Here is a 60,948-nt window from a genome sequence, read left to right as displayed (position 1 = left end):
AGCCCAAACAAAATGTACGTGAAGTGCATCAAAAATCAATGTTTTTGCTTTTGGTGTCTTGCCTTAAATCATAGTGTAAAATCATAGTTTATTTTTACTCTAAAGGACAGCAGATGCTGCAGTAAAGGACAAACAAGATCACCAGGCGGTATGCCAGCTGCACTCACATCCTCCCATAGGCCTGAGGCCTGTTGTTTTTATTTATTAAAAGGACTAATCATTCATCAGTGTCACTCATTTTAACAAAGAATGATAAATAAATGGTGCAAAGGTCAAGTTTATTTTCACAGGTTGGTATTATCGACATGTATTCACTCACAAAACAATAGGCATTTTCACTTTATTTTAATAAAAGATAATTATAATTGTGGGTACATATTTTGATACAAAAACAGTCTTTTACAAACATAAAATGGACATTCATTCACAGCCATACTCTCAAGTGCACAGACACAGACCTTCAGTGAAACTAAATATGCCACAGAGCAACCAGAGATAACAGTGCTATCTAACGCACACTCACATAACATTTTCTTAACTGTTGCAACAGAGTTTTCAGACAATGGCAGTCTTTGAAATAGTCCATATATAGTAAGTCACCATTGTGTATGTGCCATGGAGTAAAATAACATGTTTGAAGTAAGAAAACTGCACAATAAAAACATATAAACAACATTTTCAAGGGTTATGTGCATTCAGTAATACATTAATCATTCACATGTAATAATATGCAAGGATTACACATGAATGTCATCGGAAGGGAATACATACAGAAACACTTTGTATCTGTGTGTTTGTATATGTGGCAAAGCTTTCCTATGAAATGTCTTCTTTTCCATGTTTCGGTCTGGATTCCATGTTGACTCCACTGACAGGATTAGGAAAGGATAATTGTACATGGAGCCAGCATCTTGAATGCATAATACCTTCAATGTGTGTTTATCCTGTACATTAAAAGGAGAAAAGGATGTTTTCATATGAAACAAACACATGTGTCATGCTAATGGTTACAGGCCTGTCGTTATATCAAAAGTCACCACTAGATGGTGCCATTCAAAAAGGCTCCACTGCAGACCCACACAGGTGCTTTCAGTTATACTGTGATTAGATGTCTGCAAATGTCGGGTTTGGTGGAGCCATGTTCGGAGTTTTCTCTGGACACTAAACTCGCTGTACTTGAAGTTAGAGTGAATTATGTGTTTTTTTAGAAACAATATTGTTTCATTCGTTGAATTGGTCTTTTCTTCCTAGCAAACGGGATGAAAATACATGAAAAATAAATATTGTATAATGTTCCTGTTGCAGGACTGTATAACTTGACGGAGTTATGCACACACTGGATTTTACTGCTAGCTTGACAGCTGTGAGTATTTACAATAACCAATGTTTTCTATGTTATTTATGACGTGTTTGCTATATTTATGTTCATGAGGATGATTTTGGGGAGTGGCTTTAGAGCAGGGGTTTTCAAAGTGTGGGAAGGTGAGCCTCCCCTCAGAGAACATACGAACATCTGCGCTCCCCCCCCCCTCCTAATTATTATTATTATTATTATTGTTGTTGTTGTTGCTATAATGCAGGGGTAATCAATTGCATTTCAAAGAGGTCCAGTAAGAGAACATGTCATTAAATGCTCTGTTTTCGCTGTCTACCTTTCTCTTTTTTGAGCACGCCATTTGAAATGACTCCGACTGTTTCTCTCTTCTTGTCTCGTCTCTGTGTGTGTGTTTGAATCTATCGTGCTGACTCACTGATTGCACCGATTTGATTGGTTGAGTAGCGTCACCTCCTTAAAACATTAAACAATACCTTTTTTAAACCTTTTTATCTTTATGTTTTAAATATTTTTGTTTACATTTTTAACATCGTGGATAAATCCTTATATGCTCCCGGCAACACTGAACGTCAACTTTGCCTCCTTATTACACTCACCCCTACTTTAGTGGGAACAATGAGTCTGCGTCTTTGATGCGCACAGGCGGATGATGCAGGGATGCAATGTAGACAGGAATAAACGCAGATCATCCTCTGGCAGCAGCCTTGACCGGTACTTGCTTTTGATCAAAGTCAATGCTCTTTCTGTCAAGGAATGTTTCCAAATGTTTGGAAGCGGGCTGTAGTTATCCCAATCTTCAAAGGTGGAGACCCAATGTCTACCAATAACTACAGGCAAATTAGTATCCTTCCTACAGTATCAAAAGTTGTTGAAAAACTTGTGAATCTGAATAACAGTGCTTTTTCTCTGCATCCAATGCAATTTGGCTTTAGGGCCAAATACTCTACAGAAACAGCCAACTGTTTTTTCACAGAACAAATCAAATCCAAAATGGACAAAAGTGGTGTAGGAGCAGTGTTTCTCGACTTAAAGAAGGCCTTTGACACTGTTAATCACAAACAACTCATATCTAAGCTATCCAGCATTAACTTCTCCACACAAACACTTAAATGGATAGAATCATATTTGTTCAACCGTTCTCAGTATGTCAGAGTTCAGAATAATCAATCATCTAACCTCCAGCTGTCCACAGGTGTCCCACAAGGGTCAATTCTGGGTCCATTGTTATTTTCATTGTATATAAACGACTTACCATCGATATGACCTGATACAAACATCCAAATGTATGCTGATGATACTGTCATTTATGTTCACGGAGGCAGTCTGACACAAGTGGCTAATGAACTGACGAACAAGATGGTTCATGTAACAGCTTGGTTGGAGCAATGCTGTCTGCAACTAAATCAGTAAAACCATGTTCTTCACCAAAACCAAGTCCTCCTGCGTTGAGCCAGATGTGTTTGTGTCCGGGGAGAGGCTACAGGTGGTCTCACAGTACAAATACCTGGGGGTATTAATTGATTCAAGACTCAATTTTAAGGCTCAGGTGAAAAAGGTCTGCAACAGGGTCAAATTCAACAAGTCCTCCAACTCATACGACCAAATGGGACGATTGTTCAGGCCCTTATTACGCTTAATACGTCCTATAATTACGTTTGAAAGTTTTCGCCCTCTAGTGCTCCCGTTGAATGCAAACGCTCCGGAGGGACGTTTATTCACAAATAACCCTCTCTGGAAAATTGTGGAATACTTTGGCCATTAAAACACTTTTTTATTAGATTTCTAGCGAGAAGTGTATATTTTACTTTTAGAATCCACGTCCAGTCGATATGTAGGATCTATAGTTTGATAGATATTACGAAGATGATTTGAGGTATGCGGCAGCCTCCATGTAAAGTTACGGGTTGAAAACAGTATTTCCAGTCTCGACGTTTTCATAATAAAACAAATGATCAAATGATTTAACAGTGATATCTGCAGTACTCATCAACTAAAAAACATCAGTTTATCCTTGTTAATTATACGACATTTATTGGTTTCAATTGTGTACAATGCTTTTGTGTTTTTCCCATAGGTTTTTCTCTTTCGATTCTGAGAGACACCTTTCTTTTTTCAGAGGTTTTGATCGATTGTTTTAGCCGCAATGCATGTCGGGATATGGTGTTTATATGATATGAAATCGGAAAAACATTTAAAAAAAATAAAATAATACTTTATTCCGAGTATTCTTGCTTTTCTCTTTGGAGGTCATCACATAACGGCATTGTAATACACGGTTCGGCTGCATTAAATATTACATATCTGCTGTAGATATTTATTTATAGAGCCCTGATCAGAAGACCTTTTGACAAACTGTAAGAAATGCCGCCAACACTGAAAACGTGACGTGGATCATAAATATATTAGCAATTAAACAACATCTTACATTTCTTTTCACACAATACGTCTCCTTGCAGTATCAACAATAATTCGGCTGACTTTTATATTTGATCCAATTGGTAGATAGGCTATATTTACACCATAACGGTGCACAGCTGGGGATTTTCTTGTAGTTTTTAAAGATATTATTTACTACCTTTCCAACTCCTCATGCAGATGACTGTTACAGGTCTATACAGGTTCATGGTACAATGCATAAGCTTCAAATCGAGAGACTGAAACTGTATTTTCCTTTACCGTTCCGTTTTAATTTCACAATAAAGTTAATAGTCATTATGTTTGATATTATTATGTTTTATTAACTACACCACTTTTTTTTAACCCGCACCGCCTAGTAGTTAAAGCACGTTATTGAATTTTGTTGTTGAATACGTTTTATTTGATGAAAACATTTAAATATTAAGAGTAGCCTACATACAAAATAGGGGGAAAGTAGAAGGCATGATAGAAATATAGAATATAAAATATCAAGAAGATACTGTAGTGATCTCTACAATAAAACAGTTTAGTGCAGGACGTACAAAGATATTAACAGGAGGATGTGCAAAACAGACAAACTAATAAGGATTTATTTAAACATTAAAGAATACTTTAAAGGGGACCTATCATGCAAAATGCACTCTTGTACATCTTTTATACATGAATATGTGTCCCCGGTGTGTCAGGGAACTCACTAATGGCGCATTTCCACTACACGGCCTTGCTCTGTATGGCTAGGCCTCGTTAAGACTGGCTCACTTTATGGCGCATTTCCATTAGAGTTTAGGAAATGGGGTAGTATCTATAGTAACGCAGTGTGGGCGGAGCCGTGACGCCATCTTCAATGAGAGCCCCAGAAAAACAACACAGCCGTTAGCCCTCAGAGCTCACAGCTCCTCATATCTGTTCAGAAACTAGACAAAAGTTAAACAAGTACAAACCACAGACTGCCTGTGTCATGGCGAATACAGTCGCTGGTTTATTTATGTCTGTATAGGCCGTTGTTGTGAGTGTGGACGGTCGGAGCATTTACAACGTTAGTTTAGCCAATGTCCATTTAGACAACACGCATTTCAAAAGGTTTTTCGCCTGCCGTCTGTCTGCAGACTTGTCAAAGCATTAATTCATGGTTTTTTACTAACCGGTATCAGTATGTTGTTACTTCGGCATCATTTTGAAACGTGTATTACAATTAAATCACGGTCAAATATGTTCATTTTGTCGTAGTTGTAGCCCCCTTGCCAGCGATTCTCTCTCTAGTTTAGCATACTCAGCCCGACTCAGCCTGGTTGTTCCTGGCCCTAGAACCACGATTTTATGGGGCCAGAAAAACTGTGAATTAGGACCCGCTAGCCGGTACTAGGCCAAGTGGAAACGCAACCAAAAAAGGGCCACGCACGGCTCGGCACGCTTAAAGCGAGCTCTGCGCTGCAGTGGAAACGCGCCACAAGTGTCAGAAAATACAACCCTCTCTCTTTTCCTCTATACCCAAATCTCTAAAAAAAAAAGGGGCTGTAACGGATCTGATACAGACTGATCCAGATTTGAATTATTTTCACAAAAAGGGGTGCTCCGCTTAGTGATCAATTCTCCACCTATCAGGGGAATGAGAGGTTGGGCCCAAGCCCCCAGGAAGTGCGCCGGAGTCTGATGAGAATATTCGTGCTGGTCAAACGGTGGTACTACACTTCCTTTAGGTTGCTGGGCCCGGAAACACTTTTTCCCATTGACTTACATTGGGAAAGAGTGGTCTGTAACTCGTTGGATAATTTTTTTTAAACTAAATAAACTACCCAGTATGAACGTTTGTATAGCCCTTATTAAAAACATTCAGTCCTCAAGTTGTAAAAATGTGCTAATAACGTTATTCTGAGAGTTATTTCCCTCTGCATTATGAACGCGCATCTAACCCACGGGACCGCGCCGCCCGGCACGTTCATGTTATGTGTTCAGTACTACATGAGTTTCTCTTTACCCATGGATGCACAATAACAACGGACCATATCGCCTTACTGCCATCCCACGGAGCTGTAATAATGGATATATTGCACATGTTTGCTGTAATTCATCATTTGTAAAATATTATACTACATGGGCTGTATGATGTAAATCTTGTACCGTAAATGTTGTATTAAATAAAGTTAATATTACCGACGTAGATTAACGTTCCTGTAGCTTCTTATTGCACTTGCAATTGTTTTAGTTACTTGTGGGCTACTTAACATGAATAATCACAGTTACTATCCTTTTACTCCATCACATTTCAAAAAGAAATAGGCTATTGTTATTTTAACTCCACCACAGTAATCCATCATCAGCTTTACTTTTTAGATAAAGTTTTAACTCACAATTGATCATAACAGGCTTCAACATATACATTTTTATATATTACTAAGTGGTTTCATGTACAACCCACACAAGTATCATGCTAAATGAAGCTCTGTTGCTGGGATATCACTAGATCCTGATGTCAGCGTAATATAAAAGTACAAAACGATTGATGTGTAATTTAGCATAATTTACTAGCTAGCCGCTAGCTGCTAACTGCCGCCTCGTTAATATAAATCCAGTACCATGCTGTCATGAACGTGCGGTGCTGTTACGTGTACGCAAATTCACGTGCTTAATGTGAACGAGCCTTTTGGGCGACGTGGTTAAAGTTGCGCATGCTCTATGAGTGCACATACGGGTACTTCTCAGGCATGCCGGGTAATCTGTGACGTTTCGCTCTCTCAAAAGTTGGGCCATTTTGTCATCATGCGCTAATGAGCAACTCTCATAGGAATGAATGAGGCCCCGCCTCCCACGCTGTATCCAGTTCTTATTATACATCCATGGTTGGGCCACGGCCGGCCATTGCCGCTTGAAAGCGCTGGAGATGCTGTAGTACATATGCCAGGCCTGTAAGTGGCGCTGTAGTCTGCCACAAAAGCAGCGAAGAAGACTTCCCTTGCATGGTTGCCATGGTTGCCCTTCTGTTTATTCTCCACTGTGGCTCTTTTTCTCCCTCCCCGAGGCAAGCGTTTGCGCCTCCTGCTTTAAAACAAATCAACTCTATATAATCATATGTAAGGGATAATGTGCAGCGACGCGATCATTATGGGGAAAAGAACACCGACAGGCTGATCAGGAGCCCGACGCGAAGCGGAGGGATCTAGATCGGCATGAAGGTGTTATTTGAAGGCTTATTACATGGCCACATTCTCAACAAAGTAACGATATGACTCCCAATATTAATTGAAATGCTTTTATCGATTTAGAAAATGATTTTATTGATTTAAAAAATAGTTGTATTGATTTAAATTGACATGCATCCGCTAAGAAAAATAGTCCGTTGTTACTGTTTGAACTAACGTAGCAACGGCAGGAACTGCTTCGATAGTGTTTTTGAGGAGCTTTTTGATTATAGATTTGAAAATATCATTGCTTGCTTTAAAAGTAGCGCAATTAATTATGTCAAACCTTGGAAAGTATCTAGATATCCCTGCCCTAATGCCAAAGTAACTGGCAACTGAATATGTGTCGCCGTTTGATGTCTATGTCTGGAGCGCTGCGTAAAAAGGAGGGTTTCTGCCCTATTACTTCTCTTCTTACTTCTATAAGAATAAAACATGGTGGACGGAGATCTCTTTTTCTCCCCCTCTTCTCCCCGCTGCAGCCTAGCAGCTGATCTCAAAGCATGCTCCCCTCTCCTGCAGGGGGGCGTGGTCAGCTGCAGCTCACAGAATCAGCCCCATGCAAAAACAGCGCTGGAAAGAGCAACTAGAGCGAAATGAGGCATGGCTAAAATGCAGGATCTGTTTGGTATTTTGAAAAAAAAACTATATTTATATACTTTTATATAGGTATGGCCCTACAATATATTGTTCAAATATAGCATGATAGGTCCCCTTTAAGTTAAGGTCTTCTTTTGAATAAGAAAAAAACGTTGGGGTTATCCACAGATAAATATGAAGTCTGACAAAGTACTTAACGTCCAATATATTGCATAGTTTATTTTGGCACTTGACAATCACCTTCCCTGAATTTGACTCAGGTGTAACTAAAGTCTGATTTAAGGGTTGTTTATATTTCACATCATTAATCAGAATCTTCAAAGTTTACTGTAACTAAAATAAATGTAGTAGAGTAAAAACACCAGATTAACCTCTGAATTGTAGTGGAGTAGAACAAAGTAGTATGCTGCTGTAACAAAAACATTTCTCAACTTGGGATCAATAAAGTATATCTTATCTTAAGATGATTGATGGCTACTGCCATATTTGCAAAATGTGCCTCTGAACCTTGACAAGTGCATGTTTCAAGACTTGTCAATGAACAACAGGAGGGGTCACAGACATAACACCAGCTGTTAAATAAAACTCTTCTGAGCTTAGGTGCCATGTGGGTATATTAATTCACCCATTTATTAATTATATGTTTTAAATTTGATAACACCACTGTGTTTCGTATCCCCTAAACTTCCAGGGTGTACACAGTTTAATACTGGCAACTTCTAATTGTGGGAAATACGAAAACGTGTTATAAAGAGACGTGCCATAGAACATGTAGCGAAACACACTGTCACGGAGGTGATCTCGGCCTCCGTTACGGGTTGTATATCTTTATTGTTGTTGATTGTGTTCACCTGGTGCCCTGTGTTGTCTCCTCCCCCCTCACCTGTGTCTTGTTGATTGATTAGTGTGTGTGTATTTAGGCTCTGTTTTCCCTGTCAGTGGAGAGGTAGTGTGTGGGAGATCCTTGTGGCTGCTGACTGTGTTCAGGGAGGACAGTCATATTGAGGCTGGTGACTATGTGCACATGAGAAATAAATGCCCACACCGGGTTATATTTGAACCCTCTGCCTCCTTGCTTGGCTCAACGGTCAGTCTCACACACACAATAGCCAGCATGTGTAGTTCTGGGGGGGGATTCCATTCCATTTCATAGAGCTGTTCGACGCTCAGCGTAACCTTGTTGCATTGCCACTCCAACATCCAATTACAGGGCTTGATGACTAAAGCAAGGCGGATGTTGTGGTCCCAAACGATAGCTGGGCATTCTGGGTAGTGTAGGGTCTAAACTCCGAAAAAACTATTTGTTTCTCTGAATCGAAGGTTAAAAACACAAAAGCATTGTTCACAATTTAAACCAATCAATATTGTGTAATTAACAAGGATAAACTGATGTGTTTTAGTGGATGAGTAATGCAGACATCACTGTGTAATCATAGTGAGGGGAATATATCCGGTTTTATTATGAAAACTTCGAGACCGGAAAAACTGTTCTCACTTCTCACCCACGCTAACTTTACATGGAAGCTGCATCCTGGCGAGACCTCAAATCATCTTCGTAATATATCAAACTATAGATCCTACACATCGACTGGACGTGGATTCTAAGAGTACAATATACACTTCTCGCCAGAAATCGAATCAAAAAGTATTTTAATGGCCAAAGTATTCCACAATTTTCCAGAGAGGGTTATTTGTGAATAAACGTCCCTCCGGAGCGTTTGCAATGAACGGGCCGGGAGCATGTTGTTTCTTACACGACCACTAGAGCACCTCTAGTGGTCGTGTAAGAAACAACATACACTTTAAAACGTGTCTCTGGGTCGTTATAAGGGCATGAACAATCGGCCTATATGGTCGTTTTTTGTAGGAGGACAGGCTGGTCAAATTTGAGGTTTACTAGGGACTGCATGTCAACAGAGGCGGCTCTGATGTACATGCACTCTATGGTTATATCTCACATCACCTACTGCTTAACAACCTGGTCACATGCCTGTGTACAACCACTCTTAAACCACTGGAATCATTATACAAACAAACACTTAAAATAGTAGGTAAGAAATCAGTTCATTCTCATCATTGCAGCTAGACTACCAAAAGGAGGGAACACATTAGTCCTGTCTTAGCTACTCTACACTGGCTTCCTGTAACTTTTAGAATAGATTTTAAGGTGCTTCTCCTCACATACAACGCTCTAAATGGACAAGGACCCAGCTACATTGCTGACTCTCTAATAAACCCGCCAGAACACTGCGATCACCAGATGCAGGTCTATTAGGGGTCACCAGAAAGAGTCATAAGAAGATCGGTGATGCAGCCTTTGTAAACTACGCCCCAAAACTGTGGAACACGTTACCCAACAATATTAGGGAAGCCAATACGTTTTAAAATGATCTATCTCTTTACCAAAGCATTTAACTGACTTTACACTATTATACTGCACTATTTCTCTATGTTTTATTCCCCATGTTTTGATGTTTAATTATTTTATCCCACTTTATGCCTTGCTCTTGCTGCTTGTTTTACATTGCTTTTATGTCTTATTTTTTACTGATGTAAAGCACTTTGAACTGCAATCCCCTGTATGAAAGGTGCTATACAAATTATTATTATTATTAGGGCCAAATACTCGCAAAATACAAATTTTATTAGATGTGCAAATGCTTACCTCATGTACAAAATAATACACAGCCTTACCTCACCTCCGCTCAGACATTTTATCACCATACGCACACCTGTAACTAGGTCAACAAGAGCTGCAACAAGAGGAGATTGCATTGTTCCATTAAGGAAGAGTTCATTCAGCCAATCTTCATTTTCTTTTAAAGCTGCACAACAGTGGAACTCAATCCCAGTAACGATTAGAGAACAAAACACCTGCACTTTATTCAAATCTAACTTAAAAACATGGCTAGTGGAAAATCAGCTCTGTCAACACTTGACACAATCTGCACTTTACAACCTCTGTTTGTACACATGTGCTTTGACCTGATGCTATCTGTCTGCTTTGTGAATATGTATTTTTGCTTTGTTTTGTTTTATATATGCTTTTATCATAATATAAGCATATATGTTGAATGTTGATTTACTGATTGTATTTACCGGTCATTTGAAGTGACATTTTTTTTTAGGATGACTTTCAACATCTGTCCAGGGACTGCAGATGAAAAATAGCCTGTTGGCTAACTCTGGCGCATTTACAGAAATGTTAATCAATGTGCACTGTCCCTGTCAAATAAATAAATAAAAAATAAATAAACCCGCACTCACACAGGTAGGTTGAGGTGAAGGGAATGAGCACTTTTACAGCCTTTTTGGCGAAGTGGGGGAACTCGGTCTCCACAGAGAGCCAAAAGTGTGCAAGTGACGTTTTCTGTCAGACGCTGTCTCCTCTCTCACTTTAGGTAACTTCACTAAAAATGGATTCATGTTGATGCTCGCATAAAGTTACCTGAAGTTAACTAGCTAGATTTCACTGTCTCTCGTTATTTTTTTCTCACGAGGTGCCTCCTCTGAAGCTCTCTGCTTGCAAAACACATAGGTCAAAACGCTTTCTCGCTGTTGGGAAAATATTGAATGTTCCTTCTATATCAGAGTAGCACATGCTAACAGAGGCCCTACGTAGCTGTGTACGTAGCCGGATGTACGACTACATGGATGACGCTCATGAGACACTGTGTTGAAGTTATGATAGCTACGTTCCTAAGATTGGCATGATGACACAGCGCCAAGAGAGATAGGCATATGACTGTCATGTTTATTGCTTACGCAGGCCTTAGCTAATCTTTACTAATGTCAGAATACTGCTTTGAACCAGTATTCTTCCATCTTGTTGACTGTAACACCCTCTCTTGTATATAAGCATATCAAGGACTCTACTCTGGGAACTATTTGTCCCACACAGCTCTGTGTGTGAACTTCCATTTTTGCAAGGATAATAAATACATGTATTTATGTGATATTTTTCTAACATTCGCCATCTGCACAAGAGCATTAGTGTTTCTCAATGGTAAAATATGCTAAAGACTGAAAGCTAATGGAATCAGAATCTATAACCACATGTGCTTCTAGGTCAGGGTTGTACGGAGCCCTAGGGGACATGGAGAAGAAAAAAAAAAGTAATAATAATAATGTTCTGCTTTGCGTAATGATCTCGCAAAACATTACTATTATTTTTTTTTAAATATTTGAAACTTACGCAATACTTTTGCGAGATCTCGCAAAGAGGTTTTGCGATATCTCGCAAAACATTTATCAATATATTATCAGGTGGAAACCACTAAAGTGTGTAAATGTTATCCATTACAGATAAAATAACCACATGGGACTGTATGAATGTTTGGTAAAAGATCTCTATGGGACACTGGATATATAAAGTCTGCTCATTAGATCTAGCTTGGTAAGAATGGCAAAATGTCTTCCAGCTAACATGTTTCTTCCCATTGTTCTATTGCCCATAGTTCTAGCAAATAAATAAGTGATGCCTTTTAGATTTAGGGACAACATTAAGCCATCCATATCAATTCAAGTTTTACAATTCTTTGGTGTCTGTCATCCCCATTGAATGTTTTGTACACAGTATGCCTATGCATGTCAAACAAAGGCTGATTCTTTTTCAAACATCATGTATTATAACACTGACCTTCAGAGCTCAGTGTCTTCAATGGCCTCTGGTTCGTCTATGGTATCCAGGCGTCTCTTGCAGGCTTCCAGAAGTTTCTTCCTTGGGCCCAGAGGGATGTGAATGCTGGTAAGATCATGATCTGAACAAAGCAGCAGAGCCTCCAGGTCGATCTTCTCTCTCCTGAAGATCAGCATGAACTCACTGAGGCTTTGAGAGGCCAGGAAAGTGTCCAGAGGACTGCTCTCTAGCTCCAAGTCCTCATCCATCCCAACGTCTGTCTCCTCCCATGGCAACTCCTGAAGGTTCCTTTCTTGCAGGCTCAAGGCACTGCCAATACTGTCCTCATCCAAGCTGGGCGAGCGTTGAGGCAGAGGTCCTCGTAGTCGAACATTAGGTGCCCGGCCCAATGGTTCACTTCCCACTACACTCCCTTCATCCCGTGTAAACATGGCTCCAGTCAAATAGTTCCTCCTGAACACCATGGTGCCAAGCCCAGGTCGGGTGAAGAGGGAGTCACGTCCGGAGTCTGCGCTGATCTCCGAATACGCGGTCTCGTGGAGGCCTGGCTCGCTCATGGCACGAGAGACTGTGTCGCCGTCGTCGTCATGGTCACGGGCGAACATGTCGCGGATGTTGAGGCGAGATCGCTCCTTGGGGTTGGCATATGTGCCCTGTTTAAGGAACATGACATCATTGCCGAGCTGCAGACCAGACAGCGAGCGCACACTTTTCCTCCCGTCCTCGTAGATCTTGAAGGTTCCATCACCCTGCTTCTTCTTCTCTAGTTTCCTCTGTATCTTGGCCTTGCCCTTGGCTGTGGATTGCAGCGTGGCCTGAGAAGCAAGTATAGAAATTAAGAATTACGAAACACTCATTTAGATCAAGAATGGATATACCCACAAACAATCACTGGTGTTGCAACTCAAACAACAACTAAGTCCTTAAAGCTGGTACCACTAGCACAATAGAGGATAACTTTCTTTGTCTTTCTAAAAGCTTGAAACATGATCCTGGACTTCTATGATTCATAACCAAGATAAATAAGATATTGCTGTACTAGACAAGCATCTTATTGTTTTAACTAAGATAAAGCAATACATTTATTAACATGAAACGCCTACAGCTAGGATGATATTAAGCAAAGACTTTACCACCATTGGACTTTATTTTGGAAAGAATGTGTACGGAAGTCAAGGGCAAGAATTGTGCCATGAATACATACTGTATATGATGTTCAAATAAAAGGATAATTTAGCAAGTCAAGAAAGTTCTTGTAAAACTGACCGAGTTTAAAGACTTTGAAAATATGTCATTGTAAAGATTACATAGCCAAAAGTTATAAATGTGTGCCTCATGTATTGTACGGGGTATTGCTAATTATTTGGCTTCCCGGCTGATAAAATGACCAGGAGTGGCTGGATAAAACACGTTAGGTAATATAACGTTACATTTGCAATGGTTTATACCTAAATGTACTAGCTAGTTTCTAGGTTATCTTGATTGTGCGAGTTAGATGCCATTCAATGAGCCGTCTTGCCAAAATTAAACGGAACTGCATCTTTTGTGACTTGCAGACACCATTTGGGATATGCATGGCACATTTAAAATGCGACAAATCATTTGTTTCATGCCTTAGGCTATACCAACATGCTTTTTTCTGAAACAAGGTTCCATCCACATCCACTTTGTATGTTTATATATTCCATTTTAACACCACTACCTGCGAGTATGGCATGTTGGAGGTCACAGTGTTGAACTTGCGGCTCAGTGTGCTGCCGCTGTTGTAGCTAGAAAAGCTGATAGCATCCAGGTTGTCTAAAGCTGCTGACTCCTTCATGAACTTCCTCTCCATGTGTTCACGGTGCTTCCTCTGGAGCTTTGCACAGTCTTTGATTCGGTGCTCTGCTGCGCGAAACGCCCGGTCTTTGAGTTTGGTGACCAGCTTTGGGTTGAGTGTTATCTGCTTGGCAGTGATGGAGTCCAGGTAGCGAACGCAGTCCATGTGTCCCTTGGTGGCGGCCATGTCCAGCGGTGTGTGGTAGTCATTGTCCAGACACCACACGTTGGCACCGAAAGCCACCAGGAAGGACAGGCAGTTGTGGTGGCCGTTGGCAGCTGCCAGGTGGAGCGGGGTGTTGCCCCAGATGTCACACTTGTCCGGATCGCCTCTGAAAGACAAGACGCAACGTAGGATCTCAACATTACTGGATTCACGCATACAGTATGATTTCTGTCTCAAGAACCAAGCACATTTTTCACAGGTTTAAGCGATTTTAATTTTAAAACACGCTATATGGTGACAGTAAATGGACACCCCTATCCACGTGGCTACTTTGCAACCCTTTCTCCTATTAAATGAAGTTCCCATACAACTAAATGGGACTTCAGAGTAGGGACCAAGTGATATTCTTGTACATTTAAACAAAAAAACAATAAAATTGCAAAAAAATACTTGGGAAAGTTATGTTTGTTGTATTTCTTTAATTCACCGACATACATTAAAATAAGTCTCCTGGGAAAAGATCTCTTTTTGTTTGACCCACCCATCTCGACCTCCTCCATAAGCACTTCATTTTGTTTGGGTGAGAAAATACCTTTTCCCTTAAATTGTCAATGCAGCAAATTGGGAACAATTTAAGACCAGGCGGACTTTTGGTTTGGGGTTATTTGTAATATTACACAATACAAGAGTTAGGGGTGATGTCGAGCAAAGTCCAAGAACCAATCTATATTGTGGACATTTTCCGTAGATCTTAGTTATTATACACCAAACAGATGTTTTTAGCAGCGTTCTGGCATGCTGCAGAAACCTCACTTGCTGATCGCCTTACAATACAGCTTGAACTTTAGGAAGTAAGATGACTCACATGACCTGCAACTCTGTCAGGTCATACAGTGAAAATGACTCTACGTTTTACTGTCATTAATTGAAAGGCAGTGTAATAGTAACATCAGATCAATCCTGATCAATTTGACTTTTTTTGATTATTTTCTTCATTTTATTTAATTGTGAACTGAATATCTTTAGGTTTTGGCTTGTTGGTCAGACAAATAAGCAATCTGAAAAGAATACACCTTTTTACTCACTTTTAGAGTTAAAAGAAATAATTGTCCTAGACTCCTAGATGTGACATACAGGACAAACCTTGACGTCTGTTTACCTCCTTTAAGGACACAGGCTGTTTCAGCCAATAATGTTATTGTTCCCATTCTGTGACCGGTCAATACTGGGTCACAGATGGTCTGTATTGTGGGTACACTGGGACACTTCCTTCTCTGTTGTCTGAGGACTCCAGGGCATGACATATGCAAGGCCATAAGTGGCGGAAGCTGGTAACTTAGTGTGCCCAAACTATCTAAAGCTATCTTATCAAAACATGTTGATGACTCTCTGTGGAACCAGTTAAATGGGCTGGCAAGAGAGAGGCTCTCCAGAATTGACGTGGCAACTCTACCGTGAAGTCAGAACCTCTGGCTCTTGGACTTGTGATGTGAATCCTCCGGCCGTAACTCCAAATAAACCATCATGTGTTTGACATCAAAGCTACTGCTCCTACCGTGTCTCCTTCCTGAGTCGGTGACTCCCACTGCATAGCTACACAGAAGTTTCCTCTACAATGATGATTTAAAATGTATCTAAATAAAATATAGATTCAGTTATTAAAAAAACTTAATTTATAGCCTTGACATTTACAGTGCATCATCAGTATGTTTGCAGTCTTTTTTTATAACCCTTGTTTAATGACAAGGAAACAATCAAATATAACCAAGATATCAGTAAAGCACAATGCTGTGCAAGCAAGTCAAAAGAGGACAAAAACCACAACACATGCTGGACTTTGACACAGTGTGCGGTACAGTTGGTTTGTTTTGAGTCCCTCCTCTTCCTGTTTTCTCTCCGCCCTTATGACCGGGCCGTGGCGGGGGCCTGATCAATAATTGAAGCGCTGCAGGTTAAACATGACAGAGGTGACGATGCATTATTTATCCCACACACCAAGAGCCTTTTTCTGCAGACACCTAAAGGCACAGTTACCACACGCTGCAGAGTCACTACTTTTATCAGCTTGATCCTTGATTTCAGATCCTTGGTAACTGCAGACCTGGCAAATTGTACAAATGCCCCATTTAATATTAGATCAAATATGATGTGGTTTATTTTTATGTTCAGAGCATCAAATGTTCCTGTTTTATATTTCCCTGTCAGCTGAAAGGGCGATTAAGCGGATCCAATTCCAATGGTACAAGCAAGAAATCACACCAAACTATCTCACACGGTAACTGGAACCATCTGCAGCTCTGCCAGAACCTCTGACTCAGAGATGATACACCAACCTCAAACAACCACCTGTTTACTCTGAAACTTTAATACTGTTTGGTACCAACCGAAACGTATCCTCGTTCTCTGTGAAATGTTGCCCGGAAGTTCCCACTGACTACAGATCAGACTGCACAGGAAGATTCATCATTTTCAACCAGACCCAGAAAAAAAACATTTATTTGTAGATAGTGTAGCAATGCCAGTCAGACTGGCTCCAACTTTGATTCAGACGGAACATTTTCTGCTGGAACCATTACCATAAGATAAGATGGACCCTCATTTATCCCAATGGGGGAATTCAGGAGTTGAAAGTAGCAACAGAGGGAGAGTGAAAAACAGGACAGTATAACATTATATAAGTAACTGTTAAAACGAGATATCACAACGAGGTAAAACGTTGATAATTTGAGCCCTCCCCTCAGCCACCTCCTCCAGGTTGTCCAGTTTTATGAGCTTGTTCAGCATCCCTTTTGTTGGTGTTTCCCCCCCAGCACGCCACGGCAAAGAAGAGCACACTGGATAAGAAGTTGTATGGACATACATGTTCCGCAGAGGATAAGGTGTATTTTGTTTGTGATAATCAGGTCACAATTTGAATGTGTCCAACGCTCGGAAACAAATGTTGACATGATAACATACTCAGGGGACCATGGAATACATGCAAAACATCAGCACGTTGTTTTTGATGTACCTAGGAACAGCCTCATAGGGCTGCTAGCAGGACTGCGTACTCTTAAACTGTGTTCCAAATCATATACTAATGTACTGTACTTAACTGCATTGATCACATGACTGTTTCTATCACTATATGCAGAGGTGGGAGAGGTACTCAGATCTTGTACTTGAGTAAAAGTAGAAGTACCAGAGTGTAGGAATACTCTGTCACAAGTAAAAGTCCTGCATTCAAATTGTTACTCAGGTAAAAGTACACAAGTATTAGCACCAGAATATACTTAAAGTACCAAAAGTAAAAGTAGTCATTGTGCAGATTGGTCCATTTCAGAATAATATATATGATATGTTTTATAATGATTGATCATGAAAGTGTTCTCAAAGCTGGTAAAGGTGCAGCTAGTTTGAATGACTTTGTATTCTGCAGGGTAGCTGGTGGATTTACTCCAGGTGGAACTAAAGTGTGATTCAACACTTGATTATATTTCACATCATTCATCCACATCTGTGAAGTAACTAAAGGTATTAAATACATGTAGTGGAGTAAAATTGTACTTAAGTACAGTACTTGAGTAAATGTACTTACTTTCCACCTTTGACTATATGGGGCAGTTGATGATGTCCACCAAGCTCACGCAGTGTACTCAGCAAAACTTTGCTAATGTAGTATACCTCTAAGCATTTCTCACATACACAATAGTTTGCACACTATTGTAACGCACACATACACCATTTCTGTCTTCCTATGGCCTACAATGAATAGTAGGTCATTATGCAGTTTCATGCTCATAGTTTATTTAGGTCATTTGATTAAACACAACTTGTGTACCACTTTAGCAAAAATATGATCTGCAATAATTAATTTCTAAAAGTGCCTGACATTTGAGTGATGGCTCCGACATGAACAAACTATGTTCTGCCATGTTGTTCCTATTTCTTCACTGGTTTAAAGGTAATGCTTTATGCATGCACTTTCAATTACCATTAGATGTTTTTTTAGACTTTGATTTTTGCTTATTAAGTCATGAATATTTAGGATAAAAATACTAGTTTAGGTTGCTTTATTAATACATGTTTCATATGGCTGCTCAATTAAACGGTTCATTGATATTTAGTAATACTAAGGGATCTGTTTCAGCTGATATTGTGCCTTAGTGGTACAAATGCAGTCAATTGGGGTGTGGGGCATCAGTTCTGATGCCTACAGAAAGTTGTTATGCACATTTGTTCTTGAACCAGATATGTTACTTGTTGAATCAGAATTGTTATTTTTAGTTAGACAATGTTTCTTACATGACCAACATTTTGCCTTACCTTATTCTGTTGAAAAAATGGTTTCAGTTCTAATGTGTAAAACGAAGAAAAGAACAATCTGAAAAGTTGATGAGAAATGACACGTTTTCTTGCTCACAACCGCTACTGTTTTCCTCATCTTCTGCTGTGAGTTGAACTGCAGCTCAGTTTACTATTCTGTCTTTGCTTGACTCTTTACACCACATGCTCCATGAGCCGTAGTAGAAACCGTCTCTATCCATCACTGTGACCTTTCCCTCTGTCTGTGTCCCTCCCAAGCATCAGACCCAACTGCCCTCCACTTTACTGCTCGCCTTATAAACCTGCCACCAGCAGCATGACATACTGCACGGTGCCCTGCTGTGAAATATCACACTGCTTCCTCTCCTAAACCTTGAACAAAAGCCTTTTATCATTATCTCAGTTTTCTTTCACAATATGCAGCGTGAGGCTGTAAGAACGCAGATCCTATCCACTGCATGTGAGGTGTTAGATTTAGTGCGTTATCCCTGCACCTGAACTGGGCCCATGTCATGGATTAGCCACACATGTGACATTCAAATAAAGTAATCATGCTTCAGTCTTTCTACTGCTATAGAGTGTGTTTTATGTTTGAGCATCAGCTGCAAGTGACCTTTCCTTTGTAATCAGGCAGTTAAAATGTATAGCACTGCATCTCCAGCGACCCTGATTACATTAGCAATGGGGGTGGGTTATAAGATTTGTGTATTCATGCGAATATAAGCACACAGCGCTGAGGTCAACAATATACAATTTGTTAATATTTATTCGTGTGAAGCTTGAGGATCAAGGATTGGTGTTAAGACATTTTATAATAACAACAGGAAAGTGGGGGCATTAGTCTCTTCTTTCTAAATGTTACATTTTTACATCCTTTTTGTTAATAGAAAATTCCACAATATTTGATTATAGTTGGTCCCATTCAAGCCCAAAGAGTTACATTATTACATATGTGCAGATCTTTCGTATTCAACATATAAATACATGTAAACTAAATAGAAAGAATAGTCTTATGTGCCCACAGGCATAATATATTATGACAAGAATAACTCACAATTTAGTTTAATGTCATCAGATGTGTCCTTATGCACGAGTAGAGAACAGTTCTACCATAGCAATTTAAAATATAGTTCAATATGTAAAGGTTTTTTCCTAGAGCACGTGAAGTAAATAGAAAAAAATCCACTTATTTACATACAGAAAATAGCGTCAAAATAATATAATAAAAGGTAAACAATAACTGTTGGTCATGTAAACAGACACGTTACAATATTTTCCCTCTCGGACATTTCTGCTGAAATGAGCAAACAGGTGTTAGTGGATGAACTATCTCTCTGGTGAGGGAGGATGCTCGGACTCACCCTCTCCCCACGATGAGCCGCAGGGCCTCCAGGTTGCCGTGGTACGCCGCCCACAGGGTCGGTGTCATCCCATCCTCATCCGGGGCGTTCAGCTCCTTCCGTGTGGCCTCCTTCAGCACGTCCAGGTAGCCGTCCCGGGCCGCCCGGTGGTACCGGTCGTTCATGGCGGCGCCTCTGCTTCGGCAGCCCGCCTGGCTCACTCTGGGTTCGGTTCCATGGAGGTTCCGGAAGGTTTGCCTTGTTAGTAAGGCAACTTTTAAAGTCCGGTAGCGGCGTGTGAGCAGCGGTCCGACGGCCCGGAGAGGCACGGAGCTGGCTGACAGCCTAGTTGCTAGGAGACGAACACGAGGCGTGCTGGTTGTCAAGCAGGGGCGGAGCTATAAAGAAAACACCCGCCCCTTTTAAAAACGGAATGGCATGTTTTTTTGGTTCTATTCATTTTATTTTAGTTTCTTTGTAATTCCCTCGTTCTCTCACACGAGGAAAGCACGTTGTGGCAGTAACAATTGCACTGAAAATATCAATATTAAATATAAAATGTGGTTAGTCAAACTTACATCTGCATTTTCTTATTAACTAATGATGGTGTTAAGGAATCATGCAAAATAGATTTTTATTTTATTTAGAACAATAACCCAAGTATATCCTTAAAATGTTTGCAATTTTGAAATCCCTAAAGTCAAATAAAGTATACTTTAAATATAGAAGTAGCTGTATTTTGCAACCCAATATCAGACTTTTGGATATATTTGTCCTACTGTTCCAGGCATGCTTTCCATTAGTTTCTGTGTGTTTGTAAAACCATTTAGCAGATAGTGAAGTTAATATCTTTGACATTTTTAAATTATGCATTTATCTAGTTTGAATGCATATTGATTACAAATGTAGCCCCTGTCATCTTTACCAAAAATAATGCAGACTGTGTGGTCTGATGACTTTTAAAATTCAAGCTAGTTCAAATGTCTAATGACGTGTGTTACCCTACAATTTCATTTCCATATCAAACGCAACATGTTTACAAAAGACAAGGCGTGATGTAAAGCAGGCCTACACTCAATTGTTTTTAAATTGGCTAAACCATGCAAAACCACCTGCATGAACATTTGAACGTGACACTGAAAGTAAATCCAGCAGTTTCAGCAGGTTATCAGCTGTGAACTATTAGCTGCTACTTGAAGTGATAAGAGTGAGGTTTCATGTATTAGTCAGTTCCTGGTGTAGAGTGAACACAAACAGTGGTATTACCTGGCAGAGAGCCCGGCTGATAAACCCTTTCAAAGTCAAATAACTTCACTGACCAAAAGAAACACTGCCCAAAAAAAATTGTTCCTCAGGAATTTAAACAGTGCGAGTAATTCATATACAAATGATCCTTTTAAGGGTTTGTGTTTGAGTCTTTTAAACAAACAAAAGCTGAGATAAGATTCTGCTCAGCTTCTTTGGGACCATGAAGCGACTTCAAGTAAAACTAAGGTCAACATGAAAAGTAAACACTACACTACACTGGTGTGGGAGGCGGATTACAGCACCCTTCAGCTGCAAGCCTTCACATGTCGAACTGCGGGAAAGTAAAAAGAGAAAGTCCTTGGAACTGAATGGAAAGCAGAAAAAGGAGAAGGAAGGTGAAAGGAACTAAGGATTGTATCTTGAAGTAAAATCATGAATGATAACGGCTTAACAGATCTGGATTCCTCCTGGGGGAAAGCTGGAAATCTCCAAAATGATGAACCAGTTAAGAACTCAGAACTTCAGATCCAGGAGCCGGAGCAGGACCCGGTTCTGGTGTGGGTCCCAAGCGGGAGGCGTCTGATCTCAGGTCTGCTGGGTCTGAATGTGATGCTGCTGGGGGCCGCCCTGGTGGCCGGGCAGGCCTTCAACCCTGAGGGCCTGAAGCACCAGGAGCCCCAGGTGTTCATGCTGCTGCTGATGGGGGCCAGCATTCTGTGGATGCTGTGGTACCTGCTGTGGGCCAGTAAGCAGCCTGGCATCTGCCCACACAAGGACCACCACGCCGGGGGAATCACTGTCACCGGTAGGCTCCTGTATCATTTTGACAGAATACTAGATTATATTAGTTTGAATCCTGTAATAAATATGTCTTTCTCTCTCTGTGCTCCAGTGGTGCTCATGCTGTTTGCTGCATTCAGTCTGCTGCTGTATATCTTCAGGGTTGGTTATTTGATCAGTATGAGGGAGTGTAAGCCCGCTGCTAAAGTGCTCTCTCCATTCATCGAGGCTCCCTTCCTCGCGCTGCAGGTACGGATTTGTATACTGTGGGAAAGAGAACATCAGCTGGTTCACATTGAACAGGGGCTACAATGAGCAAAACTAAGATGATTGTGGAAGAAAGGAACATGATCATTGTGATTGTAACAGCTATTAATATGAATATTCTAATCTATTATAAAAATAAATAAATGGACAAAGCATGCCATAAGTATAGAAGGTGACCTTTTCCACTAGGCCAAGTGGAGGAATGTGTTATTATTATTATGGATTTATCTTGATTGAAACAAAAAAAGACAAAAAGTGCAAATGTTGAATTGTAATAAGCATGCGTACGAATAGAGCTTCAAACATCCCTTATAATAATAATCTTTGAATTGCTTTAAAAACGGCATAGTCTTTGATTTCACCCCACAAGTAAAGTAAAATAAAACAATATAAACTCATAGGTCTACTTGCCAACTTTGTCGAGAGATTTCAACTACAGTAGAGTGTTCATCAGCCAGTGAAATTGGTTTGGTCATCAAATATTTGTGTGAAAGATCAAGGGACAGATAGCTTGAATAAACATTCCATTTTCAAAAAATGTGGTTTATAATGTGACAGCTCTAAAACGATAAGAGTTTTCTATAAAAGTTGAAACGTTTAAGGTAGATAGAATCTAGTTCTCTACTGCACACCAAAAATCCAAAACGGAACCAAACTTTGATTCCAATATGTCTTGGCTCATTTATGTGTCCTCTATCACTTTTTTTTCTGTAGCATGACAATGTTATTTTAAAAAAAGTACTTAGTAAATGTATAGTGCTTTATTGTATAACTGGTTATACTGGTTTTATTTTGCAGACATATTTACTGTGGGCTCACTCCAAAGACTGCATTCACAGACATAAGATCATCACCAGGTGCATCACTATGTATATTTTCCACACGTTTAATATACACGGGAATGTTATTGTTGCATTTGTGTTTTTAACCTTCTTATTTGCTGCAGGTCGGGGCTGATGGTCATCCTCTCCGCTGACCTGGTGCTGTGGCTCAACGCCGTGACGGAGGACACCATCCACGAGGAGATCGAGTTAGAGAAAGAAGACCGGCTGGACTTCAGCAACATAAACTCATCTGAAGCAGACAGCTCTGATTTAGCAGGTAGGCTACTTAAACGTCTCAGGTGGAATCATGCCCCTCCCCCTTGTAATCAAACACAATTACTTACTTTGAAAAGTAAGTACATTTATTCAAGTTTTGCAATTTTGAGGCACTTGCACTGTTGATTAATATTAGTATTATTTTTTTTCCTCATACTACATTTTACTTCTACCCTACTGCATCTCAAATGGAAATATTGTACTTTTTACCAAACTGTGTTTATCTGAAAGCTTTATCAAATTACATTTGTTTGCACAAAATACATGAAAATGTGCTATTCCAGCTGAAATGATTATAAGATAAGCTGAAAATGAATTGCTAACTATTTATCATTTAAGATATTTATTTATTTATTAATGTAAAAAACATTTCATGGTTCCAGCTCCACAAGAAGATGCACTGATTTTCTTTTAATATTGATAAGTGTAATATACTAGTAATCATTTTTAGATTTGGGATTTCTTACTTTTTCCACAAAGCAACCACACAAACGATAAAAAACTGGCATAATATATTACAGTCACAGAGGAAATTATAAATACTTATTGTAATGGCAATTTCCTTCTCCTATGTCCTAGATATTTTTGCCATTACTTTCACAGAAGGGCTGAAGAGTGATCCAGACGCAGACACAAACAGATGATTTCCGGTCCTTTGTTGAAGTTTATAATGTTGTTTATTCAGCTTTACATACCAGGGTTAATTGTACAGTTTCTAATTGTTGTGATGAGCATCTGCCGGGCTGGTGGAATCGGTATGCTCTCTTCCTCCTGTGTCCACACCTCTCCTGTCACCTATGACCTCCTTATATACACCCGGTGCAGCTAAACCCCGCCACCCAGTGTTCATAAATAATATTGCACTATACATATAACTCAAATAAACTGACACACCAACAACACCCATAAAATGGCTCCTACACACCAGCTCCTAATTGGCTTTAGTATGAAAACAAAAACAATTACCAATAAATAATAAAGGAGCTATAAAAATGGTGTGTATGTGTTGGTATGAAATTCTTAAAGAATTTTCAGTTTATTTTCCCTTATTTTAAGGGTCATCAGTCTTTGCTGTTCTTAGGTTGAAGCAGTCGTGTTGCCATTGTCCAGCGCTGAGAGAACCTGTGGGTTATATTTTCACCCAATTCCAAGCCTCTCCTAGGGCTCCTGTATTGATGAGTCAGTCACTTCTTCAGGTCTGTCACTTGGATTCAGCCGGTGCCCTGCTACCATAGCAGCAAAATCGCAGATGAGCTGCTCGGTAACGTGTTTGTTGTTGGGCAAGCTGGGATTTTCTTGTCTGAATGGCAAGTCTAGGCAGTAGTGTCCATCTGACATCTTCACTTTCTCGGCCACAAGCTTGGCTTCTTCCTCAGGCACTACGTCAGATTGGTGTAACTCGACATCTGCTGTGAAGTCAGGCATGCTGTGACAGGAGTCTGAAGTCAGCTGGCTTTCAAAAGGCTCGTCTTCTGCCTCTTCATAGTAATCACCTGAATCCCGACCCTCATCTTCTTCTTCTTGGGGGGCCTCAGTTTTGCCTTCAACATCCCTATCACTGTCTCCTTCGGCGTCTGCTACAGCATCGCCATCCTCTTTGGCGTCTGCTACAACATCGCCATCCTCTTTGGCGTCTGCTACAACATCTCCATCCTCTTTGGCGTCTGCTACAACATCGCCATCCTCTTTGGAGTCTGCTACAACATCTCCATCCTCTTTGGCGTCTGCTACAACATCTCCATCCTCTTTGGCGTCTGACATGTTTGCAGAGTGATTCATAATGTTCAGGAATTGTTTGTCTTCTCTGGACATTTCCTCTGTTTCCTTGCTTGTATTTTCCTTGAAATCATGATTGTATTGTTTGACCAATAGCTCCTCTAGGCGTACAATGGCTATCCGATTGACAGCAGCAGCAGGGTGGCCATTAGCATCTCTGCTGTCGATAGCTGCAGTTGGTTTATCGTCCTGGATGCTTCCAAACAGAGGATCTGACAGTATCTTCACTTGCCTTTCTATAACGTTGACAAGGTCAGGAAATGTAGCTCGATGCCCACGCTCTTCCTGTAGCTGACATGCTCTATTCCTCCGCTTGTCTCTGAGTTTGTAGGGTATGTGTTCTGAAGTATACTTTTATACCAATAAAGGACTGGATTACCTAAAGCCAGTTGAGTAGCACTTGAAATGTTTGGCTCTATGAAACCTGATATACTTATATGATTCTGTTTTCTTCAAGGTTGTGTCTTCCTGGTCGAATGTACTTATTGTAAGTCGCTTTGGACAAAAGCGTCAGCTAAATGCAATGTAATGTAATGTAATGTAATGTGTTTCATGTTTGAAACAACATTAATTTCATCCATATAGGTGAGATGTTCCATTGCATTGCAACAACCTCTTAGGAACAAAGAGAAGGCTTGCAGTGCTTTCACATCTTCGGCTTTGGTCATTGTCCAGGTAAATGCTTTGTTCATGTATGCAGTGGCGATCTTATGTTCATTACCAAAGTGCTCTTTAAGCAGCTGTTTTGCCCTTTGATAACCTTGAGCTGGAGGCAGATGTTGGCAGCTGCACACAAGGTCCTTTGGTTGTCCTCTAGTGTATTGCTCTAGGTAATGCAGGCAGTCACTTTCATCATCAGTTTTCCGCTCTCCTCTTTCAAATGCACGGATGAAGGCTTCAAACTGCAATGGGTCACCGTCATAAACAGGAATGTCTCTTGGAGGTAAAGTAGAAGTGAGATGTTGTTGAGCCAGCATAGCAGTGATGTCATTTTGCCTCTGGATTAGGTTATAGATGTCACCTTGATTACCATTGTTGATTACAGGTGGTGTGATGTCAACATGTCCCTGCACATGTGTCTGTATACTTTGTCTGGGAATAGAGGTTTGGGCTTGATGAGGCGGGAATTCAGTTGCATGTAGATTAAATCTTGCTGTAGAGTTTCTGAAGTAAGAGCTCATCCCATCTGATGCTCTCGAGGTGTGTCTTGATCCCATGCTGAGCACGTTTAGCCTGGCACTGGCTTCTGCCAGTTTAGTTTGTAAATCCAATTGTTCCTTTTTCCGTTTCACCTGTTCTTCCTGTTGTTTTAATTGTTCCCCTTGTACATCAGGCTCATGTTGACTGTTCAGTGCTGCCGCCCTTTCGATTAAAGCCGCCCTGTCTGCCTGGGCTTTAATTCGAGCAGAAGAGGTAGATGATGCGTGTGATGAACCAGTTGTGTGTCTTGACTGAGGGTGTGATGCCTTTGAAATGCTGTCATCAGGTCCGATGTCATCTGAGCTGACACTTTGTTCTATGGCACTTCCCACAATAGAGTGTGTAATTGCCTGTCCACTCTCAGATAACCACACATTTGCATCTTGTATAAATCCATCAAATATATGCATCTTTTCTTGCAGCCACTGCTTTTGCTTTCCCATTTCTTCTTCAGGCAGTTGGTCGGTTAATGATTTGTGATTTGCTTTTAATTCATCCCACAACTTCATAAATTCAACCAGTTTCAACTGTATTTCCATTAACTTCTTTACTTGTTTGTAGCTGAAGTTTCTTGCTTTTTGACAGTTTGCAATAAACAATTCCAATCCTTTGGCAGTGTGAGTGATAATCCTTTTTTCCCTCACAGATTGCAGTCCAACAGCGCCATCTTGTGACGTGACGTCAGATTTCACAGACATGATTAATGTTCACTGTCCCTTTAAGTTTCGTTTTCAGGAATTGTCCGTTAGCCAGTGGCGAGCCGTCAGGGACCTCTATGCCCTCTGTGAGGGCCTAAGATATTCTAAAAAATTATATTTGAAAACATAAAAAAAAAATAATAATATTATTTTTTAGTTGTTACATTTTTCATTAGTTTTACCAAAATAACATAATTTAATTGTATTTAAAATAATATTTCCAAAGAAATAAATCCTTCGAATCTGCCTGTTCAGTTTCTGTTGGAATGTGAAGGGTTAAATGCCGTCTCTGCGAGTTATGTGAAGACGGGACTCCACGGGAGGGCTTGTTGGTCCCTTTGTAGATTCACAGAGGGCCCGCTATAGTAACTCAATGAGAGAGTAATGTCAAATGACAGTACAATTGACCAATCATATCTTCCCTCTAAATGGGCAGGCTTTATTTTCGCGGACTTTATGACAAGTTCCGCCCGCTGTGACTGAGGTCTATGCAAGTGGTGCAGTGACGCGTCCTAAAACCCGGAAGTAAGCTGCGCTCGGATTCCCTCGACAGAAAGCAATGGGATTTCTCCATAGGATTTTGGAAAATAGCTCGAAATAAGGTCTGTGGAAAACGAACCTGTTAGATAAATGCACGTTGTGTTCAGCCGGATAATATCCACATGTCTATCCTACTTTTGAATCATAAATCTAATCGATAGATTTATGATCGATAGATTTATAATTAGCATAAGTTCGTTCATGATGGCTCACTTCAGTGATAGTGATGACATCGTTGCGAAATTATTAACCGAGTCATTTTCAAGATTGAGTTACAATGATAAACTGGAGTGGCAAAGGATCAGCTGAATGACCCTCCATCAAGTGCTTCATCCAAAAGGACAGGAGGATGGACTTTGTGTTTCAGTGATTTGATCATCAAAGGTAGGCCTAAGTCATTTTCAATGCGGGCCGCCGTGCAGACTTAATTCATTTGTAATTGTTACTTGGCTGTGGGTGCCCTGTCATGATAGGTGTTTATATAAATGGTGTTGTTTTGTGTGGTAGAGGGTCGCTGTCATTGATGCGTTTTGCACCCCGGGCCGCTGTTTTGATATTCGGCTGAAGTCTATGTTGAGACATATCTCTTTTTTCGAGGGAAGGGGGGTCAGAGGGCCTAGGTATAAAAGTCACGGCTCGCCACTGCCGTTAGCTGACAGCGCGCTGTTTCAAACAGCTGACAACGTTGCAGCATTACATCCATTTACTAAGCCATTGTCCAATACAGCTTAATATCTCCAATACAATCTACTTATCACGCTGCACATACCCGGCCGCTTTCCCAGTCTTGCTCTCAGCCTCTTCGGTCCTCGCAGGTGGGAACAATCTCCAGCTGATTGTGGCGTGTGCAGCTGATCCGTGATGACGATGTCGATTGTGCATTAATCCAATTGTTTGTTTCCGTTGAAAACGATCCTTAATCCAATTTGAAGTGATTCTTATTGTCCAGTTTCACTCAAAGAGTGCGATTCCACTTAATGTAATGGCAATTTCCTTCTCCTATGTCCTAGATATTTTTGCCGTTACTTTCACAGAAGGGCTGAAGAGTGATCCAGACGCAGACACAAACATGATTTACGGTCCTTTGTTGAAGTTTATAATGTTGTTTATTCAGCTTTACATACCAGGGTTAATTGTACAGTTTCTAATTGTTGTGATGAGCATCTGCCGGGCTGGTGGAATCGGTATGCTCTCTTCCTCCTGTGTCTACACCTCTCCTGTCACCTATGACCTCCTTATATACACCCGGTGCAGCTAAACCCCGCCACCCAGTGTTCATAAATAATATTGCACTATACATATAACTCAAATAAACTGACACACCAACAACACCCATAAAATGGCTCCTACACTTATTTTCATTTGACTGAATACACTTACTTGCGTTACACTTTCAATGCAGAATTGTAACTTACTAACAGGGTAGTTTTCAGTCATTTTACTCAAGTAAATTACTTGAATGTGTCCTCTACCACTGCTTGTACTATATGTCTATATTTTTTTTTTTAACATTCCTCCATGCTTGCTTCAGGACTTGCCAATTCCACCTGGTGCCAGTGCAGTGTGAGTGCAGGCTGCCTGATCTTCAGGAAAGGCTTCGAGATCCTCTACCCCTTCAACATGGAGTTCTACCTGATGGCAGGCTGCTTGATCTACGTCATGTGGAAGAATGTAGGCCGCAGGATGAGTCCGGGCCCCCACCACGAGTCTCAGAAGCTCACCTTCCAAGTTGTCTACCAAGGGGGGGTCATATACGGGCTGGTGTTGGGGGCCCTGGTGCTCGCAGCTGGGGTGGCCGTCTTCATTCTCTACCAGGTCTGGGTGGGGCAGCAGCAGCTCCGCCTCACCGCCTTCCACATATTTTACGGGTACCACCTGGCCGTGATGCCCGCCATGTCTCTGTGTTCCCTGGGCGGGATGCTGGTCTACAGGCTGGAGAGGAGGGCCAACGAGGGGGGGCACAACCCCACCCGCAGCCTGGATGTTCTGCTCCTGGTGGCAGCTTCTCTGGGTCAGCTCGCCCTGTCCTACTTCTCCCTAGTGGCGGCGCTGGCTGTGGGGACCCAGAGGCCCCTGGGGGACCTGGACCTGTCCTACTCACTCCTCAGCCTGCTGGAGCTCATCCTCCAGAACATCTTCATCATCGAAGGCCTGCACAGGCACCCCAACCTCTTCGCCAAGAGGAAGGAGAAGCAGCGGAGCAGCATCTTCAAGGTACCTGCTAGGGCTGCTTTTAGTTAAATACACATTTAAGTATTATTTATGTAAACATTTTATATTTCTTTCATCAAGCTTTTGCTAAATAGCTTATTTACAAGAAATGATAACACAATTTTTACAGATCTTTCAAGTAAATCAACTTTTTGACGGCAAAATGATTTCTGTTTCAGTCAAATTAGATATTTTGTATAGTACTCCCTGCATTTAATGTTTTGTATACCGGAACTGGAAGTCAGTCATTTCAAAGGTTTTGTTTCAACATTAAACTCTGCCACAGCCTAAGAAAAAGGTTGCTGCTCAAACACCAGAAGAGAGGAAGACAGATGTTTCGCTACTGGAGGGGAACACGTCAGCTGCTGCTGAAGAGCATGATGGGAAAAAACCCTGGACCAAAAGAGCCATACAAGAAATCTGTGCCTTCCTCATCCTTTCTAATGTTATGGTGAGTGTCTGTTGTCTGATTTATTTGAATCTTTATATATTTCTGATTATTTTTGACTTTTTTAATGATTGAGCATACATCTGGTGAGGTTGTGATTTTGTGTTGTATTTGTTGCTGTCAGTCAGTACCCTTTAATAAGTCTTATGGGGTAGGGGTGTAGCGGAAGTACAGGCTGTAAAACCAAAAGTAATCCCCTAACACTTCACATACAAATGATATTTTAGTTGTTTTTATTGAAAATGATTACACTCTGATATATTAGGCAGTAATACTTTAGGTCTGATGTTGGTAAAATACTTAAGTCAGTAAAAGTGAATATAATATTAATGTATAACATTTTTCTAGCAGTTGTAGGAAGGGATACTTTTTTTTAATTAATACTAAATGCATCTTAACTCGTGTTGCTCATCATTGACATTTCCTAGACTTTGAAACAGAAAAACAATTCTCCCTGGCTATTTACATTCCATTTCAGTGTTTTAAAATAAATACAAAAAATCAGTATTTTGCTTTAAGAAGTGAAGTTCGTTAACATTTTTAACTCAATGAAAGTGGAAAATAATATTTATAAACTTTTTGTGGCAGTGTTTTATAACTTTGTTGTCCTCTATGGACACCTAAACATCTCTCCTAAAGCGAGGCACACGTGTTAAAAATAAATAAAAGTTTCTTTGTTATTTCTGCTGTATAAAGTTGATATACGTTCCCTATTGTTGCAGCTGTGGGTGATCCCTGCGTTTGGAGTCCACCCCCAGTTTGAGAACGGCCTGGGGAAACAGTTTTTCGGCTTCTCCGTGTGGTTTGCTCTGGTGAACCTGGGTCAGCCGCTCAGTGTTTTCTACAGGATGCACTCAGTGGGGGCTCTGATGGAGCTGCTCATCTCTGCCTGACCTGCAGCAGAGGCATAACTCTGACCACATGACTGTTATAGCAGGAAATATACAAAGGTTTAGTGGAAAAACAACATGATACTCACTTATAAATGAGTTGGTTTATGTATGAAATGTAAGTTTGAAAAAGAGTTTGAGGATTTTCTTTCTTTTTTAGGCTGTTTTTCATGTTTTTTCCCTTTAGTTCCAATAGTCCTTAAAAGCTTAAAGGTGGGGTAGGTGATTCACTTCAGAAACACTTGTTATATTCCATGGAATGCTCTTAACATCCCGATAGCAATGAATATATTAAATGCTTTGACAATAAATACATAAAAAAATGTCACCTGTGGAAGCCGTGGTACTGTAAAAAGCACGACCAATCATCTGAGCCGGCCCGGCTAAAATAACTGGATGGCCTACCTGCCTGTCAGCCTTCCATCTGTGCACAAACTATGGAGCTAATTTCCTGCCATAACTCCACAAACAAACTAAACAGGTTTTAACAAACGCCTCATGATTCACTAACAAACACAATGTGGTTTGCAAATACAAAACACCATCTACAAACTAATGCATTAAGTTTTGCAAAGAAAAAACGTATCTATCAAACAAACACATAACATTTTTCTAATAAATCATGTTTCAGAGACAAATTCAGCATAGGTTTTACAAGTACACAACTTTTTTTTACAACTACAACACTTTTTTTACAAGTACAAAACGTTTTCTTCTCACGGCGGAATATTACTGCCAAAAGTCACGTGACTCACTCATGTGACTTTTGGCACATGCATATATATATATATATATATATATCTATGGCTGTCACTACCCGATCTGCAGTGCGCATGTGCGAGATGGTCTGCAATATTGGACAACTCCGGACGGCAACCCAAGAAGGACTCTTGACACAATGGCTTTTGGCAAATCACAAAAAGAAAACGCGAGAGAGATGAGTTATTGTTACAACGTGACTTCACTATTATTTAACAACTCTTTTTATTGGGTTCTTTTATTTGGGGTTAAGTACATTGTCAGAATAAATGAGAAATGAATTTAACTTCTTTTAGACAGCTATCATACTGAATAAATATTTACTGTGAATGTATGCAAAAATGTATGGCATATGGCTGATCGGGTAGTGACAGGCTGTTCCATGCTCTGTTCAACCTCCGCCTTCCCAATGGACTCAGTAGCGCCCCTGCTGCCGTGGAGCATATGCCCATAGATAGATAGATATATATATATCTATGCATGTGCCTGTCCCTGCGGAATATTACTGCCAAAAGTCACGTGAGTGAGTCACGTGACTTTTGGCAGTAATAATGGGTGGTTGCTAACAATTGGCTTAATCCAACTACAGCGGTTCCTTTAGGGACATTAAACATCATTGCTAGTCCAATTCAACAGTTCTGTTGTGTATGCTGGTGCCTCTTGGAATCAAAAATGTGAATCAGAATACCTTTATTCGTCCCACAGAGGGGATATTTACATAGACTATCCTAACCAAAATGTTCTAACTTGTAGATTTATCAATGTGAAGTTTTGTTTGATTGTCGCGAAATGCAATTGCAAGTTTGAAGCTTAGTGGTAGTACCGTTGAAGTTATACGACATTGTGCCGATTGTACATTGCCTAAGTTGAATCCTTAGTTTTTTACTTTTAGGATTCCCTTTGTACACCTACTACTACTTAGTTAAGTAGTGTTGAATGGTAAAATCTCATTGAATCTTTGGTGAAGGAACCACCTTCAACCACCAATAAAGGACATTTAAAGGTTCAGCAGACATTCGTATCTGGTTGGAGAACAACTAGGATTTTCCCACTTTCTGTCAACAACAGTTTTTGTTTGTCCTTTTCCTGCTTCAACGTGAAAGTGCCCCAAGCTCTATGAAGACCGTTTTGCTAGTCTGGAACAGTGAATAAAAAAAATTCAACCCATTTCCTGATTTTGTGAGATTTAATGACGATTTGGCAATGTTAATGACAGTGATTGTATATGATGCACAGTATGTTTTGACACATTAAAACATTCTGTCTTTTTATCTGAAACCTGAAAGTTGGCAGGAATGAAGTACAAGATGATCTCTGCTTGTTTCAAATAGCACCAGAGAGTGTGAATGGTTCCTCTGAGCAAAGTTCAGGTGTGAGGAAACCAGCAGATCCTGTTGTTAGTGAGTGTGTGAAGAGAACAAAGTGGACACCTTCAACAGCTGCTCTAAATCCTCTGGATCTCAAAGAGCCGGATGTCCGTGTCGTACCAGATGGGAGGATCCACATTGCTGTAGTAACACAAATCAGGATAGAGAAACAAGTCAAATCGATGTGTCTCTCTATGTGTTTATGACTGAAGAACAGGTGGAAAATAATGTTTGTTTCAGAATAAGCTTACAGGTTGCTTTAAAAATATCGGTGAATTTGATACAAATTATGTAGCTTGTGATAAAGGTTTGCAGAGATATTTAAGCTCACGTAGAAATAAACATAGATACTTTTATTCCTATTTAGATAATAAAGTATGATTGAACATCAGCCTCTTGTGGCCAAACAGTATCACAAAAACCAACATTTAATCCTGACAAAAGAAAAAATTGTTTTTTTCCAACCTGTTATCATAAATCAAAATAAATAACTTTGATAAATGACCCTGGCATCTGTTTCCCCTCTCCCAGTTTGTACATAATGAACACAGGAGAGAGACATTTTGTGTTTCTCACTTGCCTCTCAGGGGCTCCGTAGAATTGCCCCAAAATATCACACGTAAAATAAAGCGGTTTCATACAGGCTTATATTCATGTTTGTTTACCGTAAGTAGATGACCCCCCACATGTAGGTGCGGAACCACATGGCCGTGCCGGCGTTGGCCTGGTACTTCCTGATGAGGATGGGATGAGGGACGGGCAGGAGGCCGACCAGCGTGCCGTGCTGAAGGAACTTCAGGATTTCTGACTCGTCTGTCAAACCCCTGATGATGACAACAATATATATGAACTAATCTGAATCATTAAAACGGCACTAATTATGGTGTGATATGAAAGGGGTTGCAGTGATGAAAGGATTTTGACCAGTATTGCAGTTTTTCAGAGCCGTACATGTTGGTGTCTTTCAGCCCATTTCTTTGGTTTACCATTTAACAACATAAACCCATCATTTAGACTACCTGACCAACACCAAACACAACCAATATAGCAACTAGCTAGTGAAGAAAGTGGATCATTTAGCATCTGAACAAGCAGGTATTTCTCTTAGGAGTTTGTTGAAACTAAAACAAAGCTAAAAGACTGTAAATATTGGACCTATAATAATCAGTTGGACACAAAGATGGTTATGTTGCTGTGTATCTGCTTGATCTGCAAATAGGTAACTGGTTGCTTAAACATTCATCATAAGAGATGCAACAATAAGGAGATAATCCATTAGTGAATTGACAGACATTTTGATGATTGATTAATCATTAAATTAAAATGTTCATGCAAAGGTTTTATTCCCTGGGAGAATAAAAGCAGTTTGCTGCTAAAATACAGTTATGTTACCAGAATGATAACTGGTTTGTTAGAATGAGCAGCAAGAGCGACCATGACTGAAAAAGATGGCACTAAACTGGCCATTTACCTCTTTTAAAATAGGTCAGTAAATGCTTCTGAGATTAATATGTGTATCAATTCTTACTTGTCAATGCAAATCTTCTCCACCTGAGGCACCAGTACTTGTAACAGCCTCATGATGGTCTGTAGAGGAAGTTTGGCTTTCCATGACAACACCTGAGAACACACAAGCAGCATGATGAATATAATACATACAAATAGAAGGAATAGTAAAAAGTAGAAAACACTTCCACTAACCCAGTCTGTGTTAGCGCTCCAGGCTGCTGATGATGATGATGCACTTGATAACCGACTCCTCGCTGCTTCCGACTCTGAATGGTATGCCTGATTATAAAATAAAAGCACAGGACTTTAACTTTACCTGCAGTAAGAAAAACAGTAAGATAGAGTGATGTGAAGTGTGATGTACCTCGTGGTCTCTCTCTGAGTTGGACTCTGTGTCGCTGGCTCCGCCCACAGCACTGGTGTCAGCAGGAGAGTCAGAGGTAGGCACGGTGATCATGGTGCCGTCCACACTCACCTGGGACTTCGCCGTTATCTTATCAATTCCTAACGGATAAAAACATTCTTTTTTTTGAATTGCAGAGGAAAAGAGAATTACTCAAATAAATATTGGTAGTTGAGTATTACAATCTTCAGCTCTTTACAGGCTTGAAAGGTGGCTCTGAATTGTTTCTTAAAACTTCATGGGGCACATTTGACAACTTGAATTCACAGCTGTTACAACTGATTTAAATGGAGATCCAGAATAATAATAATAATAATAATGACCAAAAGAGACAGAGAGAGACTCACAATGAATATGAAAAAGGGAAAAACAAGGAAACCCTAAAAGAATACAAAGAAACAAAAAATAACAAAAAAGAGTGGTTGTTTATATATCATTTAAAGACCGATATGATTATTTGTAAAAACATGGAGACATTTTTTTTTTCAATGTGGCGAAAATGAGATATCCAAATTCACCACAAATGACTCTAATATGTAAAAACAAATGTATGTTGCAGATACTGTAATACAAAGGTAATATTCTAATGTAAGTTAATCAACTGGGAATGTTTCCTCTGTAAATGACTGTACTGTCTCCTTTCTCACCTGGAGTAGCCACTAAGCTGGCTTTGAGTGTTCCCGGCTCAACAGAATCAGCAGGTCTGCTCCTCTCTATGGACTCTGCCTCTGTGGAGTTTGTCCTGGAGATCCCAGACTTCTTCTTCTTCTGCAGAACCCTCTGAATAGATGCCGTGTCGGACGGCAGGTTGGCCAGCTGGTGGAAAACATTACGCTTCCGGATGATGGCATACACGAGGTTGGAGTTACCTGTGAGCGAGATTTAGTCAGAAGTTTGAAAGAGCCACATAACTGATTTTCATATTTGTTGATGTTAACATGACATGACAAAACATATAGAAACAAAAGGAGCTGGTTTAAGTCCTACTTATAACAATTTTTAACGGCCTCAGTTTGTACGGGTCATTTAATCCTCTATGCAAACAAAAGTTAGACACGGAGTTCCGCAAGGCTTTGTACTTGGACCTACTTTGTTCACCTTATATATGCTTCCGTTTTACTTTACTTTACTACACTATATTTACTTTCAAGCTTCACCCTTCACCCGTGAGTGGGTTTTTCACAAATGTTGGGAATTTTAACGGCACAAGTCAGGACTTTTCCAATATCCTTTCAGACGAAGCGGCCTAGGAACGTGGTATATTTAACAAACCGCCACTATATTATCTATTTTCTCACCATCAAATTGATACTGGATGATGTTGTTGAAGACCTCGAGCAGGAAGAAGACGAGGTGGTGGTTCTCTTGCGAGGAGAAGAGGAACCAGGGGGTGGTGAAAGCCTCCAGGAGGTGGAGCAGCTTGTTGGCCGCCACCATGGACAGGCTCTTCAGATAAGGTGAAACTGTAGAGGGCAAAAAAAATGTCAAAATGACACAGAATATTTCTCTGCAGTTCTGAGATCAAGCCACTAGGGTGCGACATTTCCTTTGTGGTGCTCACTGTTCACTATGATTGTAAGAAGGCAGTCAAACAGAGGCTGCAGACGCTGGTGTCCACTGGTGGTGATCTTGTGGAAGATCTAAAAATAATCAAATAAAATGTGATTACATAATAATAATACCAAAATAAAACAGAGAGAAAATGTTGAACAGACAGCAGAACTTTACTCATACTTTTAGTATTTATTATTATTATTATAAACAACAGCAGTAATATTATATAAATGTTATATTATTACTATTATTAATCCAATAACTTTATTTATAGAGCTGCTTTAGAAAAAAAACATGACATAAAAAACAAGAGTCGAAATGACACATGGAATATATAGCATGATTTGTGTGAGACTTTGTAAATAAATGTTGTGTATAAACTTTTTCATCAATTAATTTGGAAAATCATTTTTGTTTTTATAATTTCATTAATGAAAAAAAAATTCAAGGTAACTTGAATGTAATTGGTATACAACTCATCTGTTTGGGGTGAAGTGTTTTTAAATAAAGAATATAAACTATCCTCTAACATTACATGTCTTACAACAATGAGCAGGTCTGCGTGGGTCCCTGTGAAGATAGGGATGTCCATGGGGACGTGCAGAGTGAACGGCTTGTTCAGACGCACACCGAAGTTCCTCTCCCCGCTCAGCAGCAGCAGGATGAACACGCCGATGTGCATGAGGCCCACACGAGCTGCAAACACGCGTATAAAAAGACAGATTATTCAGGGGTATAAAAGAACCATCTATGCAAGTTAGCACTCATCTCAATATGCATGTGCAAATAGAAGTAATCCCTGAGACTCACACGGATCTGCTCTGGCATCATTCAGGCTGAAGAGGATGGGAACCAGCACATCCAACACGTCGCTGCTCTTCAGCACGAAGAACAGGAATTTCTAAAACACACAAACACACCTGAGTTTACATATTCATCCATCTTACTCCCTCACATCAAGAACTACATGTGATGATGAATTTCAGAGCTTTATTTTAAAACAGGGCTTTGTCGGAAATCCCTTTGATATTATGTGGTGTTTTTAAGCGATGCTGCTAGTATAGTAAGGCAAAAGAGACAAAAGTTATGTTGACACAATAATAAAAAAATAAAAATTTGAAATCCCAATATGGATTAGTGCAAAATCGCAAATCACAGTAATCACAATATTTGGTAAAAGCAAAATATGTGAAAATATCTGAATGAGGTATTGTGGTGCTGCAGAGAAGTCGTGACCTAAAAACAGTGTTCTACAAACTTAAAATAAATCCTGCATATTGCAATATCAGTCAAAATTATAGCAATTACTTATTTTTTTCCAAATCGTGCAGCCCTCAATGACACCACTATATTTTCGGTGTTCATTGCTAAGGTTGCTCCATCTTGTAGCTTTAGCATCATTCAGATAAACCGTGCTCCACACCTTGTTGAAGTCACAGAACTTCCAGAAGAGGATGAGCAGCTCCTGATGGAACTGGATCTTCTTGGTGGAGCGGGGCAGGTAGGTCTGCACCAGAGGGTTGTTCATCAGCCGCCCCAGACCCTTCAGGATAAAACTTAAGTCCTGATGAACAGAGAATTAGATGATATTGTAGGATGTTAAATAGTTTTGGACGGTGGAATATTACTCTTTCATTTGAATTATTTGATCAGATTCCTGTCTATTGGTATAACATTTATTCAAATAAAGCTCAGATGTTGTATACTCTGATCTAACATTGTATTTCTATTGTAGGGAGCATAAAAGTAGGTGACATCTCTCTCCTTGGGTCAGATTATTTTCTCCAAAATATAGTCACATAACATAGACGTGCTGAGCTGTCGACCCACAGCTGATAAGAGTTAAGACTAGCCAATGTTCTCTGACATGGAAGGTCAGGAAGATTGAAAGTCTATATGATTTGTTGCACTATATTTGAATGCTTTTATTGTTTTTTGTAACGCACTTTGAATTACCTTGTGTTGAAATGCGCTATATAAATTAACTTGCCTTGCCACAGCACACACCATGACTTAGTTATGGAATACTGCTGCTTCTTTTATTTAAAACTTTTCCACACATTGAACTTTTTAGCAGCAGGTTTGAGCACCAAGGAAACAATCAAAATTAAACTTAAAGGTAGGTAATTTTAGAGAAACCAGCTCGAGTGCACTAGAATTTGAAAATACACAGCTGGAACAAATCTGCCACTTCCTCACAGAGCCCCTCCTCCAACACACACGTACGCGCACATGACCAATGAGGGCACGAGATAAGTTTGTGCACAGATGGAAGGCTGACGGGCAGGTAGGCCATCCAGTTACTTTAGCCGGGCTCAGATGATTGGTCGTGCTTTTTACAGCGCTACGGCTTCCACAGAGGACATTTTTTGTATGTATTTATTGTCAAAGCATTTAATGTATTCATTGCTATCGGATGTTAAGAGCATTCCATGGAATATAACAAAAAAAATAATTCTGAAATAAATTACATACCCCACCTTTAAGAGTCCTTGGGTAAGACACTTAACACCAAATTGCTCCTCCTATAGGCATGTCTACGGTGTTAAAAAGTATTTAAGTCGCATTGGATAAAAGCATCAGGTAAAAGACATGTAAATGTAAAAAAATAATAATAAAGCAAATGTAACTCATTTGAGTTTAAAATACTGGACATACTAGACTAATGGGTCATGTCAGATTATGATTTTTCCTACGATAGTGTATTGGCCATATCGAGCCATTATTGATTCTGAAATGTGATTGGCACATCCATAATTTACCTCTTCTCTGTGTATCCTGGAGAGATAATTCACAAAGAGGTTATCAGGTCCAGCTGGCTGAAAAAAGAACAAATGCATGATTTTAAACTCTGAATCAGTAAACGATTGCATTTTATTCTAATAATAAAAATGATCCCCCTCTCACCTCCTGCTCCTCCACCTCTGAGGGGGCTGCGGAGGTGTCCAGGGCCTGGAGGGCGGAGCCTGTGGCCGACCCGGCCTCGTGCTCCAGGGTGACGATCAGGATCTGCACCGCCTGCTCCACCAGCTGCTCCCGGTGGTCGGAGAACAGCAGGTGGTTGTAGGGGATGCCGTAGCCCACGGGGTCGTAGGCACACACCACGTTGAGCAGGGAGGTGAACAGAGGCAGGGCATGTCTGGGGGGGGGGCAGTGAAGGACAGGTGGAGGTCAGGGCCATGGAGGGCTATCAGTGTGTTCAGAGCAAGGGGCTCTTCAGAGGGGGCTACATGTCCCATAGTGTGGGGTAATGCATAGCAGAGGGTGAGACATGTTCAAGGACGCTTTTCCCACTGGGGAATTTCATAGTTCTATTTTTATCTTCCTCTGTTTTTGACTGTTATTTTTCTCTTAAAATGTCTCCTGTGTGGACATATCTTAGTTAAGTTTAAAAGCGTTCAATTCTTTTTAGAAAAAGAAAACACTTTTATCAATAGTCAAAGACAGGATTTTTAAACAATTTGGAAAAAAGTGTATTAAATCTCTTCCATTCACTTTTTTAACACTGCATATATGTGCGTTTCTTTTGTATTAATTTGTTATGAGTTCATAGATACAAAATACTTATTTGTAGATATGACTCCTATTCATAAATATATGGATATATATTTAAAAATGGCAATTCAATGTGCCCAAGAAAAACCCAGTTTGCAGCCAATTTATTTGACAGATTTTTGTATCAACATTTTACAAAATATTTCCTATATAAAGTATATATTTACAGTTATTATTGTTCCAAAAAGGTAAATCTATGAACAACTGTCATAGACTAGTAGTACATTTGCAAAAACAATGTTATCTTTCCGATAGTATCTCTAGAAGAAGCTGCACTAAAGATGATTTTAGGGTGCCTCACTTTATGCACATGTTGAGGATGTGTGTGTTTGTGTCACCTGTTTTCTGAGGAGCAGAAGAAGGTCACCCAGGGGTTTGGGTTCTTACTCTCAGAGGAGGGGGGGAGGTACATGGCCTCAGAGAGACAGGTGAGGAGCAGCTTCAGCAGCTCTGTCCTGAACAGACAAGAAAACAAAAGAAATCAATGTTATTTAAACATTTACCAGAAAGCTTTTATACTATAGCCCGACCGATTTGAAAAAAAGACCTGTCAGTGCTCTCTGGTAGACAACCCCTTCAACCAGGTTTATTATAAACTACCACAAACATATCTTTGGTATTATTTGACTGTTATTTCTTGTAACAAGTTTTAGCTTGATTTTTCAGATTGGCTGATGGTAGCGATGTATTTGGAGGTCAATGAATCCAGGGTGACGGCCATTTAAATTCATCATGTCGCTGTTGTCCCACCTTCAGGCAAAATGCCATCAGACTTGGTTATGTTGATATGTGAAATAACAAAAACAAGTTACCCAATTGCTATGGACGGTTTTGATTGCAAACATTTCTACCACATTTCTTTTTAATTGACATGAACAAGACAACTAAAAGTAAGTTCTCCACAGTCCCTGCTGGGATGCAGTCTCACCTGTTGATGTCGTGGATGTAGTTCAGAGGAGGGGACTGAGCGAAGCCCACCCCGGCCTCCCAGATGTACTCGCAGCTGTCTATGGAGCGAATGTCCTCGGCTGTGTCCTGCAGCAGAGAGCAGAGCAACAAATAGGTCATGTCAAGGACAACCTGACAATGACAAAGGCATAAACATGTTGTTGATGTTCTCATTTAGGCTACCATACCATTTCCAATTTTTTAATTTTGATAATTGATTTATAATTGAAGTCATTATAACCAAGCCTTGAAGCACTCACACTATTTGTATCAACTTATTCATTCATTTCATTGTATTTATTGTAGAAAAATGTGTATTGAGTATTGGCATACAATATACCCGGAATGTATTATTGTAAATGTACTTTTGGAGGAACTTGAAGGCATCACCTTAAACCAGTGGTTCTCAAACATTTTCTGTCAGGCCCCCCCCTTTGGAGAAAAAAAAAAAATAATGGGCTAACTTAACATTTATTACAATACATCAATATGAACGTGAACATTCCTTTAAAAAAAAATAAAAATCCCTTTGCTAGAACAGTGATAATAAAACAATGCTCTATAAGTCTGTGTGCTCCAAAAAATGAATACATAATACAATTGTGCAATCCCTTTGCCAAAACAATAAGTTATAATACTTTGCAAAAAAAATGAAAAGAAAGAAAATGCTGATATTTGGCAAAAGGTGTGTCTTATCACAGGTGGCTGCATGAGCCTGTTTTACACTGCAGACTTCTTCAAAACGGGGTTGCAGGCTCAGTGGCGGCGCCAGAGATTTCTCTAGGGGGTGCTGTGGGGTAGCTTGACGTTTCATAGAGGGTGCTCAAACATGAAGGGTTTCGCATTAATGTACCGGTCGCTACAGTTGAATTTTCTACTGAAACACTCCCCACGCATATACACAGTGTACCCGTGACTGTTACAATGAAGGCTCGATAATCAGCTCACGGCATATAGGTGTAAGAAGGGGTAAAGTGCTATTTTTATAGGTGGTGTGTGGACCTCACATAGGGGGGTCCTCTCCCCCTCTAGGGGGGTCCGGGGGCATGCTCCCCCGGGAAGATTTATTTTTAAATATTGAAGTTAAAAGCATCAATCTGGTGCACTTTGAGAGCAACATGGAGAGATCTATGGATACATCTCTCAACACCCATATGAAACAGAACTGTTAACAGATTTTCTATTTCTTTATGGATATTTTACAAATCACTCCCCTTTTAAACTTTATTCTTTTTTTACTGGCATACAGTATTTCAAACCTGATTTTCATTTATTCTCTTGTTTTTTTATAACTATAATGATCATATAAACGTGTGCCGCGGAAATAATTGTTTACATTAATCGTGACTCAAAACCGTTTGAGACCCACTGAGATAACTTGGACTAAAGTTAACTATCTAAACACAGAGAGTCCTTTAGCTCACTGAGCCTCTCAGTCTGACAGGAGAGGACTCTCCTCCACCTTGTTGTTGAAAAAGCTCCTTATATCCGTTAGCGTAGCTCGCTAGCACCAGAAGTGTTTTTTCTGAGACCCAGACGTACTTGTACTGTAGCATATTATTTTCGAATCAATACTTTTTTGTTGTTGTCATAAGTAGTCATTTTTCCTCCTGGTCTCTGCGCCCCCCACTTGGAGAAACACTGCCTTAAACTCTGGGAAAACAGAATGAAGAGAATATGCAATGATGGAAATATCTGTAGGCTCTCTGTTATAATAAACATTGGGAAGTGAAATGACAAAATTCTGTTAGAATTAATAGATATTTGATATTGAGGAGATGTCTGGACTCTCAAACACACACAATATCCTAAAGAGAGGTCTACACAAAAGGACGCACCTGCTCCAGGTTCATTCAATTACAACAAGGAGAACAGGAAACAATAGGTTTTCAGCTAAAAACACTGAACTGCGTTTTTTAACTGTGGACTCACTTCTTATTCAGAGCCATAGAACAATATCAGGTTACATCAATATTTGCAAAGGGCCACATTTCACAGCTACTGACTGTGTTCACACCTACTTTACATCATGGGAATCTACAAGAGGACTAAGCTGACAATATCAGCATGTGACACCTCAGCACCGATTGTCATTTATAGATGTGACAAGGTGCTGCCGTTGTTCTCTATAAGTAAACTGACAACAAAGGGCACCCTGCCATACCACACGTAAATTCACTGGTGATGAGGCAAGCCCAGGAAGCATCCATTTTGTGATTTTGGATTGTGATTCGAAAACTACATCTTTGTCACATTCATATGACTTTTTAGGAGAAATGTAATTGTATAATCTCGATGATTTAAGAACATTGAAGGGATTAAAAGAATCCAGTATTTAACTGGGGAGAAGCTAACATAAAACAAAAAACAGACATACGAACAAAACAATTAATAAAATTGAACAAAAACTACCAAAAGAGTCAAAATTATTACAAAAAGAGAAAACAACTGCAAAGATGCAACATTTAAAAGAATACAACCACAAGGAGATGCTAAAAGGGATAACAAAGACATGCAAAACATCCTAAAAGAGAAAGAAAAATACTAAGAAAAGACATGAAACAACCAACAAGGGATGAAATACGACCACAAAGAAACGCAAAAACAGAGAAAAGTGACTATGAATGAGATGTAACACTACCAAAAATATATTTGAATCCGTGGCTCTCGCGCCAAGGCTTTATCTTTTTTTAAATGCGTCCATTTCTTGGTATTTTGGGTGTACTGACTCTTTAACACATGCCTTTTCACCTTGAAATCACCACACCTTTACTGGAAAGTGAAAACTAACCCTAAGCCAGGTTTCTGTGTGTGCATGCTCCACAGGTCACAGAAGCAGGTGGGAACAGACGACAGCCGCTGGGCATTTTGAATGCTTCCTCGGCGGCTGACTGAGAGGTGTGAGGAGTGCTCCGACCATGGAGAGGTTAAAGGTCACCTATTAGGCAAAATCCACTTTTTCATGTCTTTTATACATCAACATGTGTCCCCTCTGTGTAAAGAGATTCTGAACGTTTCAGATAAAAAGATTATTTCCCTTTTTGTCCTGATCTATTTATATAAAAACGTGTCTGAAAATGAGCTGATCAAATTTTGGCCACTTTATGATGTCATAACGATGTTTTGTCTTGTGTAACCATCAGCCAATCACCAACCAAGGTAACACCCCCCCCCCCCCTTATCACCTGAATCTCCTCCTAGAGCACCATTGTGTTCTTTCTAACCAAATGTCTCTCAGAGGGGCGTGGGGAGGGGCTCCTTATTTTCATCTAAAGTAACAGACAGAGAATCAGCACTTTTGGAACAGGGCTGAAACAGAGGGGATTATGGGATGCTGCAATGCATGATCTGTTTGGTTTTCCGAACCAAACACTTCAGAGACATGTTTTGTATATAACTGAGAACTATAATATATTGAGGGTAAACCGTATAATAGGGTACCTTTAAGACCTGCAGCAGAGCTTACACCTCCTGTCACCTCCTATGCTCTCCAGCACCACACATGTTTGCTCAGCACGATTAAGACATGTCCACCCTCCTCTCCTCAGCCCAGTTGACAAACATGGCCACTCCTCCCCCTCTGTCTCAGGGAGAGTCACTCATTAACTCCAGCTACTGAAGATTGTGTGGAGATAAGAACAGTGACTGTACCGCCTCAGGGCTCAATAACAGGGACTAGCCTTTTACATAAAGGCATTGACATTGTTGTAGCTTAAGGGCTAACACATAAAGAAAGGTGTATTCCTCCTTCTGTGGAAAGACTCTTGAAGGACCATTACAAATCTTGGAGAATACTTGTTTGCAAGTTAAATGGGAGCATTGATATCAATTTAAATGTATTTGCTAGGGCTTCATCTCTACAGTATGCGATGCAGAATCTTTATTGTATTGAAATTGCATTAAAGATTAGTGGAATACTCAATTCGGAAATAGTGCTATATTTGTGAAATGTGTGAATATACTATGAAGTATTGTGGATATGTGGACAAATCATATACGGACTTGACAAAACATAGTTGTTTGATACAGAACTCTTCAAGAAAACCGAAACGTGATAATTTCAACATATTTTTCAATGATAATGAGAATAATGATGCAAAATGAGCAAACTGTCTAATATAGTAAATAATATATTACATTTGCATTATCATTGAAATAATTGCATTTAGTAATTTTCTGTAAATCGGTCAACCTTAGCAAATGAACAGGTTCAGAGTACAGTTGTGCCTTTGTCTGCTTTCAGTATACTTATACTTTAACTAGGTCATCATCACCATTGATACACAAACCTCGTGTACTGTTTCAGACAATAGATTCAGCTCTTAATGCCCCTCAGACTACCTGTGTGGAGACCTCCCCTGCAGTCTGTGAACATTTTCTTCAATTTTTTATTAATAAAGTCACTTCAACTAGGACTCAAATCACTGCTCCATCAAACGACACCTCTGTCTCTGCCCTGCTTTGCTATTTTTGACCGTTTGGAGCCCATGACTCTGTCCTCTGTGCAGGAGATTGTCTCCAAAATAAAGCCCTCTGGTTCTCCAATCGACCCTGTCCCTCCTCGATTTTTTAAAGAGGTATTCCACACTGTAGGACCTTTTGTTCTTGACGTTTTTAACAGCAGTCTGCTCACAGGGGTTGTTCCGGAAAATTGGAAACATGCAGTTGTACAAGCACTTATTAAGAAACCTAGTCCGGATCCCACAGTTCTTGTAAACTTTAGGCCCATTTCCAAATTGCCTTTTATGTCCAAAATCCTAGAGAAGATTGTATACAGTCAACTTCTCACTTTTCTGGAAGAGCACAAGGTACTCGAGGTCTTCCAATCTGGTTTTAAAACCTTGCACAGCACGGAATCAGCTCTTTTAAGAGTTTTTAATGATATCCTTTTAGCAACAGACTCAGGTGAATGCATTACCCTTTTACTCTAACGGCCGCTTTTGATACAGTGGACCATGAGATCCTGATAGCTCGTTTGGAGCAGTGGGTGGGCATTAGGGGCAAAGCCCTCGATTGGTTTAGGTCGTATCTGACGGGTAGGACTTTCTGCGTCAGCCTTGGGGACTCTGAGTCCTCGTCTGCTCCTCTCCTTTGCGGGGTTCCACAAGGCTCAGTGTTAGGCCCCCTGTTATTCTGCCTGTATTTGCTTCCTCTCTGGTCCATTCTTAGGAAGCACGGTATCACTTTTCATTGCTATGCAGACGATTTCCAAATATATGTGCCACTTAAAAAGAACGACTCATATTCAGTTAAACCACTGTTAAAGACATTAAGTCCTGGATGTCATGCAACTTTTTAAAATTAAATGATGACAAAACCGAAGTTATGGTTTTTGGTGCCCCTCGGACCACTCCCATAGACCTAGAATCCTTGGGCCACTCCACCAGGCCTACCATCACAAATATTGGGATAAAGATGGACCCTGAACTCAAGCTGGACAGCCAGATCAAGGCAGTTGTTAAAAACAGCTTTTTCCACCTCCCGCTTAGATTATTTTAATGCACTATATATGGGGATAAGTGCATCCTCCCTTGCTCGCCTGCAGATGGTGCAAAATGCAGCAGCACGGCTACTAACTGGCACACGCAAACACGAGCACATTTCCCCCATTTTATCTTCACTCCACTGGCTGCCCTTTCATTCGAGGATTCATTTAAAAAGTATTTTATTTACTTTTAAAGCCCTCAATGGCCTGGCCCCCGCCCTACCTCTCTGTTACACAGCTAAACGCCCACTCCGCACTCTCAGGTCAGCTGATCAGTTTCTCCTGAGGGTGCCAAAAACTAAGTCTAAGAGCAGAGGGGACCGTGCTTTCTCTGCTGCCGCCCCTAAACTGTGGAACGACCTGCCCTTGCTCATCAGACAGGCTCCCACACTGTCTGTTTTTAAATCCTGTCTTAAAACCCACCTTTTCTCCTTAGCATTTGTAAACAAGTAGATTGTTGCTTTTATTTGCTTTCAGTGGTCTATTGTTTTTATTATATGGCTGTTTTTATGTTTTTTATTTTGCAATTGTTACGTTTATTCTGGTTTGTTTTGTGTTTGTATCTTTTATTTTAAATGTATTTATTTTATGTTTTGTGAGCTGAGCTGTGTGATTTTATATTTGATGTATCTCTCTGTAGCACTTTGGTCTGGAGGTTTTAAAGTGCTATATAAATAAAGTTGGATTGGATTGATTGGAACATAAAAATGACACATAATGTTGACTATTGTTCTTTTGAGACCAACACATGTTCTGCAGAAATGTCATTCACGGATAATGAACAAGCCCGATGCAAAGCTTTGGTTCTCCTTGATTAGATTCTGAATATTGGCAGGTGTTTGCGTCCAGCTGCACTGAGGGATAATCAGGCCACAGCTGAACGTCTGCCACACATGAGTGGCTGTGTAATGTAGAAGGGTACTGTGCACTCACCGGGCTGTTCTTCTTGTGGCTCTGAGCGGTGAAATCTGGACAGAAGAGCAGGTCAGAGATGGCCAGCAGCAGGGATTCAGCCAGCGGCCGTGATTCATCATCAATACCATCTTCATCCAAATGCTGGAGGACAAAGAGAGGAGATCGAAGAAGTTTTGCTATTATAGACACCACATTAAGAATGTGGTGATTTGTGGTTAAACAAGAAAGTATTACTTAAGATCATTCCTCAACAGTAAAGTAGCAACACTACTTAATAACTAATAAAGTAAACAACCTGCATTCATATTGCTATTTCAGTCAAAGTAAACAGTATTAACAGTCAAATGTAATAAGATATATGCATAGAGATATGTAATCTCCAGAGTTTAGATGAAAAGATGTATATGAGTCTCGTATCTGAAAGCTTAGCCACGTTCAGAAAACTGTTAGCTTAGCCTAGCACAAAGACTTAAAGGAGGCAAACAGATACCTTGTCACATCGTCTCCCCAATAAATTGTTGAAACATATGTTAGTGTAAAGATTTGACAAATGAGTTTTACCTGGTTAATACTTAAGCTTGAGAGGTTTGTAGATAGCTTTAGTTAGCTTCGGACAGAGCCAAGCTAGCAGTCTCCCTGTGTTTACAGTCTTTCTGCTAAGCTAAGCTAATGGGTTGCTTGCTACAGCTTCAAATGTATCATACAGACTTCAGAGTGGTATCAATATTCTTATCTAACCCTCAAGTTAAAAATGAATATGACTGATAGCAATTAAACAATTTTTTTCCTAAATATTCTATTGATATTATAGTCCTCGTGAATTCCTTTGACCACAATATTATGTATGTGGGGAAAATCTGATATCGTGACCGCCCCTACTATAAAATCTAAATGTTTCACTTTTGTTCCCAACATATCAAATCAATAGCAATTTCTCCCCACAGAACCACAAACTGATTTCATACAACTACCAACAACCCATTATTCTCTTCCAACTGCTGCAGCTCTGCACTTTACTCCAGCCCCACACTGTAATTAAGGGACATTCAATCCCTTTTAATTCAACCACTGCATGGCCAGGAGGAGGGATAGGGGGGGGACAGACAATATGGGCAGTGTTTGGATGGTGGGTCCCTGGTCGACCAGGTAACCAGAGAACCAGCAGCCGTCAGGAGGCAGAGATGAGGCAGAGGTGAGGGAGAGATGAGGGGGGAGGGAGGGGTGGGTTTCAGACACTGACGTTGACAGCAGCAACCATCTCATTTTACAGATCCTGCTCTGTCCATCACTTCTAACCACTGTGGATTATTATACGTGCTAATCTCAAATCCTCTGATGTGTGTAAAACTGAGGGGCTGCGGACGGATTGAACGCTGCAAACTGTCTGCAGTGCAGTGGGATAGGATTTCTCTGACTGCTGTTCTCCTTCAGGTTCAACTGCAGGTTTGGCAAGGCTGCAGAAGATTTATACATTTCCCTCTGAGAATAAGTTTAACGGTACAATTTTGATTCGTTGTTCTTTTGTTAATTAAATCAACCAATAAAAACATCAAGGCTTGTTATTCTCCCAAAGATCTGGAGATTTCTACTGCTTGGATTTAGCATTCCCTTTCTCGTAAAACATTTGAAAATTATGTGAATTTTGAGACATGCACTGTTTATTTGGGAGCCGTCATCTTCTTCTAACTCTAGTGTTTGCCACCAACTGATCAGTGGTGAAGCATAACACTGCGATCCAGAAACACATCACAAGCGTGGGACTGCAATTATTGTGAGCAAAGCACGTTATATGGGTATTCTCTGAGCGCTATTAAGGGAACTTTAAAATTCAACATGAACACCATTCAGTAGCCAGTGGAGTATGAAAGTACATGGCAATTAGATAGATAGCTAACTAGCCAGCTGTTAAATTAGTAATATTTAACTTTGCTTCATCCACACACTCTGGACCAAAACCTGACCAGTATGAAAACTGATAATACATCAGTGCACTGGTAGAGGTAGAGAGGTCATACACCAGCCATAAGGTCGGAAGTTAGATCCCTAACACCTGCAGTCAACATCTTGCTGTGTCCATGAGCAAGATTCTAAAGCCCAAATTGGCCTGGCCATAGGTGTGTGAAAGTGAGTGAGTGTCTGTCTGTCTGTCTCCCTGAGCAGGTGGAACCGTGTATGGCAGCCTCTGCCTCTGTATGAATGTGGATGACTGCTGACTTGATAAATAAAAAGTCAAAAATATGTAAAAGCATTTTGAGGAGCTGCGAACACTGGAAAAGGGCGATATAAAATGTAGTCCATTTACCCTTTTAACCCGCACACACACAGGTTTGTGATTTTTGTTTGATTATTGCTTCCTCAATGCATAACTTTCCTATTACAGTCCCCTCCCAGGACTGAATATCTCACAAGCCTCAATGTGAAATCATTAATGATGCAGTTAACAGCCTGAAGACCTTTCAGTTCTGGAGCTTCCCCCTCCTCATGTCCTCAGACAGGAGGCAGACTAAGCGTCAAACAGGAAACACACCAGAAAGTGCAAGAATTATACAAGAGTGTTTCTGCTCAGCACTACTTCCTGGAACAGATTGAGTGTCAGTGTGAGTCCTACCCCCGCTCGACCGGCCCCAGGCACGGTGGACCAGAAGAAGCCTCTCCAGTCAGCGTCCTCAAAGATGTAGGGCAGGATGCGTGTGAGCAGGCGGGTGCAGTTCAGGACGATCTGCCGCTCTTTCTCTGAGGGGCAGCCGGAGTCAGCCCCCTGCACCAACCTCTCCACTGCCTGAGGGAGAAAAGCACATGTAGAAAACTTAAAACAATACTATAAAGTCAGGTGTCTATACATTTATGATTTCAATTATGATATATTTCTTTTGTAAGATTCTGTGTTCAACATCAATATTCTCTCCATCCTGTGCCCCCAACCTTGAGCAGGTGTCATACACATATCTCCAAAGTTAATTTGACTTCATTTTAAATTGATGTGATAATGGTGAGCCTTGCAGACAGCTGACATTTCTAGACCTATCTTCCCATAAGGAAGATTTTATTTAATTTGTTGGTTCTGGTTAACAAAGACAGCAGCGATTGGTGGTGAGAAGTCATTAAAAACACCATGCAGACAAACATTGTTCAATCCCACAGATATTTATGTCAAATTCTAGTAGATATTCCTATGTTTGAAAAGATACGACATATAACAGCAACATGTTTTGGGAAGTGTGTCTAAAATGGCACACAAGACATCAGGAATACCCCTGTTTTACAAGATGGTGCGGCCATGAGAAACACAGAGTTTTGGGATTCAATATTTCACTCAGTTCAAACATCTTTAATAGTTCATAGTGAGCTTAATCAAACTGAAAGAGAATATAGAGTACAGAGTGGAATAACAACAACAACAAAGCTTCTAAAAGGAAAACTTGACATTAAGGGATTAAAGATTTCAATGTCCAACTGTTCCTTGCTGTAAGAAATGTAGGTTATCCTGTCTTCCTGTCTCTTTGTTCCTTTTGTTGAACATTTTATTTGTCAGCCAGGTCTACAAGGAACACCCCATCTGCTTTACTCAAATAACCTTTGACCTTTACAAACAGTGATGTGTGTAAAGTGTGTGTACAAACAGCAGCATTCCTGTGACTCTGACAGAAGAATAGCTGCACTAAGACAACACACTTTGGTTAGGTAGGGAAATGTATTGAAACTTGATTTTTGAGATGCTATAAAAACATATTGTCTCAAAATTCCAGAAAATGGCTTGTATATTTGAGTCCAGGACATCTCTGACTGGATACATACTGAAAACCATCATTTACATCTCCTCCCCATCCTGATGAATGCAGGTTACCTTGTAGCAGAGGGTTGCCAGGTTGGATGGAGACTCCTCTCTCACAGCTCTGATCTCTGCAGCCGGCACCAGAGCGAACACATCCTGGACTGTGGTGGAGGTGTCGGCCCAGAACTGATCCCAGAAGGCATCGTCTGTGGCTTCTACAGGCTGCAGGAGAGGACAAAAAGTCATTCTTTGAGTGTGTATCATGATCTCAGTCTGGAGAATCATCATGTTGTACTGCTCATTACTGTGCACCTATTATTGAATACAGTTTTCTCGAATCAGCTATAGTCAGAAGAAAACAGAATATTTATATATTTATTATTAACCTTAGTGTATTTATCCCTTTTGTTTACTGTTCCTTTGTCCTATTTGTCTCTGACTTTATGTTGTGTTAAACCCTATAAAGTCTATGGGAGTACTGTTTTAAGTACAATTTCAAGCTACTTCTACTGATACTTTTATATTCATTTTATCAAAATACTTCTCAGATAAATATTGTACTTGTACTTCACTACATTTATATGAAAGCTGTAGATAATGTTTGCTTTTCCAACATGACAGTCAGACATTACATTCTACATATAATTGGTTCTGTATTTAACATAAAGAGAATAATTATGTTGGACACAACAAACACAAGCAACCAACTAAGGATACTTTTCAATACCAAATAATCAGTCGGTTATTTATTGTAAGTGATTAATCGATTAGTCCTAAACATTCAGAAAATGTCAACATTCTTTGGTTTGTCCAAAAAACCGAATACATGTAAGCCTACTATCACAGATGTATTTTTCTTTTACTTGAAGGTAACTCGATTAATCGATTGTCGAACACTAAAAACAGGCCTGAGTGCAGAGTCTGTAGTAGATCCTTATCAACTTCATCTAGTTAGTTCCACCTTAAATACACCTGCGAGGGAAACACTTGCTGCCTGCATGAAAACTAATTAAATTCAACATGTAACAATCACATGTCACATGTTCAAGTTATTTAAGGATAATTTCACAAAACAAACAAGACAGGTGAAGGACTCAGAACACCAATAGGGCCAACCTGCCTGTTGTCAGTCTCTTAAAACGCAACAAATACAGAGGAAAATATCCATATTTCACAAAATGTATGTATATTATGTCAGGACATCTTCATTTGTAAACTAACTGAAGTGTTTACTTGACTTCCCTTCCACTTTGTGTCATTGAGGCTTCAGTTAAGGCTACCATCTGGCACTCTAACTTTATCTCCACAAGCTGAATTTAAAACAAAAGCGACGTTAGTTTTTTCTTTTAAAATAACTGACCTGTGTTTTGGTTGTGAGCTGTATCACCGCTTTCCTGAAGTGCAGTTTGGTGTCGGCGTTTCCCATGTTATGTCACAAACCAACACCTCCTGTTAGGATCCGTGTTAACAGCAGGTTAACAGTCGCAGTAAAGGAGGATAATCTCCCTCATCCACCGCTCTGTTCCTGCTGCGTTCAGGGGCTGCTCGGAATATCCACCTACAAAGGGAATGTCATGTCAAAAATAGCTGCTGTTGTTTTTTTTAAACGTTTTTAACATGGGTAATGCTTATTCATGATGTTGTTTTTGTTATAAAATGACGTGTGGTGCAACTGAGGAACACATTGCTGTACATTTTATAACTTGAAATGATTTGTAAATGAATTATTTGAATTGTAAATACATTTATATCGACCTGCATCATTTATAGGCAATAGAAGAAAAGAAAAAAGACACAAACTTCACAATGATCTCAACAACAAGGTAACAAGAGTAAAAAGAAAACTGATAATAATTGTATAACACAATAATAATTATAATAATAAAATAATATTTATAATGATACGCATACAAAAAAGGGCTTTACATATGGAAAAAACAAACAAATACACATCAGTTAGATGGTAAAATTAATAAAATACTCCTAAATAAACTAACAAAAAAATAGATAATGTTGTTAAATGAAACAAAATAAAAAACGTATTGCTGGAATAAAAAAAAAAATATATATATTTTAACACGGTAATTTAAATGAATTAACTGTTTCAGATATATTGACATAAAATATTGCGTTGAATACAATTTGTTCTAAATTCTCTATCTATTGAAGGATTATATAATTATTCCTACGGCCCTTAAAGGCAACATTCAGCCAAGCAGGATCCAAACTGGACGACTTCCGGGATCCTAATGTACATATTTGCTTTCATTTACACTGTTCGTTTTAAAAGTGGTTTAAATTGCGTGGGTCAGTGATTCAGATGCAGGTAATAAGAATGAAACAATCACATCTACATCATCATCATCATCATCATCATCATCATCATCATCATCATCATCATCATCATCATCATCAAATTATTTCATCAAAATTCGGTTTTCTTTTTTTTCATGAAAATTTATTAGTAGTTTTATTTTCTCCAATTACATAAGGAGTCATCGGCCAATGGAAGCCATCATGATACTTCAGGTACAATCAGGATAAATGAACTCTTGTGTTTACAGAGCAACAGTGACATCCAGTGACACTTTATTACAAAACGGAGCAATTTAGCAGCTCCCGGGTGTATCTGTGTGTTTTTCTTCTTGTATGTTCCTGCCTGTGTACATGACATAAGCTGCTGCTCATAACCAATTGCCCCTTGCGGGATTAATAAAGTTGTTGATTGATTGATTGATTACAACAGCAATCAGTGTTCTTATGTCATCATTTTTATTCTGATAGATTTTAATATGAGTTAAAGTGTTTTATGTTTGGTTAGTAACCACTTCCTGGGCCAACACACACACCAACATATTCTACAGCTACATGCCCTTAGCTGTTTATAAAGCTCATAGCGTTAGCCAACAACATACAAGCTAACTGCTAAAATCATATTATGGCTGCCATCAAAAGCTGCTTCTTATAACAACATGTGCAATTAACCTGATCATGATGTAAAACAACTGATGGTGTGATTACAAATATGTATGCAAAAATGTAAAGTCTTACAAGTTTACAAACTATTTGATACTGTTAGTTAGTTGGCCTACTAAAATTACCATTTGACAATAGTTTCTTATTTAGAAAAGTAAACCTGAGTTAAATAACCTTATGTTTTCAATTATTGGGTTTCCTTCCATTTTCTGATCTGTGCAGTTTTTTTTTTTACAATTGCAGTCACTACTCTCATTCCTAAAGATCTTTAAAGGACCTACCAGGTTTATAACTTAAAGCATATCAGAAATGTATTTTGGCCCAATGCTGATCACAGATTTGTAAACTAACAGAAAAAAAAAACATATCTAAAAAAAAATCTAAAAACATATTTGTCATTTTGAAACTCTAGGTACTAGAAACATAATCTTTACCAGCAATAAGAACACTATATGCAACACATTTAAATAAAACAGAAACAAACCACAATATAAATGTTTATCTATCCATTTTTTTCCAAGTGGATCCAATAGAGCTTAATGACTTATATCAGGGATGGGCAAATGGCGGCCTCCACCTCCTCTTTTTGCGGCCCTCAGATTCATTTATAAACAACGTAATTCATTAAAAAACACAACAACAAAAAAATATTTATTTTATATTGTTTTACTTGTAGTACTGATACCGTCCACTAGACTCCTAGGCTGAAGTCGAATAGTCCATTTAGTTTAGGAACCTTCCTAATGGACTGAAATGACCCGGAAGTCCCTCAGTGGCAGCCATGATAAGTGCTGTTCGAATTCTCTAGAGAGGCTTCTCAATACTCAAATTTCCCCTCCTCGACTCCTCGGTCCTCGGTCCTCCGGTAGTGACCCGGAAATGAATTTCAGCGCGCCATTTTGAAGGACGTCTCATTTCTCTAAATGCACACCGAGGACCGAGCATCGAGCGTCGAGGAGGCTCTCTGGAGGAGCTATAACCGAGGATACACTGATGGTTCCTCCACGGCTCCTCCGCGGATGCATTTCCGGGAACGGTGGAGGCGTGACGCACGGCCGGACTTATCTCAGCCAATGACAGCTCTGCATGCATCCCCTGGATATTATTTTAGTAACTGCTTTCATCGCGTTGCGATGTTTACAGAGAGAACAGTTGTGAGGTCCGTGCAGAAAGCAGAGCAGTGTACAATATCACTCAGTATAACAGGCCTACATTACTCTCTTTATTTGCTGTAGTACAAAGAGTCGATATTTTTCTAAGACCATTTAGTGCGTCACATAATAAAATACACAACGGCTGTAGCCTGATTATGCTTTAGTAGCTGTAAGTGTGTGTTGTAGGCAGTGTGTGTGTGTGTGTGTGTGTGTGTGTGTGTGGTGTGTGTGTGTGTGTGTGTGTGTGTGTGTGTGTGTGTGTGTGTGTGTGTGTGTGTGTGTGTGTGTGTGTGTGTGTGTGTGTGGTGTGTGTGTGTGTGTGTGTGTGTGTGGTACAGTATGTTGGTGTGTGTTGTACAGTGCGTAGATGCGGCGGACAGACGGGTCTCAGTTGGTTTGGTGTCTGCTTACTTTTAATTTAATTTAATTTCAAATCTTTATTTATAAAGATAAATCCCATTGAGATCATTGATCTCTTTTTCAAGGGAGACCTGCTCAAGTAGTTCCACATGAAACATAAAAACATAAATAGAACAACAAAAGGACATCATACAGCATCATTTACATAATTATCCACATAAACAGGTACCTATAGCTTCCGATTGAGTAGCATCCAACCGAGCTTTAAAAACATTTAGTGGCACCAGATTGTTCAGTTTCCATTTAATTTGCAGACTATTCCAAGACAGAGGAGCTGCGCATCGAAAAGCTGTCTTCCCTAAGACAGTCCTAGCAGTTGGCACATTTAATAAAATGCATTCGATCTCAGGCAGTAGCCACTTACAATTCTCCGTGAGATCAGGGAGCAGATATAAGATGGAAGTTTCCCTAACATGGCTTTGTATGTTAGGGAAACTTCCATCTTATATCTGCTCCCTGATCTCACGGAAAATTGTAAGTGGCTTATTATTATTACAAGTTAATACTTGTAAATACAACTTTTGGCCCGTAATTTCAATTCCCCATTTCAGCGACCAAAGAGAGGGGGGGGGATATATCCAGTCTCTGATTGTGTTACGTTATTATGAGAGTGCGAGCTCTCATACTTTAAATTGTATATATTTATATAAATATATTTGTGTGTGTGTGTCCGCATCTATGCCTGTTATTGTCTCATTATACGGTATACCGCACTCTCAATTAATTCAAAGTAAATATGTGGGGGAACAATGTTCAGCTGATCTAACAGAGATTATAAAATACAGCGCTATGACAAAACACTCGACAGCTGATGCAGCTGTTGCCACGTAATAATGAACGGACGTCGCTTTAATATGACCGCTCAGAGGCGAGGAGTTCTCATTTATTTAAACGTCTGCTGCTTCCCCTCCTCTCTCCTCGGTTCCCCTCCTCGGTCCTCCGCTCGCATCTCCTGTGGGCGGATCTAAGTCTCGAGGAGGGGAACCGAGGAGGGGAAATTTGAGTATTGAGAAGCCTCTTAGAGATGATAGGAAAGGAGGGTTCAAACTTCCTTTATAACCAGGGCTGCACATAACTGGTGCGCAGGTGGGCATGCGCACCCCCCGCCAAAAAAGAGCACCGGGTTGCGGTCGGATAATCCAAAAATCAGCTCCTATCGTCTAACCCAGTGGTTCCCAAACGGTGTGCCGCGGCACACTGGTGTGCCGTGAGGCAAGTCCGGGTGTGCCGTGGGATTTTGTGACAACCATACATTATTATTGCAATATACAACTACACAAAAATAATTATTTTTTAATTTACTATATCAGTACTTTGTAGGTTTACATGTACGTAATCTGCGCGACTTGCGCGTCCACATCTCCACGTGCAGTGCTGCATAAACATGGCTGAGTCAGCGATAACTCTCGAGGGGTGGAGGTATGCGCATTATTTTGAGTTCGTCCGAAGAATAGACAGGAATGTGACGGTGAGGTGCAAACTGTGTCCAGGCCAGAAGCTGTTATCCACTGCTGGAAACACCACGTGGTCAAACCTCAACACACATCTGCAAAGAACACATGCTAAGGTGAAGCTACCGCACACGCTATTTGTTGTTTGTTTATTATCACGTAGTCTGTTCTTCTTCTCTGTCTTCCGGTTGTTGCCTGTTTTGAATGACAAATACACACTACCGCCGCCTGCTGGTAAGGAAAGTTATTGCCACTCACGCATGTGCAGTTCGTACGTGCTCGGCGAGTAAAATAACGACTTACTTTATGTAGATAGTAACGAAGTAGTGTAATATATTACATTTTTTTTAGTAACGACCCCATCTCTGGAGTTGGCGTTCTCTACTCTGATTTACATGAAGAACAACAGGAGGTCACGGCTCTCTGTTGAACAGGACTTGCGAGTGGCCCTCTCCTCAGTGCCACCAAGGATTAAAAAATTCTGCGCGCCCCGACAGGCACATGTATTTCACTAATTTGTAAGTCGGCAAAAATATTTACAATAGCACATGTTTCAATGCTGATTGCTGAAATGTTACATTTATAATTTGTAGTTCAGGACCATGGACAATGCAGCTTCCTTGCATTGACAGTTCTCTGTGCTGAATTTCTGCTGAGTTTCCTTTGCCTCATTTTTAATTTTGTGACCTGTCTGGTTTAAATGAGTGTGTTGCTGCTTTGATGAAGCCAATTTGATAAAGTTTCAAATTAATTTCTGAGATATTTCGTTAAGAAATATTTCATGAGTAATATAGTTGTCTTTGTCACATTTTATTTGGCATTAGTCAATAATTATGCACATTTACAGATATTTTACATGATATGAGTGATAACACGTGTTATAAGGGCTATTTTGCACAATAGGTGTGCCTTGAGATTTTTACTTGTCCTTTGGTGTGCGTTGGGCACAAAAAGTTTGGGAACCACTGGTCTAACCCTATCGTCTATTCCTTGACCTCTGAGTGAAACGTCACGGGGTTAAGGGATAGTGGATAGGAGAATTCAAAAGGACTTAAGAGAAGAGACTGCGGTACTTTAGAGAATCCGAATGCACTTTCACATCCGACGTGTTTATGATGCGCCAGCGGACGTCATGAATGTGCGTCTGCTGCTGTGGGGAAACTATGGAAACAGTTTTCTATACAGCGGACTACAACATGGATGTTTAATAAGAACGAGGGACTACTGTAAACTCATCTAGAGACTCTGCACCGTGCTCTGATGCTGTTGTTTTATGCTTTATGAACGTGGACAACAGAGAAACATATTCTTCATGACCAAAGTTGGAATTGAAATAAAAAAGGAAAGTGAAACTTATGCTCGTCACCCTCTCCCTCCGGTCCACATTAATACAAATGATCCCAATACGTATGATTGTATGAACTAAAGATCTTAAAATAAATACGAATGTATTTATTATAAACGTTAGTCCTTAACACCTATCACTGTGTATATCACCATTCAAACATCTTTTAAAAGTTGAACAAACCCCACACAGCTCAGTAAAGACTGTGAAATGTTGACTTTATTTGATAATTTCAGTAAAAACTAACGTTCATATTTCTCTTTTTGATTATAATACTGATGGGGGGGGGGGGGGGGGTGCGCTAGTGAGCACGCAGCAGGGTTACTGTGCAGAGCGCATAAAGCAGACCCTTCAGGTGGATTAAAACAATTAAACCTAAATGGGTCGCAAATTATACTTTGGCGGCCGTTAATATACCTGGGCGGCCCGTCCAAGTAAAGTCTATGTGTGGGAAAACCTGCTTTGTGGGAAAACATGTTCTTACCAGTTCTTATGCAACTCACAAATATCTCTCTCTTCTCTCTTTTCTATCTCTCTCTTCTCTCTTCTCTCTTTTCTCTCTCTCTCTCAATGTTGGTGCGCAAATGCACCTTTTTTCAAATGATACGGGGCTGAAGTCGAATAGTCCATTTAGCTTAGGAACCTTCCTAACGGAGTGAAATGACCCGGAAGTCCCTCAGATGGCAGCCATGATAAGTGCCGTTCGAATTCTCTAGATGATAGGAAAGGAGGTTTCAAACTTCCTTTATAACCTCCTTTAGCTTAGGAACCACTTGACCTCCCTTACCGAAAGGAGAGGAGAAAATGCTGCCCCACAATGCCTTGCGGCCGCAGCATTTGCCGTCACACAACAGTCGGCCGTTCACGGAAACAACCGATTATGACCGAGAAATGATATCATGAAAGTACGGTGCTTATTAAGCATTTTAAAACGTATGTGGTCTGTCGGGCGACAAACTGATCTCTGGGGGCAGCCAACATGGGTCGCCATCCAGCAACCGTGGTGGCCTGCTTAGCCCCAAAGAACGCCGTGAGGTTCGGCTCTAGAGGAGGCATGGTCGGAAAACCCACATCCGTGAACCCCTTCACCCTGGCAACGTATGTTCCCACCGGAGCCTTCATTGCCCCAGGGTCCGCCGCCGCCCCCTCTTGGTACTTCCTAATGGCCGGGAAGCGTGGCCAGATCGGGTCACTCCTGACCCTGTGTACCCGGGAGAACACCCCGGACATATCATCCGGAGGCGAGCTCTCCTGAGCTGGGGGAACGGGGAGATTTCTCCAGGCGGCCGCCTTAGAGATAATCTCCGGGAGTTCCAGGAGAATTCCGCCAATCGACAGCAGAGCCGTGGCAGCGGAGAGAGGGACCACTGGTTTGCCGGACCGACGGCGGGACCCATATCTGTCTCCTCCGTCCGGAGGGGAGAGATGATGGGGGAACCACCATGGTGATCCATGAATGGAGGGGACGTAGTCATCCGACTCGTGCCCGCCATTCGGATCCAGGAAATCAAGGGCTTCGTCCACGGAGTAAGACTCCTGGACGGGCCAATCATCCTTGGCCGCAGCAGCAGCAGCGAGAGCGTCCGCTCTCTGCTGTCTGAGGGCCAGAGGGAGACGGGCACCAGGGACGTGCACAGACATTTGGAGGGGCTATTGCTCTAAACTGAAAAAGGGTCTCCCCTCCCGAAAAAAAACATAAGACCTGAAGAAAATTCTAACTTGTTTTTTTAATGTAAAAGGTTAATGAAATAAAAACACAACACTTTAATTGCAAGTGACACTCAGTTGACTTTTATGTCCAACTGCTAAATTCGTTATTCAGTCTGTGTTCAGTTCAGCCTCTCAAATGTGCTCTGAACTGGAGGCTTGGGATTAGCCCCCAACAGAAAACATGAACTTCACTCAGCACAGATACAGGCTTTGCATTTATCACTGATTTTTTTTATTAGTATACTCCAATTTATAGTTGCTTGACATAATCACAGTGCTTCACCTGAAGCTTCCCTGCTGGCACCTGTTATCCAGCTCTGCAAAGTTGCAGTCCTTTTAGCTGCCTCCTTCAGATATCTCTCTCTCTGCTTCAGTCTCCTCTCTCTGTCTTGAAGGCATTCTTAAAGGAATGGTATGCTCATGACACTCATTTAAAAAAATGTATCATCCGATAAAACAGACCAGTCTCTGCCAGTCTCTCTCTCTTTTTTTTTTTTTAATCCGATGACATTATCAGTGATTTTACACTGATTAATTACCGAAATAACATCAACACTGTGGGCGGCGCCATTTTACCGGACGTGACGTAAACCATGCGTTTGGTTTCGAGGACACGTTGATGTTCATGTTATTTACTGTAGTTACTCTCTTCAAATATGCCTCATTGTA

The 60,948-nt window shown here is 40.3% G+C and overlaps 3 protein-coding genes across 5 annotated transcripts; 1 reads left to right on the top strand and 2 right to left on the bottom strand.

Annotated features, from left to right (window-relative positions):
- Window positions 1–269: 269 nt before the first annotated feature.
- On the bottom strand, window positions 270–20,130 carry LOC117553487 (Usher syndrome type-1G protein homolog). Of its 2 annotated transcripts, none has more exons than XM_034227432.1 (4): window positions 19,820–20,130; window positions 13,872–14,319; window positions 12,170–12,984; window positions 270–944 (listed from the first exon to the last, which is right to left on the bottom strand). In XM_034227432.1, the coding sequence occupies exons 1-3, from the start codon at window positions 19,981–19,983 to the stop codon at window positions 12,172–12,174; spliced, it is 1,425 nt and encodes a 474-aa protein (XP_034083323.1). In that variant the 5' UTR covers window positions 19,984–20,130; the 3' UTR covers window positions 270–944; window positions 12,170–12,171. The 2 variants fall into 2 exon arrangements, with proteins under 2 accessions (XP_034083323.1, XP_034083324.1); XM_034227433.1 differs by lacking the exon at window positions 270–944 and adding an exon at window positions 9,891–10,283.
- Window positions 20,131–21,478: 1,348 nt separating this feature from the next.
- LOC117553488 (proton channel OTOP3-like) lies at window positions 21,479–31,212 on the top strand. Its single transcript, XM_034227434.1, has 7 exons — window positions 21,479–21,851; window positions 21,939–22,075; window positions 22,892–22,950; window positions 23,040–23,194; window positions 28,939–29,621; window positions 29,905–30,069; window positions 30,789–31,212. The coding sequence occupies exons 1-7, from the start codon at window positions 21,479–21,481 to the stop codon at window positions 30,957–30,959; spliced, it is 1,743 nt and encodes a 580-aa protein (XP_034083325.1). The 3' UTR covers window positions 30,960–31,212.
- A 1,670-nt stretch (window positions 31,213–32,882) lies between these two features.
- hid1b (HID1 domain containing b) lies at window positions 32,883–52,726 on the bottom strand. Of its 2 annotated transcripts, none has more exons than XM_034227429.1 (19): window positions 52,584–52,726; window positions 51,296–51,445; window positions 50,060–50,230; window positions 47,470–47,592; window positions 41,032–41,138; window positions 40,442–40,558; window positions 39,456–39,687; window positions 39,311–39,367; window positions 37,972–38,112; window positions 37,359–37,449; window positions 37,093–37,244; window positions 36,556–36,634; window positions 36,293–36,457; window positions 35,642–35,863; window positions 34,956–35,113; window positions 34,784–34,870; window positions 34,611–34,702; window positions 33,748–33,906; window positions 32,883–33,223 (listed from the first exon to the last, which is right to left on the bottom strand). In XM_034227429.1, exons 1-19 carry the CDS (start codon window positions 52,647–52,649, stop codon window positions 33,160–33,162), a joined length of 2,433 nt encoding a protein of 810 aa, XP_034083320.1. In that variant the 5' UTR covers window positions 52,650–52,726; the 3' UTR covers window positions 32,883–33,159. The 2 variants fall into 2 exon arrangements, with proteins under 2 accessions (XP_034083320.1, XP_034083322.1); XM_034227431.1 differs by having other exon boundaries at window positions 34,956–35,095.
- Between the last annotated feature and the right edge of the window lie 8,222 nt (window positions 52,727–60,948).

Source organism: Gymnodraco acuticeps, unplaced genomic scaffold (assembly GCF_902827175.1).
Source record: "Gymnodraco acuticeps unplaced genomic scaffold, fGymAcu1.1, whole genome shotgun sequence".
Taxonomy (NCBI): domain Eukaryota; kingdom Metazoa; phylum Chordata; class Actinopteri; order Perciformes; family Bathydraconidae; genus Gymnodraco; species Gymnodraco acuticeps.
Note: the sequence above shows the minus strand (reverse complement) of the source record. Positions and strands in the feature narration are given on the sequence as shown.

What these genes read in the sequence shown, in the direction of transcription:
- LOC117553487 (XM_034227432.1), bottom strand. Translation starts at nt 19,983, where the DNA reads ATGAACGACCGGTACCACCGGGCGGCCCGGGACGGCTACCTGGACGTG. An exon ending in CGGCTCATCGTGGGGAGAGG is followed by an intron (nt 14,320 to 19,819) that starts GTGAGTCCGAGC and finishes CTTGTCTTTCAG; the next exon opens with AGGCGATCCGGACAAGTGTG. An exon ending in CCAACATGCCATACTCGCAG is followed by an intron (nt 12,985 to 13,871) that starts GTAGTGGTGTTA and finishes CTTGCTTCTCAG; the next exon opens with GCCACGCTGCAATCCACAGC.
- LOC117553488 (XM_034227434.1), top strand. Translation starts at nt 21,479, where the DNA reads ATGAATGATAACGGCTTAACAGATCTGGATTCCTCCTGGGGGAAAGCT. An exon ending in AGACAGCTCTGATTTAGCAG is followed by an intron (nt 23,195 to 28,938) that starts GTAGGCTACTTA and finishes TGCTTGCTTCAG; the next exon opens with GACTTGCCAATTCCACCTGG. An exon ending in TCATCCTTTCTAATGTTATG is followed by an intron (nt 30,070 to 30,788) that starts GTGAGTGTCTGT and finishes CTATTGTTGCAG; the next exon opens with CTGTGGGTGATCCCTGCGTT.
- hid1b (XM_034227429.1), bottom strand. Translation starts at nt 52,649, where the DNA reads ATGGGAAACGCCGACACCAAACTGCACTTCAGGAAAGCGGTGATACAG. An exon ending in AGTTCTGTGACTTCAACAAG is followed by an intron (nt 37,450 to 37,971) that starts GTGTGGAGCACG and finishes TGTGTGTTTTAG; the next exon opens with AAATTCCTGTTCTTCGTGCT. An exon ending in CATCCAGTATCAATTTGATG is followed by an intron (nt 35,864 to 36,292) that starts GTGAGAAAATAG and finishes TCTCGCTCACAG; the next exon opens with GTAACTCCAACCTCGTGTAT.